Source organism: Lolium perenne, chromosome 3 (genome assembly GCF_019359855.2).
Source record: "Lolium perenne isolate Kyuss_39 chromosome 3, Kyuss_2.0, whole genome shotgun sequence".
Classification (NCBI taxonomy): Eukaryota; Viridiplantae; Streptophyta; class Magnoliopsida; order Poales; family Poaceae; genus Lolium; species Lolium perenne.
In genome coordinates, this window is record NC_067246.2 from 292,980,635 (window position 1) to 293,052,723 (window position 72,089).

Below are 72,089 nucleotides of genomic sequence, written 5' to 3' on the forward strand. Positions count from 1 at the left end.
ATCAGGGTTTTCGATCCAGGGGCTTTAAATAGGCGAAGAGGCGGCGCAGGAGGGTCGAAGGGGCGACGACACCATAGGGCGGCGCGGCCAGGGCCTGGGCCGCGCTGGCCTATGGTCTGGGGGCCAGTCTCCCTCCTCTGGTCCTTCCCGGGTGTTCTGGATGCTTCCGGTGAAAATAGGAACTTGGGCGTTGATTTCGTCCGATTCCGAGAATATTTCGTTACTAGGATTTCTGAAACCAAAAACAGCAGAAAACAGGAACTGGCACTTCGGCATCTTGTTAATAGGTTAGTTCCAGAAAATGCACGAATATGACATAAAGTGTGCATAAAACATGTAGATAACATCAATAATGTGGCATGGAACATAAGAAATTATCGATACGTCGGAGACGTATCAGTGACCAAATATGAGGAGCCAAAAATAATTCAAGAAAAGAAAGTTTTATAGTACATAGAGGATGACATGCGGGTCCCAACGTTTCAAATGCGACTTGAGATCAAAAGAAAAAGAAAGTAGCCAGAAATTAGGCGGTCAAAAAAATCCAAGAAAAGAAAGTTGATGGACATAGAGGATGACATGCGGGTCCCATGAGCCTGCAGGTTCCTCAACGTTTCAAACGTGGCATGAGATCGAAAGAAAAAGGCAAGTGACCAAATATCAGGAGCCAAAAATAATTCAAGAAAAGAAAGTTTTATAGTACATAGAGGATGACATGCGGGTCCCATTTAGCAGCAGCGGTATCACCGTTTGAGAGGCTGCACGGGATCGAAAGAAAAAGGCAAGTGACCAAATATGAGGAGCCAAAAATAATTCAAGAAAAGAAAGTTTTATAGTACATAGAGGATGACATGCGGGTCCCATTTAGCAGCAGCGGTATCACCGTTTGAGAGGCGGGACGGGATCGAAAGAAAAAGGCAAGTGACCAAATATGAGGTGCCAAAAAAAACTCCAAGAAAAGAAAGTTGATTGCTCATAGAGGATGACATGCGGGTCCCAATTAGCAGCAGCGGTCTCAACGTTTCCAAGGCGGCAAGGGATCAAAAGAAAAAGGAAGTAGCCAGAAATGAGGGGGTCAAAAAAATCCAAGAATAGAAAGAATTTTGGTTCATAGAGGATGACATGCGGGACCCATGATCCTACATCGTAAACGGCTCGATCGGAGAGCGTTGAACGAGATGGCGCGATCGAGAAAAAAAACAATGCTAGAGAGGCTGCCATCTGGGCCTTACATCCCTCGGCGGTGCGGATTTGCGTTGACTCGGCCAGCGAACCCGAGATTTCGAGATGCACCACGTCCCGGGCCACCATACGCGACGTTTTGGCCGTTTTCGTCGGGCTAGGTAGCCTCAAAAACGAGAAAAAAAACGTTTTGACATGCACAACGGAGAGACCAAAAATCGTCGGTCATGGTACACCAGCAACCACGGCGCGACTTCAACTTCGTCGGCCATGGCAACTTTTCTTGTAGTGACCGTGGCCCATGGGATCTTCAAGCATATCAACAGCAAGTAGATCAACAAGTGTAGGGCAACCTTTAATTTGAACACCAATATTATCTTTGATCCCTATAACTTGCTTGTATGCAGAATCAGTTAGATACAGTTTTAATTCCGTTACAACAAAGGAACCAAGGTTAAATCTATCACATAAAATGTTAGGAATGGTTGATACGCTTTCACTAAGATCACAAAGTGCGACAATCTCGTTCACCCCAAGATCAATCTTAATAGTTGATTCAAATATATCATCTAGCTTACCATGTAGTTTCTCATGTAGCTTTGCATATTTCATCTCAAGATCATGTACCTTGGTGGCTACTTGATTGATAAAGCTTTGGTAGACCGCATCATTACATGTTTCAAGACCGGGGGATTCTTCAATGTGATTAGCTTTACTAGATCTTCCATGGTATAGTCGTGTCCAGGTGCATTGGTATCGGGCATATCATCCTCCGTACTACTTCTCATCATCTTAAGATCTGCAACCGGGTTAGGCTCGGTTTTCCCTGCAAACTTGGAAAGAATTAGTTATTTTACGCAATTTGGTTTCCACATTTCTTGTCCTATCCTGCAGATCATTAACTTCAGTTTTCTTAGTGACAACTTGTTTAGATAGTTTTCCTAAAACATCTTCATATTTATCAGTTAATTTCACAATACGATTATTATGCTTATTTTGCGATTGCATAAAAGTTCTGAGAGAATCTTGAACTGTGATTGGCGATTGCCATAGTTACCTCTGTTGTTGAAATTGTTAGGACCCCTGCATGGTTAGGATAAGACTTTTGATAATTTTAGCCATAGTTTTGACTCTGGCAATGAGGGTTAAAGTTATGTGATACAACATAAAAAAAAATCAACTCTAGCAGTGGTGATGGAATTTACTTGTATTTCTTCTTTACCTTTGATGATATCAACAAGCTCATCTTCCTTTGTCATGATGTCTTCATTTATTTCTTTGGTGGGACGGAGTTCACCTTTTTAGTAGAGGATATTTCAACATGCAATTGGGAATAGTTATCTTGCATATCATTGAGTGGCTTCTTGGATAACATGCAATCAAAATTTTCTATCATTTCCAAGGGATTGAAAAGTCTCTAAGATTAACAAAAGTTCTAAGGTTTTCAACCCATCTTTTGTTGCTAACAAAGTGTAAGGGTATATTGCCCCTATGTGTGGTTTTGGTAATTAATGACAACCCTTATGGACTAATGTTTTCATTGGGTTTATATGAAGGAATATTCCATAGGTACTACTTGTAGTACATGTGTTGGATTCAAGTATGGGTGGCATGAAGATAAAGATATACCTTGAGTATTGTCATCAAGATCATCAATTTGAAGACATATATGTGATATGATCAAGATGAAGAAATGAAGATGGAGTTCTTATGTGGAACTCAATATTAGCCATGCTCTAGCTTATGTGTTAAGCAATGAATGATCAAGATCTTGCGTTCTTATGTGGAACTCAATATTAGCCATGCTCTAGCTTATGTGTTAAGCAATGAATGATCAAGATCTTGAGTGCTTGATTCCGAGTGAAGAATTCAAGATATGGCTCTAAGTTGGTATCATGATAGTCTCATAAGTTGAGCTATGGTTGACTAAGATTTAGAGCATGCAAGCAAATGAAGAATACTTTATACACCTCAAGATAGTATAATAGAGCATGAGAAGATACAAGGTTGACCAATTGTTATCACCGGATTTTGGCCAAATCAGGAGGTGGGCCGTAAGGGAGATGGGCTTGGAAGATTATACGTGGAAGATCTCTGAAGCGGCCTTGCACGAAGAGTTTGGGCTAGATCGCCCGTGTATCTGTATTATAGTAGATCGCATCTTAGATTAAAAGTTAGAGTTTGTCTCGTGCACGGTGGGGATTATTCCCACGTTAGAAAGTCCCCTGGACTATAAATATGTATCTAGGGTTTATGGAATAAACAACAACCAACATTCAACCACAAATCAATCCTGGCGCATCGCCAACTCCTTCGTCTCGAGGGTTTCTACCGGTAAGCATCATGCTGCCTAGATCGCATCTTGCGATCTAGGCAGCACAAGCTTATGTTGTTCAAGCGTTGCTCGTACTGAAGCCTTCTTGATGGCGAGCAACGTAGTTATCTTAGGTGTGTTAGGGTTAGCATTGTTCTTCGTATCATATGCTGTCGTTGTGCAACCCTTACGCATCTAGCCGCCCTTACACCTATCTTAGGTGTAGGGGCGGCACCCCGCTTGATCATAATTTAGTAGATCCGATCCGTTACGGTTGCTCCTTGTTCTACAAGGATTAGTTTAATATCTGCAATAGTTAGGCCTTACAAAGGGTTGGAGGATCCAGCGGCGCGTAGGGTGTCGTTTGCTAGTCCTAGACAGGATGTTCCGGGGATCAACCTCGTGTTGGTTTTTAGGCCCTATCTAGGATCAGCTTACGATCACCGCGCGTGGCCGCGAGGCCCAATCGTGAGTAGGATGATCCGATTATGCGGTGAAAACCCCAGATCGTCGTAGATCGTTTTAGCTTTATCTTGATCAAGCAGGACCACCATATATTCGTGCACCTCGTACGAATCATGGGTGGATCGGCTCCTTGAGCCGATTCACAGGATAACCTCAGAGCCGATCGAGGCTCGTATTTAATGTTTACGTGTATGCCATGCAGGAAACTAAGCGAGGCATCTCCATCACCTTCCTGACCAGGTATAGGTCAGGTGGCACGCCCTTGCATCAGCATCGGACATGCGTGCCGGAATCTGTACGGGCCGTCACTCGGAGGGACCAGGGCCAGCCGCAGCCCTAAGTTGTTCCCGGCTCACCTGTGTTGCCCGTCGCTGCTCGCCAGTGGGTTTTTGACCGCAACACATTCTGGCACGCCCGGTGGGACAATCTTCGGCATCAACCACATCGCCATCTACATCTAAGATGGCGGACGGCACTCCAGTCACGTACGAGGATCTGACCGAGGAGCTCAAGAAGAAGTATGACGAGGTCAAAACGATCCTCGAGGCCGACCTCATCGGCTCGTTTCACAGAACCCGTTCACATGGCATCAGGTGGAAAGGGTTCTCGCCTCAAGGTGCGCTCGATGGAATAGACCTGTCTGCCCCATCAGAAGAACGCACTAGGTCCCTTCGTCAGGAGATTAACTACATGGTGGCTCACTCGCTACACCGCCACTCTGAGAACCTGGTGAACACTTTGGAGCGTGTTGCTCTTCGAGTGATCCAGGAGATCATGAGTCGTCAATACTCTCCGTCAGGACCAGCTCTCGGGACACACCAGGGAGAGATGCCACTCCAGTCCCGGCCACCGCTGCCATTTGCGTTGGCAGCACCAGAGGTGCCGAATTCACCGGCATTCGTCGTCTACAAGATCGGTGGTGACCCTAGTGACTACCAGTTTTTGTACGAGGCGCCTAAGGAGATCCCTCACGGATACACGTGCACATACGTGCCAGACTGCAGTAACTGGGCACTCGCAAACCAGACTGCAACAGCAGGGACTTCTGGAAAAGCAGGAGGAACGTCAGCGACAGATCTTGAGAAGCAGACGTGGCTAGCTACGTATGCCACTCCAACGAACCTCCAGAGCGCAGCTCCTGCAGTTGGCTCAGAGCTGGAAAAGCAAGCATGGCTGGCTAAGTACGCCACCCCGGCGAATCTTCAGAGTTCGACTCCTACAGCCAGCACCGCGGATCAAATCAGCACGATCCTGAGAGACCAGTTCGGCATGGTGCCGAAAAGAAGGACAATCGGCTATTCCAAGCCGTACCCCGACGAATACGAATTGGTCCCGCTACCACCCAAATATCGGCTCCCTGATTTCTCCAAATTCAGTGGATCAGATGGTTCCAGCTCCATCGAGCATGTGAGCCGATATTTGGCACAGCTAGGAACGGCCTCAGCGTCGGATCCACTACGTGTGAGGTTCTTCGCACAGTCCCTCACAGGATCGGCTTTCGGGTGGTACACTTCGTTGCCACCAGACTCAATCCGGACTTGGAAGCAGTTGGAAGAACAGTTCCACATGCAGTATCACTCAGACGCTTCCGAGTCTGGCCTTGCCGATCTAGCGCAAATACGTCAGAAGCGTGGAGAAACTGTGGCAGAATACATCCAACGCTTCAGAAATCTTAGGAACCGATGTTATTCGGTTCGTGTGACTGAAAAGGAAGCAGTCGAGTTGGCAGTGGTGGGCCTTGCATCGCAAATCAAGGACGTGGCCTCTCAAGCAGACTACCCTTCACTGGCGCACATGGTTCAGAAACTGTCAGCATATGAACAGCGCCACCCGGACTTGTACCAGGATAAATTCAAGCGTGCGGTAGTCCTGGTTGAGGCAGACGAAGACGAAGGCTTTGCGGGCGATCAAGAAGTAGCAATGGCTGAATGGATTCGGGGGGCAACCCCCGTGTCCTGCAAATGGGTCAAGCCACCAGGTCCGCCCAGAGGCTTTGATTTTGACGTGACCAAAACTGAGCAAATCTTCGACCTCCTACTCAAGGAGAAGCAGTTGAAGATACCCGAAGGCCTCAAAATCCCCACGGTACAGGAGCTGAACGGAAAGCCATACTGCAAATGGCATAACTCGGTCTCCCATGCCACCAACGACTGCAGGGTGTGGCGTCAGCAGATCCAAATGGCGATTGAACAAGGACGTCTGATTTTCAACCAGTACGCCATGAAGATCGATACCCACCCCTTCCCCGCTGTTAACATGGTGGAGTGCACTTACCCTGAAGGTTGCCAGCCGGGATCCTCGTTCAGCATCAACATGGTAGAACCTGGACACCACGCTGGCAAGGACGGAGACGAGGGCAGCTGCTCTCGTAGCAAGGACACAGAGGAAGCCGCTCCACGCGATCGGCTCCGGCACGACGGCAAGCGCTACATCACAGAGGGAGAAGTGAGGAATGTAAGATATCAGCGACCTCTCTCTGATCACCTCCTCAACAAGTACGTGAGTCAGTATGACCAACGCCGACGATCTAGCGATGATGATGAAAGAGAGCGTCTAGCTAGAGAAGCCAGAAGACATCGTCGGCATGATCGCGATGAGGAGAAGTACGAGCGCCGTGCCAAGGAAAAGGCGAGGGAGCAAGACAACGAGGATAGGCATTGGGACTGCCCCTTCTTCAGACACTGCTGGGACTCAGGAATGAGCCGATTGCCTACAATCGGCAATTGCCCAGAATGCAACCAGAAGAAGAAGGAGGCAGCCAACGTGTCCGTGTTCAAACGTCTAGGGCCTCTCCCACCACAAAGCAAACGCGCTGAGTCCCCTCGGATGGAAGATCTCGAGGATTCGGAAGACGAGGGAGAAGAAGAAGAAGACAGGTACCACCGTCCAAGGTGGTGCCCTGATGGACTCAGCCGTTCCCAAAAGCGCAGGGTTCAGCGACTGCGTGGCTTGGAGGAAGCCGAAAGGCTATACCTGCACACGCTAAGGAAAGCGCGGCCTGATCTGGCCGCAAAGGTCCAGCGAACCTTGGATGAAGAGGGTCGACCACGGAAAATGGAGTGGCGCCCCAAGCAAAGGAAAGCCGATGGTGAAACATCGGCTGGCACAAACATGGTGTTCATCCTTCCAGCGGAGTTTGGTGCTCCAGGATCAGACAAAGCACCCTCAAGCATCGTACCTGTGGAGAAGAAGGACGGCCGATGGCGTGTGGCTATAGATTTTCGAGATCTCAACAGAGCCACCGGCCTGACCGAGTAGCAAGAACCAACTTATGGACAAACATGGCGAGGCCGATCCTTTGGATCGGCCCCAAAGATCTATGAAGGAACGCTACGCAAACTTCATTGAAGCGCTTCAATCAATATGGAGGCCGATTCCAGCAATCGGCCAAAATTATCCTCACCACATGTTCTGCTTATATGCAACGTCGATCTAATGGGCAGCGGTTTACGTCGGCTGATGAGTCCGGGAAAATCAATATTGGTCCTACCAAAGCCGACGTGCAAATACGGTGCCTTGGCTAGACTACAGAGCCGATATCTGCAGTTACCTGTCAGATTCGGCCCGGGGGAGCACCTAATCAGATGAACATGTGCAGATTCAACATGTGTGCAGTGAAATGTTGGGGCCGATAGGAAAATCGGCCAGTAAAAAAAAAATCAGCACCACGATATATAGCCGATGTACAGCCATCGACTCTAGCACAATTACACAAGACCAAGACCTACCGGCTATGTGCTCAAGGCTCACATTTTCGCCAAGATGGTTTCCAGTTCGGCTTCAAGAACTTCTGTTTCCTTGAAGGGAATGTACAATGAGAAGCAGCCTCGGCTGCAATGAGCCGACAACCCTTTGCGTCAGTTAAGCTGTTGGTGTTTCATCTACAACATCGGCGTTCAGTGGAAGAAAGCTGATCAATGGAGGCAAGTTTGGCTGACTCTTCATGGTGGCTATCTCGGATTACCAGATTACCTAAGGTCAAAGCCTTTTTGTTTGACCTGTGCATCCTCGCCGGTATTCTCGCCTTGATTAAGGCTCGGGGGGCAACTAACTTGGTAGATGCTCTGTTTTTGGAGCCGATTGGAGTTGCATCGGCTGACCCTGCATCGTGATCTTCTCCGAAAGCAGTAAGGTGTTGCAGAAGAAGACTGCTAAAGCTGCGGAGAGGGGCCGTAAAAGGAAGCCGTCGGCTTTTACAGGTTTTGGATCGTCCTGGTGCTGCGAGAAAAGGAAAGAGACTGGATTCTCAAAATAGCCGATGAATAGTCATCGGCTATGAGATTGCGAAATTTTATGATCAGGTATCAAATCGCAGTCTGAATTTGAGAAGGGCTTGACTGACGGTCTAATCGATATTTGAGTCCGGCTTCATGGGCGTCTAAAGGAAAAAGAATCCGATACGTTGCTATCGGTCTTGGTGTGGCAAGCGGAAGGATTGAAATTGGATTAATTGAAAGATGAATTGGAAGAACAATTTTCATTAATTCAAAGGAGCGGCTTTACAGGAAAGAGCCGACGGCTCTCAAAAGAAGGATCTGGTGCCTAGTGCACTGCTACTACTAGTCCTACTCTACTAGTCATCGCTGTCCTCATCGTCGCCGTCGTCGATGTCATCGGCGCTGCTCCCAGGAAGTTCCTCGTCGCTGCTGCCCCAGCCCTCGGCCGGGGTTTCGTCTTCCTCGTCATCATCATCATCCTCGCTGTCCGCCCAAGAGCGGAAGCGCTTTGTCGGCGGGTACCCGATGGAGGAGGAGGATTCATCCTCCTCCTCTTCCTCCTCGTCATCATCATTGTCTTCGCTGTCCGCCCAAGCGCGGAATCGCTTTGCCGGCAGAAGCTTAGCGGGGGAGGAGGGGCCGCCCTCCTCTTTTTCTTCTTCTTCCACTACTTCTTCCCCCTTCCCGTCGGAGGAGGTGGGTTTCACCCAGGGATGGAGGTCGTCTTCACTTTCGCTTATCAGCTCCCCTTCGATGAGGAATTTGAGATCGTCTTCCCCATCGGTCAGAGGCAGGTCGTCCTCTGGCGCATGGTCGGAGTTCCACTCCGGCTCGCTCGAGGAGAAGGATTGGAGGGAGAGGCCGGAGGAGACAGAGGAAGAGGAAGACATTGCTACAGGGGAAGAGAGTTTTTTTGGTGCCGATAGCTAGAACAGAGAAAGGGGATGAAGAGGGCTAATCAATCGGCACGGTTAAATAAAGAGGAGCCTAGTAGAGATTTAATGCCATTGCAGTTTTCGAGGAGATGGAGCCAAAATTGTCAAATCACACAGAGAAGGTGAGAAGGCAAGTCATCATGATGAAGAATACTGCGACGTTTCTACTCTACTACGACATGACCCTTCGAAGGAAAAACAGAGTGGTTTTGAAATTATCATCACCAAAACCAGGGGGCATGTGTTATCACCGGATTTTGGCCAAATCAGGAGGTGGGCCGTAAGGGAGATGGGCTTGGAAGATTATACGTGGAAGATCTCTGAAGCGGCCTTGCACGAAGAGTTTGGGCTAGATCGCCCGTGTATCTGTATTATAGTAGATCGCATCTTAGATTAAAAGTTAGAGTTTGTCTCGTGCACGGTGGGGATTATTCCCACGTTAGAAAGTCCCCTGGACTATAAATATGTATCTAGGGTTTATGGAATAAACAACAACCAACGTTCAACCACAAATCAATCCTGGCGCATCACCAACTCCTTCGTCTCGAGGGTTTCTACATGTAAGCATCATGCTGCCTAGATCGCATCTTGCGATCTAGGCAGAACAAGCTTATGTTGTTCAAGCGTTGCTCGTACTGAAGCCTTCTTGATGGCGAGCAACGTAGTTATCTTAGGTGTGTTAGGGTTAGCATTGTTCTTCGTATCATATGCTGTCGTTGTGCAACCCTTACGCATCTAGCCGCCCTTACACCTATCTTAGGTGTAGGGGCGGCACCCCGCTTGATCATAATTTAGTAGATCCGATCCGTTACGGTTGCTCCTTGTTCTACAAGGATTAGTTTAATATCTGCAATAGTTAGGCCTTACAAAGGGTTGGAGGATCCAGCGGCACGTAGGGTGTCGTTTGCTAGTCCTAGACAGGATGTTCCGGGGATCAACCTCGTGTTGGTTTTTAGGCCCTATCTAGGATCAGCTTACGATCACCGTGCGTGGCCGCGAGGCCCAATCGTGAGTAGGATGATCCGATTATGCGGTGAAAACCCCAGATCGTCGTAGATCGTTTTAGCTTTATCTTGATCAAGTAGGACCACCATATATTCGTGCACCTCGTACGAATCATGGGTGGATCGGCTCCTTGAGCCGATTCACAGGATAACCTGAGAGCCGATCGAGGCTCGTATTTAATGTTTACGTGTATGCCATGCAGGAAACTAAGCGAGGCATCTCCATCACCTTCCTGACCAGGTATAGGTCAGGTGGCACGCCCTTGCATCAGCATCGGACGTGCGTGCCGGAATCTGTACGGGCCGTCGCTCGGAGGGACCAGGGCCAGCCGCAGCCCTAAGTTGTTCCCGGCTCACCTGTGTTGCCCGTCGCTGCTCGCCAGTGGGTTTTTGACCGCAACACCAATACAAAGAGTGAAGAATAGATTCAAGTTTGGTCAACACATGAAGCATGAAGAATGTGCCACGTTAAGTCATGTGGTATGGTAAGTGATGCGTGCAGTTAACACACGTCCGTTGGGAACCCCAAGAGGAAGGTGTGATGCGTACAGTAGCAAGTTTTCCCTCAGTAAGAAACCAAGGTTTATCGAACCAGTAGGAGTCAAGGATCACGTGAAGGTCGTTGGTGATGGAGTGTAGTGCGGCGCAACACCATGGATTCCGGCGCCAACGTGGAACCTGCACAACACAATCAAAGTACTTTGCCCCAACGTAACAGTGAGGTTGTCAATCTCACCGGCTTGCTGAAAACAAAGGATTAACCGTATAGTGTGGAAGATGATGTTTGTTTGCGAAGAACAGTAAAGAACAAGTATTGCAGTAGATTGTATTTCAGATGTAAAGAATGGACCGGGGTCCACAGTTCACTAGTGGTGTCTCTCCCATAAGATAAATAGCATGTTGGGTGAACGAATTACAGTTGGGCAATTGACAAATAAAGAAGGCATAACAATGCACATACATATATCATGATGAGTACTATGATATTTAATCAGGGCATTACGACAAAGTACATACACCGCTATCCAGCATGCATCTATGCCTAAAAATTCCACTTTTAGGTTATCATCCGAACCCCTTCCGGTATTAAGTTGCAAACAACAGACAATTGCATTAAGTATGGTGTGTAATGTAATCAACACAAATATCCTTAGACAAAGCATCGATGTTTTATCCCTAGTGGCAATAGCACATCCACAACCTTAGAACTTTCTGTCACTGTCCCAGATTCAATGGAGGCATGAACCCACTATCAAGCATAAATACTCCCTCTTGGAGTTACAAGTATCAACTTGGCCAGAGCCTCTACTAGCAACGGAGAGCATGCAAGAACATAAACAACATATATGATAGATTGATAATCAACTTGACATAGTATTCAATATTCATCGGATCCCAACAAACACAACATGTAGCATTACAAATAGATGATCTTAATCATGATAGGCAGCTCACAAGATCTAACATGATAGAACAATGCGGAGAAGACAACCATCTAGCTACTGCTATGGACCCATAGTCCAGGGGTGAACTACTCACACATCGATCCAGAGGCGATCATGGCGATGAAGAGTCCTCCGGGAGATGATTCCCCTCTCCGGCAGGGTGCTGGAGGCGATCTCCTGAATCCCCCGAGATGGGATTGGCGGCGGCGGCGTCTCTGGAAGGTTTTCCGTATCGTGGCTCTCGGTACAGAGGGTTTCGCGACGAAGGCTTTAAGTAGGCGGAAGGGTAGGTTTAGGGGCGACACGAGGGGCCCACACGCTAGGGCGGCGCGGCCCCACCCTTGGCCGCGCGGCCCTGGTGTGGAGGCGCCTCGTCGCTCCACTTCGTGATCCTTTCGGTCTTCTGGAAGCTTCGTGGAAAAATAAGACCCTGGGCGTTGATTTCGTCCAATTCTGAGAATATTTCCTTGTAGGATTTCTGAAACCAAAAACAGCAGAAAACAGCAACTGGCTCTTCGGCATCTCGTCAATAGGTTAGTGCCGGAAAATGCATAATAATTACATATAATGTGTATAAAACATGTGAGTATCATCATAAAATTAGCATGGAACATAAGAAATTATAGATACGTTTGAGACGTATCAGTAAGCCTTGTCAATTATGATTTATGAACTAACCCATAATATATGTTTCATTTGTGTTGTCTATGTGGGTTAGGTATCTTTCCATGGGCTTGCATCAAAAGTGAGATCTCATATAGCCCATGAGAGGATGACGTCAAGTGGTGATCGTCATCAAGGTTAAGTTGGGCAAGTTCAAGTTGAGGATCTCAAGAATATCATATGCTTGAAACTTGCCGTCCATTTGGTAATAATGGACATGTGAAGATATGCATCAATGGAGCTTTCCCATCATGGTGTATGGGGGAGCATTTGTAAGTCTTCACGAAGCAACAATGATCAAGTGATGCATTCCGGCTTGAGTGGAGCTTGAGGAGTTATCATCAAGATCAAGCGGGATGCGCAAGTCAAAGGTATGGCCTTGCTAGGTTTTCCTTTTACCGGTCTCAAGGTGGTTATTGGGAGACCGGATTATAGGATACATAGCCGCACTATCAAGAGGGGCTTTAGGTTGGGTAACTTGATCGCATCATCTTAGGGAGCTCAACCCTTTGCATGCTTTGCATTCCATAAATCTTGTTGCTTCTTGGTGTTTCTCTGTGTGAGGTTCTTGAGCTTGTTGCTAGCTTTACAACAATCCCAAGTTCATCGAAAACAGAATTCATATGCATCTTCTATTGCGTTTTCATGGTTGGAGGTTTTACCGGTTTGATGTTTTTATAGATAGGCAAAACCTTTTATATTATGTTTCTTACTCAATGGTTGGACTATGATGTTTTTATGCATAATTTTTTAGGGATCTTTGTCGTGATTCCAATGAGCCCAAGATCATCGAAATCGGAGTCCGGATGCAAAAGTTATCGCAGTTTCGGCACACAGCCCGGGCCACTGAGTGCTGCTACGTTGGATCCTCAAAATCTATCTTTAGAGGATGATAAAAACTTACATCTTGAAGCTCAAGTATCTAATGAGCTTTTATTCTCCTTGAGACCAGATTTTTGTAGGTTCTTGATATTTATAAAGCGAAAGTCGTCTCATGAGATGTGGATCAAGCTTAAGAAAATGTTTGGTGGATCCATTTCTCATATGGTCGGTGGTGTCTCCGAGGAGCTCTCTTCTCCTTCACATCATGAAGAGCTCCAAGTTGCTTCCACCTCCGACCGTGATGAGTTCTCATCTTCTTCCACTTCACCAACGTGTAGCAAGACACGAGGTAATGATATGGTGAGTGATGAGGAAAATTGCAATGTTGATATTGTGCTCAATACTGATGATTCTTCATCTATATCCCATTTCAATGTTTCCTCTTTGGACTTAAACACATCTAGCATTGAAAATAATCTACATTCTTATGTTGATAGTCCTTGCATATCATGTACAAGCTCCTTACCTAAATCCCATGATGATATGCTTGCTTTGTCTTCTTGACATGAACAAAATGCTTCTATTTCCTCTAGTTGTTTGTTGTCTAACAATGTAAAGGAAATTGAACAATCTATGAGGCATGAGACTCTCATGAATAAAGATTCCAAAACATCTGGATTGTCATCTTCCGGTATGCATATGTGCCTTATGGCAAAAGGACCAAAGGTAACTCCTAACTTGAATCCCAACACATCTCTAAGGATGAGAGTGATGATGATGATGATAATGCTATGCTTAAGGAACTTTTCTATGTTAGATGCACCCTTTGTGGTGATGCCCTTGTCAAATTCGATTACTTGATGGACTCCCTCAAAGAAAGGAATGAGTCCATTGAGGAGTTGGAATATCATATTGAAAATGAGAAACGGAGATTCAATCTCCTAAGACAAGAGCTGAAAAATGAAAGGTGCATAACTCATGGTCTTAAGCAAGAAATGGAATCTTATGTGCTTGAAAAAGAAAATTCTTATGAGCTTGAGAATGAAAAATCTATTGATGATGCTTGTGCTACTAACTCTACTTCTTGTGAAACATCTATCTTAAAGGAGAATGTTGAGCTAAGGGCTCAACTTGAGTTGCTAACTAGCAATTATACGAAATTGGAAGAAAGTCATGAAAAGCTCTCGGGCTCTCATAATGATCTTCTAATCTCCTATGATGGGCTAAAGTTAGCTCATGAGGCAAGTATCACTAAGGTAACATCTTGTGAGCCTCATGTGGACATTAGCACAATCTCTACTACAAATGCGATATTTCCATGTGCTAGTCCTAGTAATCCATCTAGTCAAACTATTGATACACCTTGTGTTGGATTACTTGATTTGCCTTGTTTCTCTAACAATGAAGCTTCTACTTCCTCTATTACTTGTATTTCTACTAACCATGTAGAGGAAATCAAAGAGCTCGAGGCCCAAGTCCTTTCTTTGAAGAAAGACTTGGAAAAGCGCCATGAAGGGAAATCCGCACTTGACAAGATGCTAAGTGTGCAACAATCCCCCAATGACAAGAGTGGACTTGGATTTAACTCCATTAACAAGAAAAAGTCCAAGAGCAAGAGCAACAAGAAGAAGGGCCAAGACAAAGTCAAGGATCCGGCCAAGATTGTTTGCTTCAAGTGCAAGGTTGAAGGGCATCATGTTAGATCATGCCCATTGAAGAAGAAGAAGAAGCACTTGAGTGAGAAGCAACAAGGGAAATGGCCACAAGGTCAAGCTCAAGCTCAAGCTCAACCTCAAGTTGAAGATAGGCCACTTCTCAAGAAGAATCAAGATAAAGCTCCCCAAGAGAAGAAATCAATAAAGAAGAGAAAGGGGAACACTTGCTACTTATGCCGTGAGAAGGGGCACCTTGCTTCTTCATGTTTAAGTGGTAGCTTATCTAACCCTATAATTTTTATGATGATTATTCTCTAGGGAAGGATAAGGATGGCAATGTGTTTGCCAAGTTTATTGGAACTCAAAGTGGTTTCCAGAAAAGAACCATTTGGGTTGCCAAGCCTATTGTGACTAACTTCTTAGGACCCAACCTTGTTGGGGACTAACAAGCTCAAACTTGATCAATAGGTGTATGTGGAGGGCATTGGAGACTTGGCTACTTCATGAAGAATTAAGGGATCTTCATATATTATATTTTTATCAAGCCAAGTCATAACGATTATCATCTATATCTTATATCCAATATTTCTCTTTGCGGTAACTTATACTTCAACTCTTCATATGTATTGTAAGTTATTTGCCCCTTTGCATGTTTGGTTTTGTACCAAATATGTGTTTGTATGCGTTGCGTCTTACTTGCCTATCTTGTGTATTCAAGTATGTTTGTTTGACTCATCATATACTTGTGTATTGTTTTGAGTCTAATGCATCTTGATGATATCTTATTTGGCTCTCTTTGAATGATTAATGGAACATCCCATTTTGGGGGAGTGATATGCCTTGTGCATCTCTCTTTCTTTCAAAATGTGTGTACATGGGTACCACCACTTCGTATTGATATTGCAAGATTATCTAGTCACTATGTGGTGTGCCATACTCATGAGAAATTCAAATTCTAAATGTCCATTAATTCATCTCTAGTCGAATTTTAATTGCCTCTTGATTAGAAGAAATGTTTTATCACATTATGGGGGAGTAATATGTTTTGTACATATCACAAGCCTAGAAAATGTGAACATATGAGGTTATGCCACTTAGAGTTGAAACTCTTAATTATCTTGTTCCTAGGTGGCATGGTTGCTCAAACAAGCTCCACTTTTATTAAAAAGCTTTTATTGCTCATCTTTATGGGTTCTTGTTTGAGTAAGAAATTCTTGGTGCGGTTTTGCTCAAATACATATCTCTATATCTTATTTGGGACACCGTTTGCTTCAAGTTACTCTAATCATTGATGTGCGTGATTGGTTGACTAGTTGAAGCTATCAAGAATCTTCATCCGTGCATAGTGATTAATCCTATATATTTATCCTATGCCTTTTATGGTGGAGTTGATCCTTACTATCCTTGACAATATACCACCGGAAATTAATTCCAATATTCTCATTGTCTTCGACAATTAATAATCTTGTATGTGGTAATATTTGTGGATCATCTTCATCTTGGATTATCGTTTTATTTGCCACTTAGAGTTGATATTTTTAATTATCTTATTCCTAGGTGGCATGTTTTCTCAAACAAAATCACTCTTATTAAATGCTCCCTTTGCTTATCTTTTGGTTTTTGTTTGAGTAAGAGATTCTTGGTGCGGTTTTCTCAAAGACATATATATACACCTTATTTGGGAAATCGTTTGCTCCAAGTTATTATAATCATTGCTTTGCATGATTGGATATATTGAGAATCTCTATTATGCATGGTTCTTAATTCATATCGTTAACCATATGCATCTTGTGAAGTTGATCCCGAATCCTTGAAATATACCACTGGAAGTTAATTCCAATATTCTCATTGTCTTTGACAATTGATGACATTGTATGTGGTTGAATTTATGTATCATCTTCTCCTTGGATTGCTTCTTATTGCCTTATTTTATTTCCAAGAATCTTTTGTTGCTCCCATGTGTCTTTCTTGTCCCTTTGAAAAATCTTTTGATAAATCCTCCTGATTCATATCAAGTGTTTGTTTTGGAAGACAAACCTTTTCTTTACGATACATTGTGCCATTGTGAAAAGTGTAGAAGGTTTGGTTTATTTGTTCGAACCTTGCTCTTTTGGGAGTGTGTTACCTCATTCCTTCTTACATATTTTATTTGCTTGAATGAGATAAATCGTTGAGCATGTGTGGCTTTATTCATCTTTTATGCTAAATGTTTTCTACTTAGTTAATTTGTTGAACTTTGTTGAACAAATTTTTTGTGATTTGCTTCTTTGATATAATTTGGACAACAAATTTGTTTGGGCACATCTTTATGCCTTCTTGAATTCATTTGGTATTTTGTCCAAAGTGTATCTTTGTTGGATCTTTAAAGTCTTTGTGCATGCTTATATGTAAATTGTTTATACTTGTAGCATGCTTACTTTCTTTGATCCATTATATAGGGTATACTCCATCAAATCCTAAATGGCTAAGATGTGCATGAAATTCCAACTTCATCTATAAATATGCACATATTGATATGGAGTGTATCCTATGTATTGTGGTTAGTCTAACCATTTTGGACCCAATAAGTTTGGGGACCAAGATGTACTTGAATGTTGTTTTAGGTACATTGGAGATGTAATGGAGACTTGTCTCATCTATAAGGAAGGTGTTGTCACCATATGAGAATTGGAGTCAAGCTAGGATGATCGATGAATTCTTATCTACTACATCATGTTATTGCTATCTCGGTAACAAGTATCTTATTCATGCATACTCATATAACATCCAACATCTTATAGGTTGCATCTTGGCATGAAATTCTTTATTTCGAAAATATTGCGGTTCTTAAAAAAATCCTTTTTAAAGAAAACTTCTTATTCTACATTTGAGCAATTTGAGAAGATGCATACGATGGGAATATATATAAATCATGTTTATGATTCACCTATCCCAAATATGCCCGCTCGCAATTTATTGCATATCAATTCCTCAAAGAACTCATATGTGCAATATTGATGAAATTACGAAATAAATCCCTATTTGTGATATTTGTTGCCTTTCTCAAAACATTCCAACTAGCTTTACTTCCCTTATTGTTAGTTGTGATGTTTCTGAGATTTTCTTGGTGGAAGCTCATTCATATACCACAAGTGAAAATTGGAGTCATAGGCTATATATGCTTTTTAAGCAAACATCCTTTGGTATATTTTATGACTTCATCTTGGATATCTTGTCTTATTTATTTTATTAACCTCTTGTGTGTGCATGTTTCTTTATGGATCACTTTGTCCACTTTAGAAACCTGTATACATGAGAGCGTTAATCCATCACCTTGATATCCTTATTCTTTGCCGACCATATTTTTATCCTTTTGATTTTAGTGGTGGTGGTAAAGAAGATTTATGAGTGCTTGGTTTATTTATTTTTCTTCATGCACTCATATCTCGTAATTGTTGGACTCAAGTTGTTCTTGATAAGCATATTCTCTTTATCTTGGTTGTGTTCTAAATGATATAGAGGGAGTGAGGATTCCATGTTTGTGCATATTTTATTCAAATGTAAACATTATAAATTATACACAAACCTTGGGGAGATTCCTTATTTTATTTAGAGCACTATATCTCTCTTATCATGATATCTTTGTTTGTCCAATTGGATATTTGATTGCTTGCTTTATTTGTTAAAGCTTTCTTCACCATGTTATCCTTGTGCAATCTTTGATCCTCAATATAGTTTGACTTCCTTCAAGTATTCGTCATTGGATATGTGCATTTGATTCCACTCAAATTATGAGAAATGCACACCTTGGGGAGGAACTCATATTATATTGGCCTTCTAATTTTTTTTACGTCAAGCAATACGTAGAGTAACTCCCAATATAGGAGTAAAAACAAGACGTAATAAAAAAGGATCGACGCGGAAAGTTCCGATTGAAATAGGATCTAAACAATGAAGAGCACTTGCCCTTCGTTGGTTATTAGAAGCATCCCAAAAGCGTCCGGGTCGAAATATGGCTTTCAAATTAAGTTCCAAATTAGTAGATGCTGCCAAAGGGAGTGGGGGTGCCATACGCAAAAAGGAAGCGACTCATAGAATGGCAGAGGCAAATAGAGCTCTTGCACATTTTCGTTAATCCATGAACAGAATCTCACCCATTTTAGCAATTTTTGCCAATGGGGGAGAAGTTTAGAGGGTTTAAGGGCAATGGTTTATACTTAAAGTTTGGTTTGTGCTTAAGTGTTGTTCCTCTCATGCATTCCATATTTATATGTCTTGCATGGTTGTATATGTATAGTGGAAACTATCCCGAAGGTTAATCTTGACAATGTATGCAATGAATTCATGTTCATCACACGTGCATACATTGTGGGGAGTTTGCTCTATATATGTTGATTCTACTCATATCCCTTGCATTAGTTGTAGTTGTGTGAGTAGAGCTGATTTTGATATGGGCTAGTAGCTTCGTGTTACTTGACCATATCAAATACAACCTCTTGTATACAACTTATTCTCGGATAAGTTGCATACTTGTTTCTAATATTCATTATATAAACCCTCTTATTGTGGTTGTCATCAATTACCAAAATGGGGGAGATTGTAAGGGTATATTGCCCCTATGTGTGGTTTTGGTAATTAATGACAACCCCTATGGACTAATGTTTTCATTGAGTTTATATGAAGGAATATTCCGTAGGTACTACTTGTAGTCCATGTGTTGGATTCAAGTATGGATGCCATGAAGATAAAGATATACCTTGAGTATTGGCATCAAGATCATCGATTTGAAGACATATATGTGATATGATCAAGAAGAAGAAATGAAGATGGAGTTCTTATGTGGAACGCAATATTATCCATGCTCTAGCTTATGTGTTAAGCAATGAATGATCAAGATCTTGAGTTCTTATGTGGAACTCAATATTAGCCATGCTCTAGCTTATGTGTTAAGCAATGAATGATCAAGATCTTGAGTGCTTAATTCCGAGTGAAGAATTCAAGATATGGCTCTAAGTCGGTGTCATGATAGTCTCATAAGTTGAGCTATGGTTGACTAAGATTTAGAGCATGCAAGCAAATGAAAAATTCTTTATACACCTCAAGATAGTATGATAGAGCATGAGAAGATACAAGGTTCACCAATACAAAGAGTGAAGAATAGATTCATGTTTGGTCAACACATGAAGCATGAAGAATGTGCCACGTGAAGTCATGTGGTATGGTAAGCCTTGTCAATTATACTTTATGAACTAACACATAATATATGTGCCATTGTGTTCACTATGTGGGTTAGGTATCTTTCCATGGGCTTGCATCAAAAGTGAGATCTCATATATCCCATGAGAGGATGACGTCAAGTGGTGATCGTCATCAAGGTTAAGTTGGGCAAGTTCAAGTTGAGCATCTCAAGAAGATCATATGCTTGAAGCTTGCCGTCCATTTGGTAATAATGGACATGTGAATATATGCATCAATGGAGCTTTCCCATCATGGTGTATGGGGAAGCATTTGTAAGTCTTCACGAAGCAACAATGATCAAGTGATGCATTCCGGCTTGAGTGGAGCTTGAGGAGTTATCATCAAGATCAAGCGGGATGCGCAAGGCAAAGGTATGGTCTTGCTAGGTTTTTCTTTTACCGGTCTCAAGGTGGTTGTTGGGAGACCGGATTATAGGATACATAGCCGCACTATCAAGAGGGGCTTTCGGTTGGGTAACTTGATCACATCGTCTTAGGGAGCTCAACCCTTTGCATGCTTTTAATTCCATAAATCTTGTTGCTTCTTGGTGTTTCTCTGTGTGAGGTTCTTGAGCTTGTTGCTAGCTTTACAACAAGTCCAAGTTCATCAAAAACGGAATTGATATGCATCTTCTATTGCGTTTTCATAGTTGAAGGTTTTACCGGTTTGATGTTTTTATAGATAGGCAAAACCTTTTATATTATGTTTCTTACTCAATGGTTGGACTATGATGTTTCCATGCATAATGTTGTAGGGCTCATTGTCATGATTCCAACGAGCCCAAAACCATCGAAATCGAAGTCCAGATGCAAAAATTATCGCAGTTTAGGCACACAGCCCGGCCTACCGAGTGCTGCTACCGGGTAGGTGGGCAGCCAGCTCGGCCCACCGAGTGCTGCTACCGGGTGGCTCGATTCTGCCCCCAAACGGTCATATTTTGATGGGCTATAAAAGGGGCCTTCTTCCCCATTGTTCTTAGGGTTCTTAGGCACGTTTTTTACCACCATTGTTGACCTTCTTGAGCTTGCTTCCTCTCCATTCCCTCCTATGATTCTTGCATATTCTTGGGGATTTGAAAGAGACAACCTCATCCAATCCATTCCTCCTCTAATTGAGGGGATCTCTTGGGATCTAGATCTTGGAGTCATTTGTTCATTTCCTCTTTGTTCTTCCTCTCTAATCTCATCCTAGCATTTGTTATTTTGGTGGGATTTGAGTGTGAAGGATTTGAACACCTCTAGTGTTCTTGCTTTGCATCATTGCATAGTGTTGAGCTCTCCACCACGATTAGTTCGAGTGAGAGACTGTGAGCTTGTTACTCTTGGAGGGAGACCTCCTAGTTAGCTTGGCGGTTGATGCTCCGGTGATCTCTTCAAGAAAGATTGTGAAGTGGCCCGGGCTTCTCCTTCGTGGAGCTTGTGAAGTGGTTTTGGAGCTTGCCATCTCCGGAGTGGACGAAAAGCTAACCATAAGGAAAGGGTTATTATCCTTCGTGGGTTTGGCTCGGAGAATAGGGTGAGCCTTCGTGGCGTTGGGGAATCCTTCGTGGGACCTCCACCCCTCCAAACGTGACGTACCTTCTTGAAAAGGAAGGAAACACGGGAATACATCCTCGTCTCCGCGTGCCTCGGTTATTTCTATACCCGAGCTTTCTTTCCTTGTGATAGTGTTTGAAGTACATATATCTTGCTATCACTTGTGCTACATATATATCTTGTGCCTATCTTGCTTAGCTCTAGTTGTTGTTGTTGCACTTAGTCAAGCCTAGCATATTTAGGATTTGTGCTTGTAAAATAAACATTAGTTTAATTCCGCATTCTTACAACCCAAATCCGTAAGAGTTTTTAAAAACGCCTATTCACACCCCCCCCCCCTAGGCGACATCTCGTCCTTTCACAAAGACACTATGGAAACATTTGTGTACTTAAATTGTAACATAGTACATCATATTACAAACTTTTAATCCAAAACAACGCATGCAAAGAGGGAACATTTTCTTAATTAAGTTGTAACATAGTACATCATATTACAAACTTTTAATCCAAAACAATACATTCAAAGAGGAAATACTTCTGTAATTAAATTGTAATGTGGTATAGCATACTCGAAACCCTTGCTGAAGGTGGTAGCTCAAAACTCATGTTTATGGATGAAAATTCTAACATTCATTTATGGTTGCACTCGTCATTATTAGTACACGTGCGGCAACCTTTCTTCAATATTTTGTATAAGAGTTATATACTTTTTTTTGTTAGGACAATTGTCGATGGATACTGTCGCGAGAAAGTCCGTTTTGAATGGCCTCGGGTTCTTTTCTGTTTTATAACCGACATCAATGACATTAATAACAAATGTTGTGCAGGGAAATCTGGAACGGATGCCAAGCTACAAGTAGCCCTTTAATTATTTTAAAACATTCATAATTTATATTTCAAAGTTTTTTAAAAAAATTAAAACAAAATTCTAGGGGTAGCCAATAATGTATACTACAAAAGTGCAAAACCTCAATACAAACTACTTTGTATTCTAAGCTCCAAAACAAAACAAAACCTGACAAATTTTATAGTGAATAGTACATATTTCAGCACTATAACTTATCAGATTGTATATGTAGCCTAGAATATAAAGTAGTTCCTATTGATATTTTATAGGTTTGCGGAATACATCATTGGCTACCTCTAAAATTATGTGTCGCATTTAAAAATAATAATTTAAAATATGAACTTTAAGTGTTTAAAAATAAAGAGCTACATGTAGCTTGGACTCTATTTATTTTTGTGCACCGATACATAAATCGGTGGCCATCGTCCTTTTATAAAGGAAAAAATTTAGCATAAATCAGTTGAGACTGCTTATGCCTAAGTCGATTCTGATACTGGCGCAAAGAGAAGTGTATTAACAGTCACAATCATCATCCTGTTGTGATCTCATAAATCTCAAAGCAGGATCGGACGGTGATGGAGATAGTCTCTTGTAGGGAAGGAAGAAAGAGTTTCTATCCCATTCTCTCTCCATTGTGGCTTCTTGTCCTGTTGTCATGGGCCCGGTATTGGCGTCCCTCCAAATATATTCTCCCTCCATTGTCATCTCCCTCTCTTCCCCCATTACAAATACCCCACCATCCTAGACAGTCTCCCGCACACTCACCTGCAGCTAGCTAGCTCACACATCTCTAATCTCATGGTGCTCCAGCCCGCACAGCAAGTAACAACCCTGTCCCACCCGCCTCACTGCAGCGCGCGCTCGTCTGCGCTCATGGACACCAGCCCCGCGCCTCCCCTCCTCCTCCGCCCTTCCGCCCCCAGCATTGACCCATCCGCGGCCAAGGCCGTCATCAGCAAGAACGGTGGCGCGGCCGCCTCGGTGTACGACCTCCGTCGGGAGCCGAATATCCCGGCCTCATTCGTGTGGCCGCACGCCGAGGCGTGCCCGACCACGGCGGAGGAGTTGGGCGTGCCGGTCGTCGACGTGAGCGTGCTGCGCAATGGCGACGCCGCGGGGCTTCGCCGCGCCGTGGCGCAGGTGGCTTCCGCGTGCGCCACGCACGGGTTCTTCCAGGTGTCCGGCCACGGCGTGGACGAGGCCCTGGCGCGCGCGGCGCTGGAGAGCGCGAACGGCTTCTTCCGGCTGCCGCTGGCCGAGAAGCAGCGCGCGCGCCGCGTGCCCGGGACTGTGTCCGGGTACACGAGCGCGCACGCGGACAGGTTCGCCTCCAAGCTCCCCTGGAAGGAGACCCTCTCCTTCGGCTTCCAGGACACCGCCGCGGCGCCCGTCGTCGTCGACTACTTCACCAGCACCCTCGGCGAGGACTTCGAGCCAATGGGGTAAGGAATATATCCACTCTGTCTCCTATCCAGCTAGGAACTAATCTCCGCCATTGCATTTTTTTCCTTTCGATCGATCGTACGTTGGATCCGTGCCCACGTACTACCGCTTACACGTAGTGAACACGTTTGGATGTGTAGGAGGGTGTACCAGGAGTACTGCGAGAAGATGAAGGAGCTCTCACTGACGATCATGGAGCTTCTGGAGCTGAGCCTGGGCGTGGAGAAGCGCGGGTACTACGGGGAGTTCTTCGCGGACAGCAGCTCCATCATGCGGTGCAACTACTACCCGCCGTGCCCGGAGCCGGAGCGCACGCTGGGGACAGGTCCGCACTGCGACCCCACGGCGCTCACCATCCTCCTCCAGGACGACGTGGGCGGGCTGGAGGTCCTCGTCGACGGCGACTGGCGCCCCGTCCGGCCCGTCCCTGGGGCCATGGTCATCAACATCGGCGACACCTTCATGGTAATCAAATTAATCCGATCACCTACTTTCTAGTTACCCACTTAATAACACTACTAACAGTAGTCGTCACAGTGGTCAACTACCAGTGCTCTGTTCCGCTAGCTGTGCTCTGCTTCCCAACGAGCGAACCAGACCATAAAAACTGCCCTGCTGTTTCCAAACAAAAACGAAAGGGATTGCGGTAGTAGCCCACTGACAGGACGCGTGATTACTGTGTTTCCTAACAAGAGAACCACTGGTAGGACTATCAACGTAAAGCAGCTGACATGACTTGATTTATTTTCAGGTCGCACTTGCAGCCTAGCTATTTTGCAAGTCATGACTAGCATGAATGCTCTGGGGAAAAAAATCTCGGTTGCAACCTCATATGTAGCTATAAAAATACATGTTGGAAGTTTGAACTCATGTAATGACAAATCTCGGTGCAATCGTATGAATTAGGAGTCGGTCGAGAATTGAACCGTCATGGTGCATAGTAACTTAGGCTAGTGTCATGAGTCTATGTTACATCCTTCATATGCATAGTAACATCAAGGTAATACTATCATAGATGGATTCATTAATTAGATTGTAGACTCATTATGTCTTGAAAAGTGTGATATTATAGTAACTAGCTATGTTACTCTATTCACCTCTTTTCGCATTAACGCACTGCCACATAGTTAAATTTGTTGAGTTAGACTCGAAGTTACTAGTGAAATTACTTGCAAGAAGTTATTTTCTCTGGGGTCCAATCAGCGCTTGACTTATTAGATTAGACATGTTTAAATTACAAGCGGCGGTAGTTAGCGGTTACACGGCCGTCCGGGTCCCCTTGTCGGAAGTGACATCGATCCAGACATAGCGACATTAGCAGCAGTGACCAAGTGATTGATCATGATTCATTCCTAGGAGATGCCTGATCGGTGCTACTAGCGTCCAACTAAACGTCCCTACGGGCAGGTTAACCTCGCCGTTTGTACTGATAATGACATCCTCCAGTCCCGTGGTAGGAGTTCTGAAGAGCTAGCCATGAAGATGAAGAAGACATGGATCCAATGCAAGGTAGCCACCACATAACCTGGAGTTGCTTCCATTTCCGGTGGCCTCTGAAAGTAGGGCCTGAGGTCTATCTAATCCATCCGTCCAAAAAGGCTGCGATGCGAGCAGCGAGGGTGAGCCAATTAGAGGCGGAGAAAAGATAGGGGATCGCGAGGCGTGAGAGTATCTTGTTGGTTGCGGCAAGTTTGGAGCCATGTGGAAGGGGGGTTAGTTTGTACAGTAGCGCCGGTGATGAGGATGCGGATGCGGTGGTGGTGGCGCTTTCGGTGGCGGGGCAACCCAGGTGCATGCGCGCGCGCGCTCGTCGTTTTCGTCCCCGTCCTAGCTTGGCGATATACACAGGAGTGGGTGCCCGATGGACTTGTCGACTTGATCTCCTTTCTCTGCGAGCGATCTCTTCCATCGCTTCTCCCTCGTGTGGTGCGGTGGCAATTCTCTCTCGTGCGTGCGTGCGCACTGTGCGGGGCTCCGACGTCATTGTGTCGTCCCGCCGGTCGCCATTGGTAGCTGATTCGTCTCCCCACTGCATCCGTCGCTGTTTCCTCCGCGGCGACGAGGGCGACGCCGGCCCGCCTCCGCCGTCGCCGTCGTGGGTTGGCCGTCACGTGGGCGCTGCCGCCGTCGTCGCGTGGCTCCCACATGTGCGTACGTAGCCCCAGCAGGAGCGATGCGTCAGTTCCATTTTATTTACAGCTTTTTTTGGCTACTGCATTTCGCGCTTGTTCGACAGTGAAAGATCGTACTGGGATTCTTCGCCAACTTGCACCTGGGCTGGGCGGCGCAAATGATTAGCCGTCAATGGAATGGGCGCCGCAACCAGCCATGAGAGCGGTCTAACTCGCCGGCTTGTTTTGATCCATCTAACCTATGTTCCGATGCATGCATGCAGGCTCTGTCGAACGGGCGGTACAAGAGCTGCCTGCACCGGGCGGTGGTGAACCAGCGCCAGGAGCGGCGGTCCCTGGCCTTCTTCCTCTGCCCGCGTGCCGACCGCGTCGTGCGCCCGCCGCCGGCCATCGCCGCCGCCGCCTCACCACGCCGGTACCCGGACTTCACATGGGCCGACTTCATGCGCTTCACGCAGCGCCACTACCGCGCCGACACGCGCACCCTGGACGCCTTCACCCAGTGGCTCTCCCCGCCGACGCCGGCCCAAGCCACGGCCCAGGAGGCGGCCTAACCCGATCCACGGATTCGTCTTCGTCTCCGGATCGCGACGCCAAATTTTGTCGGGCCCGGCCACGTGCGCTCCCAGGTGCGGCAGGGCCCCAGCGGAGTGGCGCCCACGTGGCTCTCCGGGCCCACACCACCTTCCATTTTTGGCTGACTGCCTGGCGCTCTACTAGTCCTCTTCTCTGTCGCCACTCGCCCACCTCCTCACCTAGTGTACATACCATGGAAATCATGGATATATATATATATATATATAAACGAATGAATTTCCTGCAGCCTTTTCTTTTCCGCGTATAAGCAGATATATATGGACAGATACCAGTGCTTGGACGCTTGTACGTAAATAGACTCTTGAAATTTCCATTCTGGACAGATGCCAAGAACCTGATCAAGACTTGTTTTTCTCTCTTTAACGCTTGCGGCTTCGTATCAGGTTCCAGAATCGCCAGCTTTTGTACGCTTGCGCCACGTAGCGTACATGTCTCTTCTTCTCGTCTCGACGTGGAGCATCAGGATATGGGGAAATGGCCGCTGAATGGTTCACGCATATCTTCATCGGAGCTGCTATTTCTGGAATGGAGCGTCGGCAAGGCCAGGCCGGCCGGCGGCGACAAACCGCGGCGTTGTTCCGTTCCGGAATGCGGTCGCGGTCCAAACCTTTCTTCATTCAGCCCCGCTTCCGACGAATGCACCTGTCTGCTTTCCTGAATGTTCCTCCTCCTACTTGCAGCTGATAGCTTTCGACATGCAGTAATTATCTCGTTGGGCGCCCAATAGCACCAGGTGATTTTGGACTCACACAAAGGCACGCCTCATAATGCGCCGACAATTTGGAAGTTTAATGAAATCACCGGCGATCCCGTGTCTTCTGATGAGAAGTGGAACAGCTGAACGGGCGGGACGCCACGTACGGTTTGACAAAGTGGCCCCGCTTGGCAGCGAGAACGGCGGACATCAAACTCCTTTGGAAAAAAACATCACAAAATGCTTTCCCAAATAGAAGTCCTCGTCGATGACGAACTCATTTGGGAAAAACGAGTAGGGATGGATGGGCTCTCGTGATTTCTGGCGATTCCGGTGCGTGTTCAATCTAAGGTACTGTTCATGGCGGGATCACCTCGATTCTCATCCATGGCAGGCCAGGGCGGAGTGGAGGCTTCCTCCACGCGACGCGCAAGCATCTCCTCTCACCGCTTGCCTCCAGTACAGCATAGTGCTCGCCCGCCTCGCTCTCGCCGCCAATAGCTAGGTCCCTCCCAAAATCTAGGGCAAATCGAAGGCTGACGCTGGCGATATGTGCGGATGAGAAAGGGAAGAGCCTGTTGAGAGGTCGCAACGGTGGGAGTTTGGTGCCGGGGCTAGGGCGGAGGAGGTGGGACCTTGTGAAGGCGTTGAGGGTTCGGATTTTGGATCGGAAATGGAGGGCTCGAGGCGGACGCACGACGATTCGTCCGAGGAAGGAGCAGCTTCATCGGCTAGGCGCGGATGCTTCAGCTTTTGCGTCGGCTCTTTTGGGCCAATCGTCGTTGATTCTGAGCTCGTTACCCTCGGAGCAACTGCAACGGTCGGAGACCGGGGTGACGCTGGAGTTTCGGGCGCCCGCGGTGGCGATAATGGTGTTGCATGCGCCGATTCAGGGGCGGAAGCCTGGTCGGAAGATTGCCAAGGTAAGCAACATGTTCCTGCGAGATCTAGAACTCCAGGACACGGCGCGGAGCGCTGTTGGGGGCAGGGAGAAGCCGCCGTGGTGGAGTGGACCACTGAGGAGAGCTCTGTCTCCGTTCTCGCAGGCCATGCAGCGAGCGAAGGCGCGGTTGCCGCTGATGTGGAACAAGATATCAAAGCCACCTAGGCTCTCGGGCAGGGATTTGAGGGCAACCTCGACGCTGATGGTCCTAAATCACCATGCGTAGCTACTGGATTTTACAATGGAAGTGCTCGTGTAGTCAGAGACCTTGTAGGAGCTGCTCGCCAAGTTTTTGGCGGGAATAAGGTGGACATGGGGGTTGGTGATGCTGACATGTGCCCATCCATAGCATTGCGGGCCGGGTCAAGGGTTGTTGGGAGCCCTAGGCTGGTCGCGGGCATGGAGGAAAAGGAGGTGGAGCTGCTTTTTGAGCAACTTTGGCATATTCCTTAGCATCTGGATAATCCTGCGCTGAGGAGCGAGGAGGATATAAAGTCCAAGCCAGCTGCTAGGTTTCAAAGCCCTCCTCCCCCGCCTCCATTGCCACCAGACAGACCTGGAATATGCTACCTAGGGGTTGAAGAAGCTGAGGTGATAGATCTAGAGCTTGAAGAAGAAGCCATGGCAGATCGTGGCCGTGGTGGTAGAAATAGAAGGATAGGTCCTGGAAGAGGAAGATGGGATAACTGGAATAGGCAGCAGCAGAACCAACAATTTCAGCAGAATCCTCAAGAACAGCAACAACAGTTTCAGGATTTCCAGCAGAATCGGGGTGGCTTTCCTTTCCCTCCACAACCCTATGGTTTTATTCCTGCTGGGATGCCTCCTCCTTGGGTTTTCTAGGGTGCCTATCCTCAATTCCCTCCCTAGCAATTTGGTTTCCAGTCCAACCAATGGATTGCACCTCCTGCAGAAGACTTTCCTCAGAATAATCAAAGTCCAGATGGTGATGGTGCTAGTAGAACAAAAAGTTTGCAAAATAAGCGGGTGCAGAAGAAGAAAGGTGCTGCCAGTGGGGAGCCTTCTCAGTTGATTCCTAATTAGATGTCTTATGTAGATACTATCTGCTTAGGGTGTGGAGAGTTTGGTCACTTTAAGCACTCTTGTGACAAAAAAAGCCTTTTGCTTCATTTGCAAAGCTACTAATCATTTTGTGGAGAAATGTCATGTGATAAAAACACCACCTCAGATTGCTAAATATATTGGAAGTGCTACTACTGGGCATGGTTTCTTCCATATAGAAATTCCTGATGTGGTAGTTAACCTTGTAGCTACTACCAAAAAATGTGGCCTGGTGCTGACTGAGTAAGGGACCATTACCAAATCAGAGTTGGCTAAAAAAATTGTTGGAATCTACAGAACAAATTGGCCTTGGCAGATCAGAGAGCTCACTTGGTGGTCATACTTGGTAAAATTCCCTCCACACTTACCACTTGACCAAGTGATTGGGTATCCTAGATTTGGCCTGGCAAAGCCTGGAGTGTGGGTTAAGGTAGAAGCTTGGGATGATGATCCATATCCTGTGGCAGTAATGAAAAAAGACCTGGATGAAAGTGTATGGTTTGCAGCCCACTTGGTGTGAATGGAATTCTATTGCACAGGCAGCTGTGTGTGGCATTCTTCAAGAAGTTGATTGCATGAGCATTTTTTAAGATTGTGTTGAGGTGGTGAGGGTGAGGATCAAGTGTAAAGATCCCACTAAAATCCATGTTGGTCGATTGTTTTATTTTCAGGGGAAGTTTCATCAGTTGTTGTTTGAGGTGGAGGGAGAGCCTACTATGGGGGTGGTTGAGGACCCTCCTCATGCACCTCCTCCTCCTTCTGATGAAAATCATGGTAGAGGTAGTGATGACCAGACAAATGGGAGATAAGATGGGATGGAAACTGATAGAAATGCTCCAACTGGTAATGCTTCAGCTAGCTCCAATAGTGTGGCTCCCAGTGCTTCTAGTTATGGTCATGTGGTGAGAAGAGTGGCTGCTGGAGAAGATGATGTGAAGGAATATGTGAGTGGCTCAGAAATTTATGATCTGCTGCTCCAAAAAGGGTGCATTGGTGATGATGGAAGGTTTGTTTGGAATAGTAGTTTAAAAGAATTTGATGAGTTAGTAAGAGAGGAGGTGCAAATTTTCCTTATGGATGATCAGGAGCACATATCTTGCCAACTGAGAATTGCCCTGGAAGGTGGAAACATGGACAGTGAAGTGCAAGAAGTTGCCCTGCTGATGGCGCGTGAAGCACACGTCCGTTGGGAACCCCAAGAGGAAGGTGTGATGCGTACAGCAGCAAGTTTCCCTCAGTAAGAAACCAAGGTTATCGAACCTGTAGGAGATGAAGGCCACGTGAAGGTTGTTGGTGAAGGAGTGTAGTGCGGCGCAACACTAGGGATTCCGGCGCCAACGTGGAACCTGCACAACACAATCACAATACTTTGCCCCAACTTAACAGTGAGGTTGTCAATCTCACCGGCTTGCTGAAAACAAAGGATTAAACGTATGGTGTGGAGAATGATGTTTGTTTGCGAAGAACAACAGAGAACAGAGATTGCAGTAGATTGTATTTCAGATGTAAAAGAATGGACCGGGATCCACATTTCACTAGTGGTGTCTCTCCAATAGAATAAATAGCATGTTGGGTGAACAAATTACAGTTGGGCAATTGACAAATAGAGATGCACATACATATATCATGATGACTACTATGAGATTTAATTAGGGCATTACGACAAAGAACAAAGACCGCTATCCAGCATGCATCTATGCCTAAAAAGTCCACCTTCGGGTTAGCATCCGCACCCCTTCCAGTATTAAGTTGCAAACAACAGACAATTGCATTAAGTACTACGCGTAATGTAATCAACACAAATATCCTTAGAAAAAGCATCGATGTTTTATCCCTAGTGGCAACAGCACATCTGAAAGTGCATGGAGCCCCCATGTGTGGTTTTGGTAATTAATGACAATCCCTATGGACTAATGTTTGCATTGAGTTATATTTGTAGGAGTTGTCCATAGGCAATTCTTGAACCATATGTTGGCTTCAAGGTTGCAATAAGAAGAATTTGATGAAGGATATCAAGTGTCAAGTATGTCTTGAAGATGAAGATGAAGTGAGCCCTCAAGTTACTTCAAGACATCAACATGTTTGTATTAGGTTGCAATAAGAAGAAATTGATGAAGGATATCAAGTGTCAAGTATGTCTTGAAGATGAAGATGAAGTGAGACCTCAAGTTACTTCAAGACATCAACATGATGAAGAATGAAGAAATGAAGTGCAAGTTCAAGATGAGCCATCTCGAAGAGGTCCTTTGCTTGAGTCTTGCCATCCATATGGTGATCATGGATATGTGAAGATGCGCCGAAGAAGAAGCTCTCCCATGGTGGATTATGGAGGAGCAATCCACATGGTGGTCATGGTTATGTGAAGATGCGCCGAAGAAGAAGCTCTCTCATGGTGGATTATGGGGGAGCAATCCACAAGACTTCGTCAAGCAAACACAAGCAAGAAAGGCGTTCCATCTTGTTGAGGTCAAGATCGTCGTCATCGAGCTCAAGTGGAATGCGCAAGTATAAGGTTTGCTCTTGATAGGGTTTCTTTCTCACCGGTCTCATAGTGTAGTTGGAGACCGGTTTATAGTTTAGTTGCCGTACTATCAAGAGGGCTCTCGAGTGAGTAACTCGATCGTATCGTTCGGAGAGAGCTCAAACCTTTGCATCCTTGCATCATCTTTCTTGGTTGTTATTTGGACCTTATCCATGTGATGTTTTAGAGCTTGTGCTTATTCTCATGACAAGCTCTAGTTCATTGAAAACGGATTTCGCATAGATCACTTGTTGCGTTTTCGAGTTTGGTTCATCATCTTTCTTGGTTGTTATTTGGATCTTATCCATGTGATGATTTAGAGCTTGTGCTTATTCTCATGACAAGCTCTAGTTCATCAAGAATGGTTTTTGCACAGACAACTTGTTGCATTTTCGAGATTGGAGGTTTTACCGGTATGTCTTTTTTAGATAGGTCAAACCTTTCATCATTTGTTTCTATCCTCCCTTGTTGGACTATGATGGTTTCCTGCATGATCTTTTAGAGCTTGTTCCTAGCTTCAAAACAAGCCCAAGATCATCAAAATCGGAGTCTAGATGCTAAAGTTATGCCCGTTTTAGTTTTGGTGTTTCTGCAGTTTGCCAGGCCGGATTTTCCGGGCCGGATTATCCGGGCCGGATATTTCGGAAATATCCGGCCCCCTCGAAATCGGCTAAGGACGAGAAGAAAAGCAGCTCTGGACAGGGGCCGGACTTTTGCCAGATTTTTACCAGGTTTTGTCCCTGAGGCCGGATTATCCGGGGGGTGGATTATTCGGCCCTTACTTAGGCCGGATTATCCGGCCCTGGTTTTGCCCAACGGCTCGATTTTCTTTGGGGGGTATAAATACCCCCCCTTCTTCCTCCTTGGGCTGGGGCTTCTCTCACTCTCTCTCTCTCCTCCATTGTTCAACTAGAGAAACTTGCTCTATCTCTCAATCCCTCCATGATTCTTGCCCCCATTTGAGGGAATAGAGAGAGGAGATCTAGATCTACATTTCTACCAATCAAATCCATCTCTTTGTGAGTGGAATCCTCTAGATCTTGATCTTGGTGTTCTTTGTGAATTCCTTTGTTCTTCCTCTCTTATTCCCCCAATAGCTTTTGTAGCTTTGTTGGAATTTGAGAGAGAAGGACTTGAGCATCTTTGTGGTGTTCTTGCCATTGCATTTGGTGCATTGGTTTGAGTTCTCCACGGTGATTCGTGGTGGTGAAAGCAAGAAGGTTGTTACTCTTGGGTTCTTGGAACCCTAGACGGATTCTACGCCTTTGTGGCGATTTGTTGGGAGCCTCCAATTAAGTTGTGGATGTGTGCCCCAATCTTTGTGTAAGGCCAGGTTTCCGCCTCGAAGGAAATCCCTTAGTGGAACCGTGACCTAGGCCTTTGTGGCGAGGGTCACTGGAGATTTAGGTGAGGCACCTTCGTGGCGTTCGGTGTGTGGTTTGAGTACCGCATCTTGGGGTGAGGCCTTTGTGGCGTTGGTGTGCATCGAGCAACCACACCCCAAGGTGAGCCTCTTGTGGCGTTCGGGAGCACTAAGCAACCGCACCTCTCCACCGGAGATTAGCACTAGCAAGAGTGTGAACTCCGGGATAAATCATCGTCTCCCGCGTGCCTCGGTTATCTCTATACCCGAGCTCTTTACTTATGCACTTTACCTTGTGATAGCCATCGTGCTTGAAGTTATATATATCTTGTTATCACATACTTGCTTGTATTGCTTAGCATAAGTTGTTGGTGCACATAGGTGAACCATTGCTTAGAATAAGTTGTTGGTGCACATAGGTGAACAATAGTATATAGGCTTTGGGCTTGACAAAGTAAACGCTAGTTTTATTCCGCATTTGTTAAGCCCATCTCGTAAAAGTTTTAAATCGCCTATTCACCCCCCCCCCCCCCTAGGCGACATCCGTGTCCTTTCAATTGGTATCAGAGCAAGGTCTCTCATTCTTAGGCTTCACCGCGCCTTGAGAGTAAAGATGTCGGTTAGGGGATTAGCGCACAATAACTTGTTTATATTTGATGGCACAAATTATGATCTATGGAAAATTTATGTGCTTAATATTTTGCGGCGTATGTCCCCGGACATGGAGCGATTTCTTGACATGGGTTTTTCTTCTCCTAAGGATCCTCAAAATTTATCTCTTGAGGAGGAGAAAAACTCTTGTCTCGATGCTCTTGCTTCTCATGTGTTTTCCATTGTTGTGAGCAATGTAGTTACTTCTTCAATCATGCCTTTTCGGAGCGCTCATGAATTATGGACAAAGCTTCAAGATAAATATGATGTGTCCACTATCATTGAGGATTATTGTTTTGCTTCCACTTCCGGCCGTGATGAGTTCTCATCTTCATCCACTTCACCAAAGTTTGGTAAGACACAAGGTAATGATATGGTGGGTGGTGATGAAAATTGCAATATTGATATTGAGCTTAGTATTGATGATTATTCATCTCTATCTCATTGCAATGCTTTATCTTTGGACTTAAACACATCTAGCACTAGAAATGATTTACATGCTTGTGTTGATAGTCCTTGCATATCATGTGTAAGTTGCTTGAAAAAATCTAATGATGATATGCTTGCATTCTCTTGTGGCCATGATAAAAATGATTCTATTTCCTCTAGTTGTTGTGTGTCTAACAATGTAGAGGAAACCAAAGATTCTATTGGTCAAGACAAGATCTTGAAAGGAGCCTCAAGTAACTCCTCATCTTTATCTCACGGTCCTCATATATGCCTTATGGCCAAGGGTTCCACGGTACCTCCTACCATGGAACCTAATATGTCTCGTGGTGATAAGAATGAGGATGAATATGAAGAAGAGGATTGGGTTGTCTCTCTACGCGATAAAGGTGAGAGTGTATTCAAGGTTCTTTACAAAGATAAAATTGCTAGCTCTCACTTCTTTGAAATCTTGACTACCGCTATTGAGAGCCAAAAACTTATTTGGATGCATGAGAACACCATTGATAAAAAGGGTGCTCTTGAACGAGAGTATGCCGATGATGTAGCATCATTAAAGAATGATCTTGAAGAAGAACAAGAGACCGTAGCCTCTCTTGAGGAGCAACTTCAAACCCTTGAGGTGTCTCAAAATGAAATATTTGCTAAACTCACTAAAGAAAGAGACCATGCTAAAGCTAAATTAAAATTGCTTAAAAATGAAAAGTTCAAAGTTGGTGTTGGTCATGATAAACTTGTTAAGGATCTAGATGATCTAGACAAGGCCCACAAGGCCTTGGAGAGCGAACACTCTATCCTCACCAAGTCATATGAGCAACTACAAGCTTCATATTTAAAAGAGCATGCTATGTTACCCTCTCTTCTTAATATGTCTTGTGATGATGCTTGTGCTACTAACTCTACTTCTTGTGAAGCATCTATCTTGAAGGAGAATGTTGAGCTAAGGGCTCAACTTGAATTGCTAACTAGCAATTATGGGAAATTGGAAGAAAATCATGGAAAGCTTTCTAGCTCCCATGAGGATCTTCTAGCCTCCCATGATAGGCTAAAGTTAGCTCATGAGGCTATCATATCAAAGGCAACACCTTGTGAGCCTCATGTGGATACTAGCACTACTACCCAAAAAGCTATATTGCCATGTGCTAGTCCTAGTAATTCATCCACTCATAGTATTGCTAAATCTTGTGATGAATTATCTTCCTTGCCTTGTTGCTCTAACAATGAAGGTTCTACTTCCTCTAGTACTTGTGTTGTTACTAACCATGTAGAGGAAATCAAAGAGCTCAAGGCCCAAGTCACTTCTTTGAAGACCGACTTGGTAAAGTGTCATGAAGGGAAATGCAAACTTAACACGATGTTAAGTGTGCAACAATCCCCCAATGACAAGAGTGGACTTGGATTCAAATCCAACAACAAGAACAAGTCCAACAACAACAACAACAACAAGAAGAAGGGCCAACTACAAGTCAAAGACCCGGCCAAGATTGTTTGCTTCAAGTGCAAAATTGAAGGGCACCATGTTAGATCTTACCCTTTGAAGAAGAAGCAAAAAGGGAAGCGGCCTCAAGCTCAAACTCATATTCAACCTCAAGTTGAAGAAATTGCACTTCCCAAGAAGAATCAAGCCAATGCTCCCATTGTGGAGAAATCTAGTGAGAAGAAGGAGAAGAAAAGAACTTGCTACATATGTCGTGAGAAGGGCCACATATCCTCCTTTTGCACTATTGGTACCTCATCCAACTCTATCACCATTGATGATGTTTATTCTCTTCGTAAGGATGAGGGTGGCAATGTGTTTGCCAAATTTGTTGGTGCCCAAAGTGGTGTCAAGAAAAGAACCATTTGGGTTGCCAAGCCTATTGTGACTAACCTCTTAGGACCCAACTTAGTTGGGGACCAACAATCCAAAACTTGATCAATAGGTGCTTGTTGGAGGGCATTGGAGACTTGGCTATATCATGAAGAATTAAGGGATCTTCATCATTTATATTATCTCAAACCAAGTCTTTTGGTTATCTTGCTTCTATCATATATTCAATGTTCCTCCTTGCGGTAACATGTTCTCAACTCATTTATATTGAAAGTTACTCGCCCCTTTGCATATGTTAGTTTTGTTAATAACATGTGTTTGTATATGTTGTGCTTCCTACTTGTCTTTGCTTGAGAAATCAAGTCTATGCATGTTGGGTTGCACACCATGTATTTGTGTTTGTGTTGGAGCCTCTTTGCATCTTGTTGTATCTTATATGGCTCTTATGAGCGATTAATGGACTATCCCATTTTGGGGGAGTGATATTCCTTTGGGAATTTCATGATCCTAAACAATGTGTGTACATGAGGAATATCACTTAGAATTGATATTGCGAGATTATCTAGACTCTATGTGGTATGTCATCTTCATGAGAAATTCAAATTCTAATGTCCATTAATATCTCTAGTTGGATCTTATTTGCCTCTTGTGAAAATAAACTCCTTATCACATTATGGGGGAGTAATAAGCTTTGTGCATATTACTGTAGGGATTCGTTGCATAGAAAACAAAAAATTTCCTACCGCGAGAACGCAATCCAAGCCAAGATGCAATCTAGAAGATGGGAGCAACGAGGGGATGAACGAGACTAACCCTTGAAGATTTCCAAAGCCTATAAGAGTAGGCTCTTATTGCTGCGGTAGACGATCACTTGCCGCTTGCAAAAGTGCGTAGAAGATCTTGATCACGGTGCCACGATCGGGCAGCACCTCCGTACTCGATCACACGTTCGGTGTTGATGACGACGTCCTTCTCCCCGTTCCAGCGGGCAGCGGAAGTAGTAGATCCTCCTCAGAATCCCGGCAGCACGACGGCGTGGTGGCGGTGGTGGTGGAGAACTCCGGCAGGGCTTCGCCTATGCGCTGCGGGAGTTTGTATGTGGAGGAGGGGAGGCTAGGGTTTGGGGAGAGGGGGTGCCATGGGCGCCGGCCTCAAGGGGGCAGGGGTGGTGCGGCCAAGCCATGGGCTGCACCCTCCCTCTCCTCCTCATTATATAGGTGGAACCCCAAGGGTTTTCCCAAAGTCTTCGAATAAGACCCCAACAGAAAAACTGCCTTATGGACGAAACCTAGAGGGACAGGGACTCTCCCCTTTCCCTTTTTCTTGGCCGGCCAAGGAGGTGGAGTCCACCATGGACTCCACCCTCCCACTTGGTTGGCTGGTTAGGGTTTGTGGAGTCCCTCCGGGACTCCTCCTTCCATAGTGATTTATTTCCGGATAATTCTAGAAACCACCTTCCATAAATTCACCGGATCATTTCCAAACTTGGAAAGTGACTTCCTATATATGAATCTTATTCTCCGGACCATTCCGGAACTCCTCGTGATGTCCTGGATCCCATCCGAGACTCCGAACAAAACTTCGAACTCCATTCCATATTCCATATCTACTTAAAAGACATCAAACCTTAAGTGTGTCACCCTACGGTTCGCGAACTATGTAGACATGGTTGAGACCTCTCTCCGACCAATAACCAATAGCGGGATCTAGAGATCCATAATGGCTCCCACATATTCAACGATGACTTTAGTGATCGAATGAACCATTCACATACGATACCAATTCCCTTTATCACGCGATATTTTACTTGTCCGAGGTTTGATCATCGGTATCTCTATACCTCGTTCAACCTCGTCTCATGACAAGTACTCTTTACTCGTACCGTGGTATGTGGTCTCTTATGAACCATTCATATGCTTGCAAGCTATTAGACGACATTCCACCGAGAGGGCCCAGAGTATATCTATCCGTCATCGGGATGGACAAATCCCATTGTTGATCCATATGCCTCAACTCATACTTTCCGGATACTTAATCCCACCTTTATAACCACCCATTTACGCAGTGGCGTTTGATGTAATCAAAGTACCTTTCCGGTATAAGTGATTTACATGATCTCATGGTCATAAGGACTAGGTAACTATGTATCGAAAGCTTATAGCAAATAACTTAATGACGTGATCTTATGCTACGCTTAATTGGGTGTGTCCATTATATCATTCACATAATGACATAACCTTGTTATTAATAACATCCAATGTTCATGATCATGAAACGATGATCATCTATTAATCAACAAGCTAGTTATACAAGAGGCTTACTAGGGACTCCTTGTTGTTCACATAACACACATGTATCAATGTTTCGGTTAATACAATTATAGCATGGTATGTAAACATTATCATAAACTCAAAGATATTATAATAACCATTTTATTATTGCCTCTTGGGCATATCTCCAACAGTCTCCCACTTGCACTAGAGTCAATAATCTACATTTGTAAAGATATAACACCTTGGCCTTCTGGTGCTTTATCATGTTTTGCTCACGGGAGAGGTTTTAGTCAACGGATCTGACACGTTCAGAAACGTATGTATTTTGCAATTCATTTGCGTCTCAACGCATCACTCATTTCCAAATGAGTCGGCATTAAATATGTTTGGTCTTCTGGTGGAACCTTAATTCCGCGGTCTGAAATATGTCACTAATATTGTCATACACAATATAGCTTCAAAGTTCTGACACTATCGGAACTACACCAAGTTCTCAAATAACCTCTTGACTTATCATCCTTTGTCATTGTCAAAACAATGACATACTCTGCCTTCTTTTGTAGAATCCATCACAATATTCTAGAACTCTTCTAAATCTAGCATTGTGCTACCTTTTAATCAACACTTAGCCTAATTGAGATTTGAAATTAATTTTATATGTGACCAAACAAATATCGGTGCAACACCTTACAGTGATTTGTTTGTCATTATCCCATATAAAACTATATATATATCCTTGGTTCTTCTAAAGCACACAGGGATATTCTTACTGTTTGTCCATTGATCATCACATGTATCATTCTGGTATATGCTCCTAACTTTTTAGAACACAGGACATCTGATTGTGTACATATTATTCGTGATCTATAATCACTCATGTGTTTTTACTTATTGAGTGTCAGATACACTCAAGTCTTGTTAAACCTTCACATGACAAGAACATTTTCTTAATATTTCTATATTGAACTACTTCAATATCCATTTTATGTACTTTGACTTAAACTTATTATGTGTCTTAATCTATCTTCATAGATCTTGACACTAAATATGTTTCAGTCCATATCCTTTCATTGAAGTTAATTCTCAATGAAACCTTTTATAATCAAGTATATAATTACATCATTTATAACCAACTATATGTATCTACATAAAGTATTATAAATATGTCTCAGCGCTCCCACTTAATTTCTTGCAAATGCAAGCCTCTTCATCGTTTCTGATGAAATCAAAAACTCTTTGACTATTTCATCCAGTGAAGATTCCAACTCCGCGATACTCACTTCATCCAATTGAAGTTCGTTTATCTATCTAGTATTCCACGGACTAGCAAAACAATTGGTTGTATCTTGTATACACCTTTAATACACACTTCTGTTAAGTAATGTATTTTGCCATTCTACTATCATATCTCATGAAAGAAATATGTAGAGATTACTAGAATAATCCACATAGACTATAAGCATTGCTACGGAAGATCTAATCTTATCGTAGTCAACTCTTTGAACTTTGTCGTAAACAACTTTTCGACAAGTCGAGCTTATTCAAGGATATTCCATCCAAGTCCATCAATTTTATAGATCCGTTTACTTTCAAAAAGTATTCATCTATCTTGGATTTCATGGCGTATAGCCATTTTAACGGAGTCAGGGCCCATCATAACTTCTTTGTTTGTAGTTGGTTTATCATTGTTCAAAAAACAATCCTTTGTTCACAAATCATTTATTTGATCACAAAGTAAATCATACCTACAAGGTTCAATAAGTACTTTGATCTCCATGACTATAACATTTTGTAGACATGGGAGCCATTGTAACACCCCAAATTTCAATGAAAAAGAAAGTTAGAGATTTCCAGAAATACAAAATTTCAAACCAACAAAAACTTTTCTGTTGCATATAGTACCATGCATAGGACTTGTGCATTTGAGTGATATGCCATGATGATTGTTATTACTTGTATTTGTTATGCTCTAAAACCCTAGAGTGATCATGTGAAGATCACCAACCAAATAAATCAAAGGGAAGAAATTCCCATAATTGAAAAACCCTAAAAACCCTCACATATGCCCTATGGCATTTTTCGAAATTTTAACCCTAGACCTATTTGGTCTTCACCATTAGTTGAATAATGTTGTGAAACACTTATTACAACTTTTGGAATCAAGGGTTCACCATTCAAATGAATTTCCAACACTTTTCCCACTCACATGTGATGATGACCAAATCTGCCAATTATAGTCTGGTCACCACTTTGAGCCCCTGCAATTCAATTTTCCCAAACCATTCTTTGCTAACTCCTTGCACCATTTCAAAGTCAACATCAAGGTGAACAACTTTATGAAGACCACCCTGCCAAATTCATCTTTGATCACTAGCTATGCTCATCCAAAGTTGCAACTTTATAATAAGTTCAACAATCTTCACTTAGCCATTTTGGGCCATTTTTGAAATCCAATTTTTCCACCACCACCTCAACTCATCTCTGGTCAAATACAACTTATCTCAACTTTCACTTTTCAAAAACATTCACCATTTGAATTATTTCCATTTTTAATATTTTTGTATTTTCCAAATTTGAACCCTATTCATACACTATAGCAAATAGTGATCTACTCAAACTAACCTACTCTAACCAACCCCAAATGGTCCCCTGGTCCCCTCTCTCACTAACCCCAGCATAGAAACCCTAGGGAGAGAGAGAGAACATGCATGGCATGGCCATGCCGGCCACATGCCGGCCATGCCGCACCTCCCCTCTCTCCTTCATCGCCGACCCTGGCCACCATGTCCCCGCACTCCACCTCACTCTACTGAGTCGCCTAGCCTCGGCCGTTGTCGAGGAGGAGCCCTGCATTGGCCAGACCAGCACGCGTCCATGGCGCCCTGGACGCCGCTCGCGTCGAGCGCGTGCACGCCGCGGACACACCCTGGCCACGCGCCACGCCATGACCTCGAGCACCCCCTGGACCCCCGGCGAACACGTTGAGCCTCACTGTGACACCGCAGCGCGCCTAGACATGATCTCGACCACGACCCGTGCCCGCCGTCGCCGGAGAAGAGAACCCCGATCCGCCGCGGACGCGCCCGTCGCGGAAGCAACGCGACCAACCAAGCCACCGCCCGACCCCGTTGTCGCCGCCAATAGCATCGCCAGGAGCCGTAGAACACTGCCACCACATCGCCTAGCTCGATAGCTCGCCGGAGGAGCCGCGCCATGGTCGACTTCCTCACGGCCCCGCAGCACCCTCGCGTCCCTATAAAAGGAGACCTCTCCTCGTCGATCTGAGCACACCATCACCTTCCCCTCTTCTCACTCGATCACCTGAGCCACTCCACTGCCTCGATTAGCCACTGACGCCGCCCAATTGAAGCCTCACTGCCCGTGGTCGCCGCCGAAGCTCGCCGTCGATTGGAGCCGCCCCAGGACGAGCCGCCGGTACCAGGAGCTTCGCCGTCGTCGACATCGTCACCACGCACACTGCCAACCCTAGCTGGAGCCACCGTAAGCGCTCCGACCCCCTACCCGAGCCGCCGGCGAACCTCTCTCTCGCCGGCGAGACGATGCACCTCAGCCGTTAGATCCCTCTCTAATCCTACGCTCCACGTCGCCCCGTACCGCTTCGGCGTTTAAACGCCGCTGACATGCGGGACCCCCTGTTGTGCAGCCCACGCGGGCACAGACGCGTGGTGGGCTGGCCTTGGGCCTGTTTAAACCATTTCAGCCCGTTAGCTTTTCCCGCCGGCCTGTTTAATTCAAATTCGTTTTAAAAATTTTCCAAACATTTTTCAATACTGCCCAAACTTTGAAATTAAATAGTTTCCAATTGGCTAAACCAAATTTAGTGAATTTGACATTGTTGGAAAGCCACTGAAATTCTCTATCCAATGCCACTGGCCTCTTGGTCAAATTCTTTGTAGAATGAATGTGACAAAAATAACAAGCCAGGGACTTTTCCCTATTCAAATAATTCTTAAAAATCAACCAAAATAGATATTAAGTTTTTTCCAACTCTAATAGCTCACTTTTGGCTTACACTAATTGTTTATGCAATAAAATGGTGTGGTCACTTTGCATGATCATGCCATGGTTTAATGAATGGATATTTTGACTAGTTTAACTAGTTGATATTATCCAAAACTATTAAAGTTAAATGGTGTGAAGTCTTACACTTCATTTAAACTTGTCTCACATGAATTCATGGGATGTTTGGACCCCTGGTTCCAAACTCTCTTATATGAATTTCTTGAGATTTTAATCAAATTTAGTGTTATATAAATGGCATGAGGTGTTCCACCTCATTTAAATCATTCTACCAAATGATGATGATGATGAACATTTGATCTAGGTCAAGATGAGTTCATCCATGATTGTTGGAGAAATTAAATCTTAAGAAGATTTCAATGAGAGGAAATTATTTCTCAAGAACCCTATGGAAACTATCATTTACATATAGAATACAAATCCTATTTTAATCCCACAACCCATGCACCCTAGTTTATTTATGTGTGTGCATAGAGTAGTTTGTGTGTTTATTTGTGATGTGTGGAATAGCCCTGGAATTAGTGAGTAATTATACTCGTATTCAAATTTAGACGGTAGCACCGGAGAGTACGCCTAAGAAGAAGGTTGCTACCAGGAGGAGGAAGAGGAACAGTTTGAGAACTACCAAGGCAAGCTAATTTACTATGCAAGCTTTTATTCTTGCCCAGTGCAAAGCCCCTTGGGGCAAGGCACCATGTCTTACCTTTTCTTATGTGAACCCATCCCAAGTTTTTACTTGTTTTCCAAATGATTTTCCTTTTATAGATAACTTTGGTCAAAATACAAGTTGGATACTAGAGTAGTGAGTTAGTCCTTTCCCAGCAAAGCAAGGTAGCACCCCTCCTGAATTAGAGCTAGTGCTAATGAACTAAACTACTCTAGATGGGAACTTTGTGATTTTGAAAGGAATTTGAAACCTTGGAATGAAGATGCATTCCATTGAATGATTTTTGAAGGTGAATATGACCAAGAGAAGATGGTGATTTTTGATAAAACAGGATGTTGGTTTGAATGCGATACCTTTCCAATTCTCAAGTACCCCCACAATACCTGATTATGGGTAGGGCTTAACTGGAAGTTTATGCGTCTTAGTATGGGTTCCCTCTAAACAAGCGTCATCGGGGTTATGCCGAAAGCTGCCTCTACCACAAAAGAAACGATACGATATGATGCGAAATGAGGTGAATGTCCGGCCCAAGCCTGTGCGATTCCCGAGTTGACAGTTGGTCTTCACTGGGAGGCCAAGCTCATGGGGAGAGGTGCTCATACTAGGATTCGTAAGTGAAAGGTTATGGTTGATGATCCGCGTCGTGTTACGATTATTCGGGGAAATCCCGACGGATGAAATCAAATGTTGTGGCACAAGTGTGCAACCTCTCGCAGAGTGTAAACCTATTCGAATAGCCGCGTCCACGGTTACGGACGGTTGGAAAGGCCATACAGTTTCCGATGTCATATCTTTGAAAATGATGTTGAAAGGTGATGGTGAAATGACTTGTGGTGGATTGAATTGAAATCACCACTTGAATGGTGGGAATGACACTAATGTTCCCACTTGGGTTAGTTAGCCCTTGAGTAGGCTTTTCTCAAAGCTTTGTGAACTAAAACTAGCTTTATGCAAATAAACTAGAGCTTAGCAAACCCTACTAGAATGTCTAGCACTTACATTAGTATTAGTTTGCGAGTACTCAACGTACTCACGGCTTTGTCCCTGGCTATTCAAATGGCCAGAGTATGAAGATGAACAAGGAGATGACCAGCAGGATGCCTACGACAACTAAGCGCCTTCCGACGTCAAGCGTTGGCCTGTGGACTAGAGAGTCCTTGTATCTTACGCTTCCGCTATGTTGAACTATGAACTTGTGTTGTCCGTTGATCAATAGATCAACTATTCGTGTAATATGGATCATGTGATTCCAATTTGTAAGACTTATGGTTTGTAATGAATGATGACTGTGATACTTAACTATTATGCCTCGCAACAACAATATTCCTGGGATTGCGATGTATGACATAATAGGCATTCGGACGTAAAAATCCGGGTGTTGACAAGTTGGTATCAGAGCCATTGTTTGACCTTAGAAGACCTTAGTTAGAATGGGCGTTCTGAAAAATTTAACTTTGAAATCAAATGAAAGGACTTATTTGTGAAAATTTACTACACTCTTGTCTTTGAGACTTTGCCAAAATTTGATCATGTTCTATCTTATTTAAATCAACTTAAAACCTTGCCACACTTTGCACTCTCTAACTTACTCATCCAATTCTCTTTCAGATGGAGCCGAATGAACCCCTCAACACCAAGTTCTATCAGCTTGGAAACGGAGGAAGCTTGATCTTCGAGCATGACCTCGACTCCCTGTCGGATCACCTTGGCCGCCCACACCCCGAGTTTCACGGGATTCAGGTGGACGACCAGCCGGGAGGGGAACTGCAGTGGATTATCACTGCCGACTTGAGGGGCAAGCTGGAGCCTCCCACCTCGGAGAGGATCCTTTTCTCTTTCAGGGAAAGCAACTGGCTCGACGGGCTTGCACGTGCTCTTCAGGAAGCACTTGCTCGTGGCGTGCGGACAGAATACCGAAGCCCTTCGTGAGGAACGCTGCGCATCTCGCACGGCGTAACTCGACGGAAGACCCATGGATGTGCCACTCCACCCCGGTTGAGGCACCATGTGGATCACTTGGACTTCATGCTCTACCAGACTCAGAGGGACCTCGACGCCTCTCGCGCTTACGCGAACCAGACCCATGCTCACATCATCGAGCAGGGTGAGGCGATCAAGCTACTCAACAACGACCGCAGGAACCTTCGCCAGCAGCGTGCCAAGAAGGACGCTACGATTCGCCGCCTTCGCGACCGGATCGCGTCACTTGAGGCCACTGTCACGGCCCAGGAGGATCAGATTCGTCACATGGAGGAGGACGATGAAGGCATCGATATTCAGGGAGGAGACGCCTTTCTGAGCGATGACGATGACTTTGAGGAGGACGAGAACACCGAGGAGGAGGACTACGAGTTCCTGGAGGCCGGACAGGATGACTACGTCCCGATTGATATCGACGATGAGGAGTAGTTGCACTAGTTTCACTTATAGTAGGTGTGAGTTGTATCCCGTCCTTTGTATCGTAGCATGAGAATGGTTCTTAAAACCATTGGAGTATGTGTGTAGTTTGTACTATGTGTTGCATGAATGAATGAATGTTATGTTTGTCATGAAAAGATTACAAGTTTTCAAATGTTTTTCAAACTTAAATGAACCATAGAATGTTCCCTCTTATCTCATGATCTTCTATACCTTCAGATGGCCCCTCCGAATCGCACCAACGACGCGATGATGCAGCTTCTGCAAACCCCGCTGCAGACCGGGAAACCGAGAGAGCCGAGCGCCAAGCCAACATCATCGCCTTGCAGAACATCGCCCAAGGCCATGGAAATCATGACCACCCCGGATCCAAGCTCAAGAACTTCCAGAACACCAACCCTCCGGTGTTTAGCAAGACCGAGGAGCCCCTCGACGCCGACGATTGGCTCCAGACTATGGAGAACAATCTGGAAGTAGCTGGAGTGGAAGCCAACGAGAAGGTGTTGTTCGCCACTCACTACCTCGCTGGACCAGCTCGCGCTTGGTGGACAAGTACCCGTGCCATGAACGGAGGTCAATTCATGACTTGGGAGGATTTCAAACTCAAGTTCAGCAAGTACCATGTACCCCCGGGTCTTATCAAGAAGATGAGGGATGAGTTCCGTGAACTGAAACAAGGTCGCATGACGGTGGTTGAGTACCGCGACAAGTTTCTCACCTTGTCAAGGTATGCCCCTGATGAGACGGACACCGTTGAAAAGAGGTAGGAGAGATTTCTGAACGGGCTGCATGATGAGATGCAGACTGTCCTCGTCAACATCCCCTTCGCCGACCTCGAGCTTGCAGCCGTGGTCTTAGCCTTGAAAGTTTGGCGTCATTACCTCATGGGTAATCGATGCGAGATTTATTCCGACCACAAAAGCCTCAAATACATTTTCACCCAGAAGGAGTTAAACATGAGACAACGCCGATGGATCGAATTGATCAAGGATTACGACATGGAGATTCACTACCACCCCGGCAAGGCCAATGTGGTAGCGGATGCTTTGAGTCGACTGCCGTGCCAGTTGAACTCCATGCTCGCAACCGAACAGCCTAGTTTGCACCAAGAGTTTGAACAGTTCAGACTTGAACTTGTGAGTGAAGGATTCCTAGCCAGCATCGCACTGCAACCTACCTTGATTGGTCAGATCAAGGAAGCCCAGAAGGACAACGCTAGCATTGATGGAATCAAGAAACAGATAGCCGCAGGAAAAGCCCCCGGATTCACCATTGACGAAGCCGGAGTGCTTTGGTACAAAGAACGCCTCTGCGTACCATCGGACTCTGACCTGAAACAAGTCATCCTGCAAGAAGCCCATGACACCCTTTACTCAATCCACCCCGGAGGTACCAAGATGTACCAGGACCTGAAAGAACAATTTTGGTGGCACGGAATGAAGAGAGAGATCGGTAGCTATATCGCTAAGTGTGACATCTGCCAGCGAGTTAAGGCAGAACACCAGAGACCCGCCGGACTGTTGCAACCCCTTCAGATTCCAGAATGGAAATGGGACTCCGTAGGAATGGACTTTATCACCGGACTGCCCAAATCCAGCAAAGGCAATGATTCCATATGGGTAGTGGTCGATAGATTGACCAAAGTCGCCCATTTCATCGCCGTCAAAACCACCTATCAAGGCCCCAAGTTAGCTGAACTCTACATCTCCAGAATAGTCGCTTTGCATGGAACCCCAAATCGATAGTGTCGATAGAGGATCACAGTTCACCTCAAGGTTACGCAGAAGGTGCATGAAGGACTAGGCACTCGCCTAAATTTCAGCACCGCCTATCACCCTCAGACCGACGGACAGATCGAGAGAGTAAACCGGAATCTTTGGAAGACATGCTTAGAGCATGCGTCTTTGGAATACGGATCCAAGTGGGAAGACTGCCTACCTTACGCAGAATTCTCATACAACAATAGTTATCAAGCCAGCCTACAGATGGCCCCCTTTGAAGCCTTGTACGGAAGGAAGTGCCGTACCCCCTGAACTGGTCGAAGTCGGAGAGAGTCAAGTTTTCGGCCCAGACGTTCTTCGTGAAGCCGAAGAGAAGGTTCACAAGATCCGTGAGTACCTCAAGACTGCGCAATCCAGACAGAAGAGCTACGCCGACAAGAGACGTCGGGAGATGACCTTTGAGATCGGAGATTTTGTCTATCTCAAAGTATCCCCCTTGAAAGGGATGCAAAGGTTTCAGCTGAAAGGAAAGCTTGCACCTCGCTACGTGGGACCTTTCCAAGTCCTCACGCCGAGGTGAAGTATCTTATCAACTGGAGTTGCTCGAAGAAATGTCGGCTGTGCACGACGTTTTCACATCTCACTTCTCCGGAAATGTCTTGAAGTCCCTGAGAAGACCGAAGTGTTCAAGAACATCGATCACCGATCGGTGGATATCAACAAGGATCTGACTTACCGCGAAGTGCCGATTCGCATCCTAGAAGAAGCTTACAGAACCACCCGCACCCGAAGCATCAAGTTTCTAAAGATCCAATGGAGCAATCATACCGAGGATGAAGCCACCTGGGAACGCGAAGACTTCATGAAGAAGGAGTACCCAGATCTCTTTAGTACCTAACTTTCTTTTTGATCTCGGGACGAGATCTTTTGTAAGGGGGAAGGGTTTGTAACACCCCAAATTTCAATGAAAAAGAAAGTTAGAGATTTCCAGAAATACAAAATTTCAAACCAACAAAAACTTTTCTGTTGCATATAGTACCATGCATAGGACTTGTGCATTTGAGTGATATGCCATGATGATTGTTATTACTTGTATTTGTTATGCTCTAAAACCCTAGAGTGATCATGTGAAGATCACCAACCAAATAAATCAAAGGGAAGAAATTCCCATAATTGAAAAACCCTAAAAACCCTCACATATGCCCTATGGCATTTTTCGAAATTTTAACCCTAGACCTATTTGGTCTTCACCATTAGTTGAATAATGTTGTGAAACACTTATTACAACTTTTGGAATCAAGGGTTCACCATTCAAATGAATTTCCAACACTTTTCCCACTCACATGTGATGATGACCAAATCTGCCAATTATAGTCTGGTCACCACTTTGAGCCCCTGCAATTCAATTTTCCCAAACCATTCTTTGCTAACTCCTTGCACCATTTCAAAGTCAACATCAAGGTGAACAACTTTGATGAAGACCACCCTGCCAAATTCATCTTTGATCACTAGCTATGCTCATCCAAAGTTGCAACTTTATAATAAGTTCAACAATCTTCACTTAGCCATTTTGGGCCATTTTTGAAATCCAATTTTTCCACCACCACCTCAACTCATCTCTGGTCAAATACAACTTATCTCAACTTTCACTTTTCAAAAACATTCACCATTTGAATTATTTCCATTTTTAATATTTTTGTATTTTCCAAATTTGAACCCTATTCATACACTATAGCAAATAGTGATCTACTCAAACTAACCTACTCTAACCAACCCCAAATGGTCCCCTGGTCCCCTCTCTCACTAACCCCTGACATAGAAACCCTAGGGAGAGAGAGAGAACATGCATGGCATGGCCATGCCGGCCACATGCCGGCCATGCCGCACCTCCCCTCTCTCCTTCATCGCCGACCCTGGCCACCATGTCCCCGCACTCCACCTCACTCTACTGAGTCGCCTAGCCTCGGCCGTTGTCGAGGAGGAGCCTCGCATTGGCCAGGACCAGCACGCGTCCATGGCGCCCTGGACGCCGCTCGCGTCGAGCGCGTGCACGCCGCGGACACACCCTGGCCACGCGCCACGCCATGACCTCGAGCACCCCCTGGACCCCGGCGAACACGTTGAGCCTCACCGTGACACCGCAGCGCGCCTAGACATGATCTCGACCACGACCCGTGCCCGCCGTCGCCGGAGAAGAGAACCCCGATCCGCCGCGGACGCGCCCGTCGCGGAAGCAACGCGACCAACCAAGCCACCGCCCGACCCCGTTGTCGCCGCCAATAGCATCGCCAGGAGCCGTAGAACACTGCCACCACATCGCCTAGCTCGATAGCTCGCCGGAGGAGCCGCGCCATGGTCGACTTCCTCCACGGCCCCGCAGCACCCTCGCGTCCCTATAAAAGGAGACCTCTCCTCGTCGATCTGAGCACACCATCACCTTCCCCTCTTCTCACTCGATCACCTGAGCCACTCCTTGCCTCGATTAGCCACCGACGCCGCCCAATTGAAGCCTCATCGCCGTGGTCGCCGCCGAAGCTCGCCGTCGATTGGAGCCGCCCAGACGAGCCGCCGGTGCAGGAGCTTCGCCGTCGTCGACATCGTCACCACGCACACTGCCAACCCTAGCTGGAGCCACCGTAAGCGCTCCGACCCCCTACCCGAGCCGCCGGCGAACCTCTCTCTCGCCGGCGAGACGATGCACCTCAGCCGTTAGATCCCTCTCTAATCCTACGCTCCACGTCGCCCCGTACCGCTTCGGCGTTTAAACGCCGCTGACATGCGGGACCCCCTGTCAGGCAGCCCACGCGGGCACAGACGCGTGGTGGGCTGGCCTTGGGCCTGTTTAAACCATTTCAGCCCGTTAGCTTTTCCCGCCGGCCTGTTTAATTCAAATTCGTTTTAAAAATTTTCCAAACATTTTTCAATACTGCCCAAACTTTGAAATTAAATAGTTTCCAATTGGCTAAACCAAATTTAGTGAATTTGACATTGTTGGAAAGCCACTGAAATTCTCTATCCAATGCCACTGGCCTCTTGGTCAAATTCTTTGTAGAATGAATGTGACAAAAATAACAAGCCAGGGACTTTTCCCTATTCAAATAATTCTTAAAAATCAACCAAAATAGATATTAAGTTTTTTCCAACTCTAATAGCTCACTTTTGGCTTACACTAATTGTTTATGCAATAAAATGGTGTGGTCACTTTGCATGATCATGCCATGGTTTAATGAATGGATATTTTGACTAGTTTAACTAGTTGATATTATCCAAAACTATTAAAGTTAAATGGTGTGAAGTCTTACACTTCATTTAAACTTGTCTCACATGAATTCATGGGATGTTTGGACCCCTGGTTCCAAACTCTCTTATATGAATTTCTTGAGATTTTAATCAAATTTAGTGTTATATAAATGGCATGAGGTGTTCCACCTCATTTAAATCATTCTACCAAATGATGATGATGATGAACATTTGATCTAGGTCAAGATGAGTTCATCCATGATTGTTGGAGAAATTAAATCTTAAGAAGATTTCAATGAGAGGAAATTATTTCTCAAGAACCCTATGGAAACTATCATTTACATATAGAATACAAATCCTATTTTAATCCCACAACCCATGCACCCTAGTTTATTTATGTGTGTGCATAGAGTAGTTTGTGTGTTTATTTGTGATGTGTGGAATAGCCCTGGAATTAGTGAGTAATTATACTCGTATTCAAATTTAGACGGTAGCACCGGAGAGTACGCCGAAGAAGAAGGTTGCTACCAGGAGGAGGAAGAGGAACAGTTTGAGAACTACCAAGGCAAGCTAATTTACTATGCAAGCTTTTATTCTTGCCCAGTGCAAAGCCCCTTGGGGCAAGGCACCATGTCTTACCTTTTCTTATGTGAACCCATCCCAAGTTTTTACTTGTTTTCCAAATGATTTTCCTTTTATAGATAACTTTGGTCAAAATACAAGTTGGATACTAGAGTAGTGAGTTAGTCCTTTCCCAGCAAAGCAAGGTAGCACCCCTCCTGAATTAGAGCTAGTGCTAATGAACTAAACTACTCTAGATGGGAACTTTGTGATTTTGAAAGGAATTTGAAACCTTGGAATGAAGATGCATTCCATTGAATGATTTTTGAAGGTGAATATGACCAAGAGAAGATGGTGATTTTTGATAAAACAGGATGTTGGTTTGAATGCGATACCTTTCCAATTCTCAAGTACCCCCACAATACCTGATTATGGGTAGGGCTTAACTGGAAGTTTATGCGTCTTAGTATGGGTTCCCTCTAAACAAGCGTCATCGGGGTTATGCCGAAAGCTGCCTCTACCACAAAAGAAACGATACGATATGATGCGAAATGAGGTGAATGTCCGGCCCAAGCCTGCAGTTCCCGAGTTGTGAGTTGGTCTTCACCGGGAGGCCAAGCTCATGGGGAGAGGTGCTCATACTAGGATTCGTAAGTGAAAGGTTATGGTTGATGATCCGCGTACTGTGTTACGATTATTCGGGGAAATCCCGACGGATGAAATCAAATGTTGTGGCACAAGTGTGCAACCTCTGCAGAGTGTAAACCTATTCGAATAGCCGCGTCCACGGTTACGGACGGTTGGAAAGGCCATACAGTTTCCGATGTCATATCTTTGAAAATGATGTTGAAAGGTGATGGTGAAATGACTTGTGGTGGATTGAATTGAAATCACCACTTGAATGGTGGGAATGACACTAATGTTCCCACTTGGGTTAGTTAGCCCTTGAGTAGGCTTTTCTCAAAGCTTTGTGAACTAAAACTAGCTTTATGCAAATAAACTAGAGCTTAGCAAACCCTACTAGAATGTCTAGCACTTACATTAGTATTAGTTTGCGAGTACTCAACGTACTCACGGCTTTGTCCCTGGCTATTCAAATGGCCAGAGTATGAAGATGAACAAGGAGATGACCAGCAGGATGCCTACGACAACTAAGCGCCTTCCGACGTCAAGCGTTGGCCTGTGGACTAGAGAGTCCTTGTATCTTACGCTTCCGCTATGTTGAACTATGAACTTGTGTTGTCCGTTGATCAATAGATCAACTATTCGTGTAATATGGATCATGTGATTCCAATTTGTAAGACTTATGGTTTGTAATGAATGATGACTGTGATACTTAACTATTATGCCTCGCAACAACAATATTCCTGGGATTGCGATGTATGACATAATAGGCATTCGGACGTAAAAATCCGGGTGTTGACAGCCATGATCGTCGTGGCCGCTTCCGGAACCAATTCCGATGTTGCGCTACTCTGATCATTATGCTCAGGTTCATAAACCTTATCAAGTTTTATTGTCCTCCCACTCAAATACTTCGCTAAAAAACAATTTCTTGGAAATAAGTAAGAAACATCGACAAACACTTTTGTCTTTGTCTCCATAGTGGAAAGAATTCCCAATCAATTCTGTGGGATAACCAACAAAGACATTCATCCGATTTTGGTTGTAAACTTATTTACTTTATGCTATGCATTCCAAAATTTAAGAAAGGACTATTAGGGTTCATACCCATGCCATAACTCGTATGGTGTCATTTCAACGGATCATGATGATGCTCTATTTAGTGTAAAAGCGGTAGTCACTAAAGCATAATCCACAAAAATATAATAGCATCAATATTTTATCTCATCATTGACCCAATAAGGTTTGGATACATCTCTCGGATGCTCCATCATCACTATGATACTCCAAGAAACGTGAGTTGTAGAACAATTTCATAACTCTCTTAGATGTTCGCTAAAACTCGTAATTCAAATATTTCCACTATGATCCAATCATAGATATTTGACTTTTCTATTACGATGATTTCCACCTCATGCTGAAATTTATTTGAATCCATTCAAATGTTTCAAACTTCTTCCTTATCGAATATATCCACATATATATACTCAATTCATTGTTGGGAGTTTTCATGAAGTAGAAGAATCTCCCGCACACACCTATGCCCAGTGAACCACATACATCATCATGTATTTTTCCACTAAGTTAGTTGCCCGTTCAACTCTTGGCCTATGAACGGTATTTTAGTCATTCTCTTTAGAAAAGATTTGCAAGCGCCAAACGATTCAAAAATCGAATGACTCCAAAAATCCATTTGCATGGAGTTCCTTCATGCGTTCCTCTCTAATATGACCTAAATGGCGGTTCCACAAATAAGTGGAATTCAAATCATTTGCCTTATGGCATTTTAGTGTCAGTATTATGTATGTGTGTTTGACCATTAAGATTTATAATAACTTATCCATCGTACATGGAGTAATGTCATAATTTGAACAACTCATTGTTTTCATTTGACTAGAGCAAAATAACAATTATTATGTTCTTTATTATAAATTGTAAGGGCTAGATAGGATGCCAACGACGAACATAATAACACTTTATTTTTGTTCCAGAAGTGCATTCCTATCATATTCCTTGTCAGTCACTTAGGCCATTGTATTCTTGTATTGCGTTGTTTTGTATGACATTTCATACCAACCAATATGGTACTAATACCCAAGAATTTCATTGTGTGACCAAACTAGGAATACAACCATAACATGTATATCATGTATATACACCTGAGCTAGACTTTCTAGTCTTTTTCTTTCTGCCAAAATATCTTTTGTAGTTTCTCTTTTAGCTTTCCTCATTATTCAGAAAATACTTCACCTTCAATAACTTCTAGGTTTGTTGGTCAAATACCAATAACCATGAGGTTCTTACTTTGAAGTTGATCATCATATGACAAGTGTTTCAGATTTCACTATTAGTAACTTTGTAATATGATGAACAATTTCACTCATAATTTTATCCATTATATCATGACGACTTTCCGAGACCATGTATGTACATGTTAGGCTCGTAAAGTTTTAACCTTGGTATTCGCATGTGCAAATCTGGCTTGCATCCGTTGTATGCACACATAGAATCTATCACACCCGATCATCACGTGATGCTTCGAAACGACGAGTCTTAGCAACGGTGCATACTAAGGACGATAACTTCATGGATATGCGAATATTATTAGTGCCCCAATAGTTGGAGGATTGTGACGCCTGGCGTCTTCAACCTTCATACATTCCCATAAAACTTATGAGTTTATGTAGTCTCACCAAATTTATATTCTATCATCTTGCAATAAGGTCTTAGATATTACATATATCTCATACCTTGATTATTTCTGAAAACTAAATTTTCAGCTCCTTACTTTTCAAACAGATTTGAACTTCAAGTTTCACGGAGACAAGATAACTTTAGGTACTAATTGAAACCATAGCTCTTTGAATCAACAATGTGAGGTTTACTAAAAGTTTGCAATAGGACTTAATCAATTCTTGATTCTTTAACAATACGGTACCAATCCGTAAAGTTTCTTGTCAGATTTTAACAGTATTTCTATCTCAATAACAAGACTAGCGCATGGTAGAAAACGAATGCCAATACTACAAAATTAATTCAAAATACTACTCAGACTATGTTTATGATAATTAGTTCATGTTTTAATCTAATTACTAATGAACTCCCACTTAATACAACATCCCTCATAGTTGTTAAGTGGTACACGATCCAAATCCACTATACCAAAACCGATCATCACGTGAGATGATGTAGCTTCAATGGTGAACATCAACATGTTGATCATATCATCCATATGACTCGTGTTCAACCTTTTGGTTTCCGTTGTCCCGAGGCCATGTCTGTACATGCTAGGCTCGTCAAGCAAACCCAAGTATTCCGCGTGTGCAACATGGCTTACACCCGTTGTATATGAACGTTGAATCTATCACATCCGATCATCACGAGATGCTTTGAAACGATGAACTTTGGCAACGGTGCATACGAGGGGAGAACACTTTATTATCTTGATATTAATGTGAGGGATCATCTTATAATGCTACCGTCGCGATCTAAGCAAAATAAGATGCATAAAGGATTAACATCACATGCAATTCATATGTGATATGATATGGCCCTTTAGTCTTTGCGCCTTGGATCTTCATCTCCAAAGCACAGACATGATCTCCATCATCAACGGGCATGATCTCCATCATCGTCGGCGTAGCGTCAAGGTCCATGGCGCCGTCTTCATGATTGTTCACCTCATGTAGCAACTATTACAACTACTTTGAAATACTACTCAACATGAAATTTAAAGACAACCATAAGGCTCCTGCCGGTTGCCACAATACAATAATGATCATCTCATACATATTCATCATCACATCATGGCCATATCACATCACCAAACCCTGCAAAAACAAGTTAGACGCCTCTAATTTGGTTTGCATATTTTACGTGGTTTAGGGTTTTCGAGTAAGATCTAATCTACCTACGAACATGAACCACAACGGTGATACTAGTGTTGTCAATAGAAAGAGTAAATTGAATCTTCACTATGGTGGGAGAGACAGACACCCGCAAAGCCACTTATGCAATACAAGTTGCATGTCGAACGTGGAGCAAGTCTCATGAACGCGGTCATGTAAAGTTAGCCCGAGCCGCTTCATCCCACCATGCCACAAAGATGCAAAGTACTCGAACTAAAGACAACAAAGCATCAATGCCCACAAAACAATTGTGTTCTACTCGTGCAACCATCTATGCATAGACACGGCTCTGATACCACTGTAGGGATTCGTTGCATAGAAAACAAAAAATTTCCTACCGCGAGAACGCAATCCAAACCAAGATGCAATCTAGAAGATGGGAGCAACGAGGGGATGAACGAGACTAACCCTTGAAGATTTCCAAAGCCTATAAGAGTAGGCTCTTATTGCTGCGGTAGACGATCACTTGCCGCTTGCAAAAGCGCGTAGAAGATCTTGATCACGGTGCCACGATCGGGCAGCACCTCCGTACTCGGTCACACGTTCGGTGTTGATGACGACGTCCTTCTCCCTGTTCCAGCGGGCAGCGGAAGTAGTAGATCCTCCTTGGAATCCCGGCAGCACGACGGCGTGGTGGCGGTGGTGGTGGAGAACTCCGGCAGGGCTTCGCCTATGCGCTGCGGGAGTTTGTATGTGGAGGGGGGGAGGCTAGGGTTTGGGGAGAGGGGGTGCCATGGGCGCCGGCCTCAAGGGGGCAGGGGTGGTGCGGCCAAGCCATGGGCTGCCCCTCCCTCTCCTCCTCATTATATAGGTGGAACCCCAAGGGTTTGCCCAAAGTCTTCGAATAAGACCCCAACAGAAAAACTGCCTTATGGACGAAACCTAGAGGGACAGGGACTCTCCCCTTTCCCCTTTTCTTGGCCGGCCAAGGAGGTGGAGTCCACCATGGACTCCACCCTCCCACTTGGTTGGCTGGTTAGGGTTTGTGGAGTCCCTCCGGGACTCCTCCTTCCATAGTGATTTATTTCCGGATAATTCTAGAAACCACCTTCCATAAATTCACCGGATCATTTCCAAACTTGGAAAGTGACTTCCTATATATGAATCTTATTCTCCGGACCATTCCGAAACTCCTCGTGATGTCCTGGATCCCATCCAAGACTCTGAACAAAACTTCGAACTCCATTCCATATTCCATATCTACTTAAACGACATCAAACCTTAAGTGTGTCACCCTACGGTTCGCGAACTATGTAGACATGGTTGAGACCTCTCTCCGACCAATAACCAATAGCGGGATCTGGAGATCCATAATGGCTCCCACATATTCAACGATGACTTTAGTGATCGAATGAACCATTCACATACGATACCAATTCCCTTTGTCACGCGATATTTTACTTGTCCGAGGTTTGATCATCGGTATCTCTATACCTCGTTCAACCTCGTCTCATGACAAGTACTCTTTACTCTTACCGTGGTATGTGGTCTCTTATGAACCATTCATATGCTTGCAAGCTATTAGACGACATTCCACCGAGAGGGCCCAGAGTATATCTATCCATCATCGGGATGGACAAATCCCACTGTTGATCCATATGCCTCAACTCATACTTTCCGGATACTTAATCCCACCTTTATAACCACCCATTTACGTAGTGGCATTTGATGTGATCAAAGTACCTTTCCGGTATAAGTGATTTACATGATCTCATGGTCATAAGGACTAGGTAACTATGTATCGAAAGCTTATAGCAAATAACTTAATGACGTGATCTTATGCTACGCTTAATTGGGTGTGTCCATTATATCATTCACATAATGACATAACCTTGTTATTAATAACATCCAATGTTCATGATCATGAAACGATGATCATCTATTAATCAACAAGCTAGTTATACAAGAGGCTTACTAGGGACTCCTTGTTGTTCACATAACACACATGTATCAATGTTTCGGTTAATACAATTATAGCATGGTATGTAAACATCATCATAAACTCAAAGATATTATAATAACCATTTTATTATTGCCTCTTGGGCATATCTCCAACAATTACAAGCCTAGAAAATGTGAACATTTGAGGTTGTGTCACATAGAATTGATACTGTAATTTATCTCTCTCCTATGTGGCATGTTTGCTCAAACAAGCTCCAATTTGCTTAAATGGCTTCATTGCTAATATCTTTGTGGATCTTATTTGTGAAAGTTTTTCTTGGCATGGTTTTTCACAACGTGTCCCTCAATACATTTTTGGAAAACCATGTGCTTCAAGTCATACTATTAATTGCTTTGCATATTGGTATGAATACTATTAATTGCTTTGCATGTTGGTATGAATACTATTAATTGCCTTGCATGTTGGTATGACTAAATGAAGCTATCAAGAAACTATCTTTGCATGATGGTTAACTCTTATCTTTTACCATATGCTTTGTTCGTTCTAAATATGATCTTATGTATACTTACAAACTACCACCGGAAAATATTTCCTAATACCTCTTGTCCTAGGACAATTGGTAATCAATTATGAGGTAGATATTTATTGATCATATCTACATTGGCTCTTGTGTTTAAATTGCCTTATTTATTTCCATGAATTTGTTGTGCTTTGACTCCCATGTGTCTTCCTTGCATCTCATGGATCTAATTTGTCTATTCAAACTTTCTTAGTTTTTTTAGTAGATATAGGTAGCGTGATGATCCTAGTTTTGTGCATTTTGTATCCATATTCTAAATCCTAGATAATGCACTAACTTGGGGGAGCTCTCCTATATTTGTTATAATGCTTAAACTTCTCTTGATCATTATCAAAAATTTGGTTTTGGGAGACATAAACTTTCTTTTTGTTACTTTGTGCCATCATAAAAAGTGTCGAGGGTTTGGTTTATTTGTTGGAACCTTGCTCTCTTGGGAGTTGGTTATCTCATTCCTTTGTGCTTAGGCTTAATTAGCTTCTTATAATGAGATAAGTCTTTGGAGTCATTCTTGTGTTGATTTGATTCTTTGATATAATTTGGGCAACCATTGTCTCTTGATTTATTTGGTGTTTTGTCCAAATTGTATCTTCCTTTGGTCCTTGAAAGTATTGGGCATGCATATTTAATATATGTATATCTTATGGCATGTGTCACTTTCATTGATCCAATATATAGGGTAAACTCCATCAAATCCTAATTTGGCTAAGATGTGCATGAAATTCAATTTCATATCTATATGCACATAGAATTGTGGAGTTTGTCCTATATGTTGTAGTGTGTCTAACTACTTCGGACCCAATTAGTTTGGGGACCATTTTGTACTTACCTTTGTGTTAGGTACAATGGATATGCATTGGATGCTTGTCTCACTCTTGGAAAGAAGTGGTGACTCAATGGTAACTTGAGGCAAGCTAGGATGGTCAACGAACACATATCTACTACATCCACACCAATGCTATCTTGGTAACAAGTATCTTCTCATGCATACTTTTCCTGTATCCAACCTTATGGTTGCATCTTGACATGAATCTCTTGATTTGCAAATAGTGTGCTTCTTGCAAAAGTCTTAATGAAACCTCTTTATTGTGAATGTGAGTAATTTGAGATGAGTGCATTTGTTGGTAAGTATATTAAATCATGCTCATGATTCATCCATCCCAACTATGCCTATCTAGCAATTTTATTGCATATCAATTCCTCAAGGATCTCACATGTGTAGTATAGATGAAAGTGCAAATTTATTTATTTCTTTTGGTATCCTCGTTTGTGATACTTGTTGACTTTCTCAATGCATCCCAACTATCTTCTTTCCCTTGTTGATATTTGTGATGTATTTTAGATGTTTGTGGTTGAAGTTCATGAATGTACAATAAGATAAAATTGAGCCTTTGGCCATGCTATTAAGAAAAAAATCTTATTGGTATATTGCATGACTTTGTATTGGATATCATGCTATATTTCTTGTGTATCTATTTTGTGTGTGCATGTTTCTTTGTGGATAAATATCTTTGTGATATTGCTCACTTAGAGAAACTTATACACATAAGAGATGATACATCTCCATTCGATATCTTATTTATTTGTTGCGTGTTGATTGGTTATGCTAAGCAATATAATTCATTGAAGACTATGATGATGCTTTTTGCTCATCCTTGTAATAGTCTTATAATATGATTTATCATGCCTTTCACATATCCTCTTGGTTGAGCCTTTTATTATGGTGCCTCTTACTTGTTGCTCAACCATTTGTTTGTTACAAGTGTTAAGCTTAATTTTCTATCTATGATCTATTGCAAATGTTTGTGTTTTAAATGGTAATGAGGGAGTGAGGATTCCATGTTATGCATATTGCATTCAAATGCAACATTTTAATTTATGCATGTACCTTGGGGAGCTTCCTCATTTTATTTAAGGCACTATTTTGTGGTGATCATTAGAGTTTGATTCACTTGGTATCTTTTGTTTTTGAATGATATTATGGGAGTGATGATTCCATGTTTGTGCACTTTATACTCCAATGCAAATTGTCTAGTTTTGTGCACAAACCTTGGGGAGCTTCCTCATATTATTTAGAGCAATCTTCTTGATATTATCATAATATCTATCTTTCTTTTGGTATCCTCTTTGTGGTTCATTTGGTTGCTTGCTTCATTTGTTGAAGCTTCTTGACTTTGTTATCTTTTTGCAATCTTTGATCCTATCTATAGTGTGTTTCCTTCCGAATATTCGTCATTGGATATGTGCATTTGATTCCACTCAAATTATGAGAAATGCACACGCTATGGAGGAACTCTCACTATATTGGCCTTCGAAATTTTTCACCCATTTCGGCAATTGGTGCCAATGGGGGAGAAGTTTGGAGGGTTTAAGGGAATTTGGTTATGTCTTTGCTTTGTGCTTAAGCATGTGCCTTTATTGCATTGCATCTTGTTGCTTTGCATAGTTGAATATTTAGAGGAAACTCCACTAGGCTTTGAATGCCAATATATGCAATGAAAGTCAAGATCATTCACACATGCATATATTATGGGGGAGTTTTCTCTATATATTCAACTTATTTGTTACTTAAATTCCTTATATAAACCCTCTCAAAGAGATTGTCATCAATTACCAAAATGGGGGAGATTGAAAGTGCATGGAGCCCCCATGTGTGGTTTTGGTAATTAATGACAATCCCTATGGACTAATGTTTGCATTGAGTTATATTTGTAGGAGTTGTCCATAGGCAATTCTTGAACCATATGTTGGGTTCAAGGTTGCAATAAGAAGAATTTGATGAAGGATATCAAGTGTCAAGTATGTCTTGAAGATGAAGATGAAGTGAGCCCTCAAGTTACTTCAAGACATCAACATGTTTGTATTAGGTTGCAATAAGAAGAAATTGATGAAGGATATCAAGTGTCAAGTATGTCTTGAAGATGAAGATGAAGTGAGACCTCAAGTTACTTCAAGACATCAACATGATGAAGAATGAAGAAATGAAGTGCAAGTTCAAGATGAGCCATCTCGAAGAGGTCCTTTGCTTGAGTCTTGCCATCCATATGGTGATCATGGATATGTGAAGATGCGCCGAAGAAGAAGCTCTCCCATGGTGGATTATGGGGGAGCAATCCACATGGTGGTCATGGTTATGTGAAGATGCGCCGAAGAAGAAGCTCTCTCATGGTGGATTATGGGGGAGCAATCCACAAGACTTCGTCAAGCAAACACAAGCAAGAAAGGCGTTCCATCTTGTTGAGGTCAAGATCGTCGTCATCGAGCTCAAGTGGAATGCGCAAGTATAAGGTTTGCTCTTGATAGGGTTTCTTTCTCACCGGTCTCATAGTGTAGTTGGAGACCGGTTTATAGTTTAGTTGCCGTACTATCAAGAGGGCTCTCAAGTGAGTAACTCGATCGTATCGTTCGGAGAGAGCTCAAACCTTTGCATCCTTGCATCATCTTTCTTGGTTGTTATTTGGACCTTATCCATGTGATGTTTTAGAGCTTGTGCTTATTCTCATGACAAGCTCTAGTTCATCGAAAACGGATTTCGCATAGATCACTTGTTGAGTTTTCGAGTTAGGTTCATCATCTTTCTTGGTTGTTATTTGGATCTTATCCATGTGATGATTTAGAGCTTGTGCTTATTCTCATGACAAGCTCTAGTTCATCAAGAATGGTTTTTGCACCGGCAACTTGTTGCATTTTCGAGATTGGATGTTTTACCGGTATGTCTTTTTTAGATAGGTCAAAACTTTCATCATTTGTTTCTATCCTCCCTTGTTGGACTATGATGGTTTCCTGCCTGATCTTGTAGAGCTTGTTCCTAGCTTCAAAACAAGCCCAAGATCATCAAAATCGGAGTCCGGATGCTAAAGTTATGCCCGTTTTAGTTTTGGTGTTTCTGCAGTTTGCCAGGCCGGATTTTCCGGGCCGGATTTTCCGGGCCGGATATTTCGGAAATATCCGGCCCCCTCGAAATCGGCTAAGGACCCGAAGAAAGGCAGCTCTGGACAGGGGCCGGACTTTTGGCCGGATTTTTACCAGGTTTTGTCCCTGAGGCCGGATTATCCGGGGGGGGCGGATTATTCGGCCCTTACTTAGGCCGGATTATCCGGCCCTGGTTTTGCCCAACGGCTCGATTTTCTTGGGGGGTATAAATACCCCCTTCTTCCTCCTTGGGCTGGGGCTTCTCTCACTCTCTCTCTGCTCCATTGTTGAACTAGAGAAGCTTGCTCTATCTCTCAATCCCTCCATGATTCTTGCCCCCATTTGAGGGAATAGAGAGAGGAGATCTAGATCTACATTTCTACCAATCAAATCCATCTCTTTGTGAGTGGAATCCTCTAGATCTTGATCTTGGTGTTCTTTGTGAATTCCTTTGTTCTTCCTCTCTTATTCCCCCAATAGCTTTTGTAGCTTTGTTGGAATTTGAGAGAGAAGGACTTGAGCATCTTTGTGGTGTTCTTGCCATTGCATTTGGTGCATCGGTTTGAGTTCTCCACAGTGATTCGTGGTGGTGAAAGCAAGAAGGTTGTTACTCTTGGGTTCTTGGAACCCTAGACGGATTCTACGCCTTTGTGGTGATTTGTTGGGAGCCTCCAATTAAGTTGTGGATGTGTGCCCCAATCTTTGTGTAAGGCCCGGTTTCCGCCTCGAAGGAAATCCCTTAGTGGAACCATGACCTAGGCCTTTGTGGCGAGGGTCACTGGAGATTTAGGTGAGGCGCCTTCGTGGCGTTCGGTGTGTGGTGTGAGTATTGCATCTTGGGGTGAGGCCTTTGTGGCGTTGGTGTGCATCGAGCAACGACACCCCAAGGTGAGCCTCTTGTGGCGTTCGGGAGCACTAAGCAACCGCACCTCTCCACCGGAGATTAGCACTCGCAAGAGTGTGAACTCCGGGATAAATCATCGTCTCCCGCGTGCCTCGGTTATTTCTATACCCGAGCTCTTTACTTATGCACTTTACCTTGTGATAGCCATCGTGCTTGAAGTTATATATATCTTGCTATCACATACTTGCTTGTATTGCTTAGCATAAGTTGTTGGTGCACATAGGTGAACCATTGCTTCGAATAAGTTGTTGGTGCACATAGGTGAACAATAGTATATAGGCTTTGGGCTTGACAAAGTAAACGCTAGTTTTATTCCGCATTTGTTAAGCCCATCTCGTAAAAGTTTTAAATCGCCTATTCACCCCCCCCCCCTCTAGGCGACATCCGTGTCCTTTCAACATCCACAACCTTAGAACTTTCTGTCACTGTCCCAGATTCAATGGAGGCATGAACCCACTATCGAGCATAAATACTCCCTCTTGGAGTCACAAGTATCAACTTGGCCAGAGCCTCTACTAGCAACGGAGAGCATGCAAGAACATAAACAACACATATATGATAGATTGATAATCAACTTGACATAGTATTCAATATTCATCGGATCCCAACAAACACAACATGTAGCATTACAAATAGACGATCTTGATCATGATAGGCAGCTCACAAGATCTAAACATGATAGCACAAGAGGAGAAGACAACCATCTAGCTACTGCTATGGACCCATAGTCCAAGGATGAACTACTCACGCATCAGTCTGGAGGCGGGCATGGTGATGTAGAGCCCTCCGGTGATGATTCCCCTCTCCAGCAGGGTGCCGGAGGCGATCTCCTGAATCCCCCGAGATGGGATTGGCGGTGGCGGCGTCTCTGGAACTTTTCTCGTATCGTGGCTCTCGGTGATAGGGTTTTCGCGACGGAGAGAATATATAGGCGAAGGGGCAGAGTCGGGGGACGCTCGAGGGGCCCACCCCATAGGGCGGCGCTTCCAAGGGTGGGGCCGCGCCCCCCTAGGGTGTGGCCGCCTCGTCGCCCCTCTTCGTCTCCTCTTCGTACTTCTGGAAGGCTCCGTGCAAAATAAGACCGTGGGCTTTTGTTTCGTCCAATTCCGAGAATATTTCCTGTGTAGGATTTCTGAAACCAAAAATAGCAGAAAACAGGAACTGGCACTTCGGCATCTTGTTAATAGGTTAGTGCCGGAAAATGCATCAAAATGATATAAAGTGTATATAAAACATGTGAGTATTGTCATATAACTAGCATGGAACATAAGAAATTATAGATACGTTTGAGAAGTATCAAGCATCCCCAAGCTTAGTTCCTACTCGCCCTCGAGTAGGTAAACGATAACAAGGATAATTTCTGAAGTGACATGCTACCATCATAATCTTGATCAATACTATTGTAAAGCATATGAAGTGAATGAAGTGATTCGAAGCGATAGTAAAGATAATGACTAAACAACTGAATCATATTGCAAAGACTTTTCATGAATAGTACTTTCAAGACAAGTATCAATAAGTCTTGCATAAGAGTTAACTCATCAAGCAATAGATTCTTAATAGAAGGTTTTGAAGCAACACAAAGGAAGATTTAAGTTTCAGCAATTGCTTTCAACTTGTAACATGTATATCTCATGGATAGTTGTCAACATAAAGCAATATAACAAGTGCAATAAGTAAACATGTAAGAATCAATGCACACAGTTGACACAAGTGTTTGCCTCTAAGATAGAAAGAAGTAGGTAAACTGACTCAACATAAAGTAAAAGAAAGGCCCTTCGCAGAGGGAAGCATGGATTACTCATGTGCTAGAGCTTTTTATTTTGAAAACATGGAAACAATTTTGTCAACGGTAGTAATAATTCATATGTGTTATGCATAAGACCTCTTATAAGTTGCAAGCCTCATGCATCGAATACCAATAGTGCCCGCACCTTGTCCTAATTAGCTTGGATTTCCATGGATTATCATTGCATTACATATGTTTCAACCAAGTGTCACAAAGGGGTACCTCTATGCCGCATGTACAAAGGTCCAAGGAGATAGATCGCATTTGATTTCTCAGTTTTGATAGATCTCAACTTGAGGACATCCATACCGGGACAACATAGAAAACAGATAATGGACTCCTCTTTAATGCTTAAGCATTCAACAACAGATAATATTCTCATAAGAGATTGAGGATTAATGTCCAACTGAAACTTCCACCATGATACATGGCTTTGGTTGGCGGCCCAATGTTCTTCTCTAACAATATGCATACTCAAACCATTTAATCATGATAAATCACCCTTACTTCAGACAAGACGAACATGCATAGCAACTCACATGATATTCAACAAAGGTGTAAAAAGTTGATGGCATCCCCAGAAACATGGTTACCGCTCAACAAGCAACTTATAAGAAATAGGGATTTCTATTTCTGTGCCCTCGGGTCCTTAGTTGTGCTCAGTTTTCCCCAGCTCCTTAGTTTTTCCTCAGTTTTACCCTAGCCTTTGTCTGAAACCCGCAGGAGGAGCAGAAGCAGCTCGGACGGCAGGATTCCGTTAAGTTGACCGTTCCGTGCTGACGAGTGGGGTCGTGTCGTTTGTGGGGTCGCGTCGTGTGGGGCTGGTAGGAAGGAACCGTGTGGGACAGGACGAGACCATGTTTGTGTGGCCGTAGCGTGTGTGGCCGTAGCGTGTGGGGCCATAGCGTGTGGGGCCGTAGCGTGTGGAGCCGTGTGGGTCCGGGATGTGGGCACGAGTGGTTTCTGTCTCTTTCGTCCAGATTAGCAGTTTTCAATGTACCTTTTTCCTCTCTCTCTCGCTCGATCTCATTCATATTTGATAGCCCAAATTGGTAGCAAATCTAGAGCAGCTTCTCCTTCTGTTTTTTAACGACATTCATTTCTTTATGCCTTCGTTTTTATCCAATCAGGTAGGAAATCTAGGGCACAAATCCAGAAAAAATATAGGATAAGCTGCATACAGCAGCCAAAATAGCATAGATATGTTCACGACAGATCAACAGTAGTACCGATAGAACCCTACAACATAAGCTACATTTTACATGAATTTAAGCTGCTCTACAGATAGAGCAGTCACATACAGAGAGTGCAGTAGGCATGTTCAACGCCTCCAGGTTGCGCCTGTGACTCGCCTGGAGGTTGCGCAGGCGAATCCCAAGTGCTTTGTGTTTGGCCATGAACGCATGCACGTTCACCGTCGTTCCAATTCTAGCGCCGCATCTGCCAATGGATTCAGCATGGTTCACCAGGCAGTTGAAGTCGGTGGCGCGGAGCTTTCTGTTGCAGAAGGGGCACTTGTAAATGCCTCGAGCAAAGGGGCCATCGTAATGGCCGGACCGCAGCCTCCTGAGGACGTGACGAGTCTTGGTGTGGAACGACTCGTCGTCACTGTCGACGTCGCTGCTCTGCACCTGTCACGTAGCACCAAAGATCGTGCAAAAAACACGGAGTCAATTGCAACGATGATGGAACAGAGAGTGAACAAAGATCACGCATGATAATATGGGCTCGAAAAAAAGAGGTAGCCTCAGTTACATTGGACACACTTATATCCAGGATTTGAGTCAGCAAACCACAGATCATGCACAACAAATTTGTACACACCAATTGTTTACTGACCAGACCCTGAATCAATTTGTGCCCAAATATTCATCATCATCGGCACAAATCTTAAACAAAAGCAAATCACAAATGGATTGAACTAGGGAACAGACGCACCCTAATAACGCTAGATCTAACACAAATGGATTGAACTAGGAACAGACGAACCCTAATAACGCTAGATCTAACACAAAAGGATTGAAATGGGATAAGAACAAGGGAGCAAAGGGTTACCTCCGGCTCGTCATCGACGATGCTGGTGTCGTAGGGGTTCTCCGGCGCGACGTACGGCGCTGGTTCGTACGGGTCCCAAGCGACGGGGGCCTGGACGGTGGCGGCGGCCGATGCGCCGGCTGCTACGTTGGAAGCAGCGACAGGGGCCTCGACGGGGGCAGCGGCCGATGCGCCGGCGGCTGATGCGCCGACAATGGGCATCTCATTCTTCTCCATCGCCGGCGGTTTTCTTCGGGGTTTTTTCTTCGGTTGTGGAGAAGATGATGGGACAGGAGAGGCGGTTGCAGTGAGAAAGTGCGTCGAGGAAGAGAAAAAGAGCTCTATAAAGATGAAGGTGGCGTGTACCGCAACACGCGTCCGCTATGCACGGCTGCAGCGTGCACCGCGACACGAGTCTAACCCTGGGACGTTTGGTGTACTCAGTTATAACCTCGGACCTTATACAGAAATTTTATCTGTACTCAGTTTTCCCCTCGAGTACTTAGACTGGCAAGTGCAATATACTCAGTTTTACCCTCAAGTAGCTAGTCAACAGAGAGTCAACAAATGAGATTAACATATCTAATTGAGTCATTTCATGCACAAAAAAAATCAAAAAAATAAAAACATAGTGGCACCTACTCATGGAGTCTTCCTACGCAATCTACCACCAACAAAACCTTAACAAACATATATAAATCAAGTTTTACCACAAATTGCCACTTCTCAGAATCACTAGTGTAGCTATGAAGATGCATGGTTTTCCACTCAAACCCCTTTGCAAAACATCTTCCCCAAAAACATAGTTTGTCTAAATGATGCCATAATTGTCACACTCATGTATATTTGAATTGCAAATAATTTGATGTAGCCCAATATGAATTATATTGTACAACACACGCATTTTTCATTTTGTAATTCTTTTTGTTTGAATCCCTTAGTCTATTTACTATTTATGTGCCCTTGGATTGTTAGTACTACTTAGTTTTGCCCTCAAGTTCTGTCACAAATGCTCTCAGAAGCCCAAACTTATCCTGATTGGTTGAGCCGTTGTCACACGGATCGACTCCACGAACCGTTGATCAACTGATCTAACGGGCAATACCCCTCCCCGTCTCTTCGTGGCCACCCCTCTCTCTCTCTCTTCGTGGCCACCCCTCTCTCTCTGTCGGTGGATGCATTATTGTCACCCCTCTAACAATTATCAACTATCTTTCGCTTTCCTTTTTCTTTTAGGGGATATAGTTTTGGCATATAGTTTCGGTAATTTGAAACGGCCCAAAAGTGGTATAATTTCGGTATAAACATGAGGCATACATATTTGCGGATTTCGGTGAATGCATTATTGTCACCCCTCTAACAATTATCAACCATCTTTCGCTTTCCTTTTTCTTTTAGGGGATATAGTTTTGGCATATAGTTTCGGTAATTTGAAACGGCCCAAAAGTGGTATAATTTCGGTATAAACATGAGGCATACATATTTGCGGATTTCGGTGAATGCATTATTGTCACCCCTCTAACAATTATCAACCATCTTTCGCTTTCCTTTTTCTTTTAGGGGATATAGTTTTGGCATATAGTTTCGGTAATTTGAAACGGCCCAAAAGTGGTATAATTTCGGTATAAACATGAGGCATACATATTTGCGGATTTCGGTGAATGCATTATTGTCACCCCTCTAACAATTATCAACTATCTTTCGCTTTCCTTTTTCTTTTAGGGGATCCCATATAGTTTTGGCATATAGTTTTAGTAATTTGAAACGGCCCAAAAGTGGTATAATTATCAACTTTCTTTAGCATTCCAATATAGTTGGTAATTTCGGTGAATGCACACACTAACTATGAAAACAACTACAAGTACATGTAACTGAATAATGAATTTGTAACAAGGTATCCCTTGTAACAACTTCTAGCGCCTGGTGAGCAATGATAAGAATCCGATCGCAATTATACAACAGAAAAAACAACCAGCCATCAGATTAGCTTGCTTCTTCAACTCGATCAGCTGCCTTAACTGCTTGTTCATTTTCTTCAGTTCTCCCTTCACTTCCTCCAGTCCTACATTGGGAGCATTAGGCATAATCGGAACGGCTCCTCTCTCCGCCGCCTTCTCTACAGCAAGTCCCCCCCCCTCCCAAATTGCGCTCCCCAATAGCGCCAATTGATTCCTGCAATTGAAGCCTCCGAACGTACACATCGATCCACTCGAAATGCTTGCATTTCTTCAGGATCTGAAAACAACAACGGGAACCCTAAATCCCAAATTCGAGGGAATAGCAAGAAAATCGAGAGAAAACAGAGAAATTGGAGCGAGATCTAACCTTATCCCCCTCTCTATATGGCAAGCTCTCGCATGCAAGAAACTCACGTCCACTGTTGCCATTCTCGTCCGTCTTACAGATCGACCGCTTCAGAGGCTCCTGGCATGGGCAGTCAGGGCATCTTGTCAAAGGCACGGGTCCATACTGCGGCCATGAAGAACGGGAGGTCGAAGAGAAACTAGACATCACCCGCCTGCCGGAGAAGGGCTGCCGCTGGCGGAGAAGAAGAACAATGGGGCGCGGGGAAAGAAAGGGGAAGCAATGGCACGGGCACGGGCTGGCTCGGGCTCCCATTTTGCAACGGTCACCTGGGTAAGCTGTGGGTCCGGCGCACTAACGTGGACAAGTTGTGGATCCCACGATGATCTGGATAAGTGAAGACGTGTCCACTGCGGGGCACCAACAGCGGCCCCACTTGCCAGCACCAACCAACGTCAACTAAACGGGATTTTTTCCGTCCGAGCTCCTTCTGCGGGTTTCAGACAAGGTCTTGGGGAAAACTGAGGAAAAACTAAGGGGCTGGGGAAATCTGAGCACAACTAAGGAGCCAGGGGCACGAAAATAGAAATCCCTAAGAAATAAGATACATAAACAACATATTCAATACCACAATAGTTTTTAAGCTATTTTTCCATGAGCTATGTATTGCAAAGACAAGGAATGAAATTTTAAAGGTAGCACACAAGCAATTTACTTTGGAATGGCAGAGAAATACCACATAGTAGGTAGTTATGGTGGACACAAATGGCATGGGTTTTGGCTCAAGGTTTTTGGATGCACGAGAAGCATTTCCTCTCAGTACAAGGCTTTGGCTAGCAAGGTTGTTTGAAGCAAACACAAGTATGAATCGGTACAGCAAAACTTACATAAGAACATATTGCAAGCATTATAAGACTCTACACTGTCTCCTTGTTGCTCAAACACTTTTACCAGAAAATATCTAGACCATAGAGAGATCAATCATGCAAACCAAATTTCAACAAGCTCTACAGTAGTTCTCCACTAATAGGTTTAAACTACATGATGCAAGAGCTTAAACATGATCTATGAGAGCTCAAAACAATTGCCGAGTATCAAATTATTCAAGACCATATACCATTTACCACATGAAGCATTTTCTGTTTCCAACCAAATAGCAATCAACGAAGCGGTTTTCAACTCCGCCATGAACATTAAAAGTAAAGCTAAGAACACCAGTGTTCATATGAAAAACCGGTGCGTGTCTTTCTCCAATACAAGGAATGCTAGGATCCGATTTTATTCAAACAAAAACAAACAGACGCTCCAAGTAAAGCACATAAGATGTGACGGAATAAAAATATAGTTTCACTAGAGGTGACCTGATAAGTTGTCGATGAAGAAGGGGATGCCTTGGGCATCCCCAAGCTTAGATGCTTGAGTCTTCTTGAAATATGCAGGGATGAACCACGGGGGCATCCCCAAGCTTAGACTTTTCACTCTTCTTGATCATAGTATATCATCCTCCTCTCTTGACCCTTGAAAACTTCCTCCACACCAAACTCAAAACAAACTCATTAGAGGGTCAGTGCATAATCAAAAATTCACATGTTCCGAGAGGACACAATCATTCTTAACACTTCTGGACATTACCCAAAGCTACTGAAAGTTAATGGAACAAAGAAATCCACTCAACACAGTAAAAGAGGCAATGTGAAATAAAAGGCAGAATCTAGTCAAAACAGAACAGTCCGTAAAGAGGAATTTTTTAGAGGCACTTAACAGGCTCAGATGAAAAAGCTCAAAACTAATGAAAGTCGCGTACATATCTGAGGATCACGCATGAATTTTTGCAGCATTTTACGAGTTTCCTACAGAGAGATCTACTCAAATTCGTGACAGGTAAAAATCTGTTTCTGCGCAGGAATCCAAATCTAGTATCAACTTTACTATCAGAGACTTTACTTGGCACAACAACATGATAAGGAGAGGTTGCTACAGTACTAACAACTTCCAAGACACAACAAAAAAGTAATAAAAACATACATGGGTTATCTCCCAAGAAGTTCTTTTCTTTAACGCCTTTCAGCTAGGCGCAGAAAGTGCAAATCAAGTAACATCAAGAGAAGAAGCATCGACATCATAATTTTCCTTACAAACACAACTTGTCGCAGAGGGTACCTTAGATTCTCCATTATCTAAATTTCCCATAGTGGTACAAAGAGTTTTATCAATTTTAGGCTTATAATAATTCTTTGGCTTAGGCACCGTAGAGACATACATGAATTTTTGCTCCTTACCCACATAAGCTTTCTCCTTAAATTTAAGAGAAGAAAAAGTTGAACCCAAGGTTCCCATAGCTTCTTCAAGTTCACCAATCCTATGGGTTTGATTATCATGGATAGCACAAGTTTCTAAATAGCAATTCTTTCATTAATTTCTCCTAGGGATTTATCAAGTTTATCAGTATTATCAAGTAATATTCCCAATTTAGTCTCAACACTTGGAAGATTTTTCTCTATGGCTTCCAATTTTTTCATGACATCCTCAAGAGAGATTTCAATTTTAGCTTCATTAACAGGTGGTATTCCAACTAGACTCTCAATGATGCAGCTAGCTTCTAAAGCAGGAGTACCTAGGAAATTACCCCCTGAAAGAGTATCAAGAACATACCTATTCCAGATAGATATACCAACATAAAAGTTCCTAAGGAGGATAATAGTGGAGTGTTTCTTAGTGCACCTATGATGAGCATCACTAATTCTATACCAAGCATCTTTAAAACTTTCTCCCCCTTGTTGCTTAAAATAACGAACTTCAACTTCAGGATTACTCATTTTAGCAATAGTAAAAATAAACAAAGCAAAACCGAATTAAATAAAGTAAAACAAGTAACTATTTTTTTGTGTTTTTGATATAAGAAAGCAAACGAGACAGAAAATAAAATAAAGTAAAGCAAGTAACTAATTTTGTGTGTGTTTTTGATATAAGAAGCAAACAAGACAGAAAATAAAGTAAAGTAAAGCAAGACAAAAAAAACAAAGTAAAGAGATTGGATGTGAGAGACTCCCCTTGCAGCATGTCTTGATCTCCCCGGCAACGGCGCCAGAAAAATGCTAGATGGCGCGTGAAGCACACGTCCGTTGGGAACCCCAAGAGGAAGGTGTGATGCGTACAGCAGCAAGTTTCCCTCAGTAAGAAACCAAGGTTATCGAACCAGTAGGAGATGAAGGCCACGTGAAGGTTGTTGGTGAAGGAGTGTAGTGCGGC

General features: G+C 43.9%; 1 protein-coding gene across 1 annotated transcript; it reads left to right on the forward strand.

Moving 5' to 3' along the window:
* The first annotated feature begins 23,039 nt into the window (after window positions 1-23,039).
* LOC127345175 (gibberellin 20 oxidase 2) lies at window positions 23,040-26,698 on the forward strand. Its single transcript, XM_051371610.2, has 3 exons — window positions 23,040-23,743; window positions 23,885-24,209; window positions 26,140-26,698. Exons 1-3 carry the CDS (start codon window positions 23,100-23,102, stop codon window positions 26,428-26,430), a joined length of 1,260 nt encoding a protein of 419 aa, XP_051227570.1. The 5' UTR covers window positions 23,040-23,099; the 3' UTR covers window positions 26,431-26,698.
* Window positions 26,699-72,089: the final 45,391 nt, after the last annotated feature.

Excerpts from the sequence above, each read along its gene's own strand:
- LOC127345175 (XM_051371610.2), top strand. The coding sequence starts at position 23,100 with ATGGTGCTCCAGCCCGCACAGCAAGTAACAACCCTGTCCCACCCGCCT. Across the intron at positions 23,744-23,884 it reads GAGGACTTCGAGCCAATGGG|GAGGGTGTACCAGGAGTACT; the intron begins GTAAGGAATATA and ends TTGGATGTGTAG. Across the intron at positions 24,210-26,139 it reads ACATCGGCGACACCTTCATG|GCTCTGTCGAACGGGCGGTA; the intron begins GTAATCAAATTA and ends GCATGCATGCAG.